The 72,089-nt window shown below is 35.1% G+C and overlaps 2 long non-coding RNA genes across 2 annotated transcripts; both read right to left on the bottom strand.

Annotated features, from left to right (window-relative positions):
• Positions 1-17,275: 17,275 nt before the first annotated feature.
• On the bottom strand, positions 17,276-39,170 carry LOC138712072 (uncharacterized). Its single transcript, XR_011335631.1, has 4 exons — positions 39,112-39,170; positions 33,306-33,375; positions 31,030-31,057; positions 17,276-17,515 (listed from the first exon to the last, which is right to left on the bottom strand). It is a non-coding gene; the product is annotated as an uncharacterized lncRNA (long non-coding RNA).
• Positions 39,171-46,333: 7,163 nt separating this feature from the next.
• LOC138712071 (uncharacterized) lies at positions 46,334-60,344 on the bottom strand. The gene is made up of 4 exons (XR_011335630.1): positions 60,216-60,344; positions 53,316-53,406; positions 52,736-52,778; positions 46,334-46,598 (listed from the first exon to the last, which is right to left on the bottom strand). It is a non-coding gene; the product is annotated as an uncharacterized lncRNA (long non-coding RNA).
• Positions 60,345-72,089: the final 11,745 nt, after the last annotated feature.

Genomic DNA, 72,089 nt, shown 5'->3' with positions numbered 1-72,089 from the left:
ACCACTACCACTACTACTACTACTACTACTACTACTACTACTACTACTGCCACTCCTGTTTCTAAAAGTACTACTACTAATACTGCCACTCCTATTTCTACCATCACCACCACAACTACCACTACTACTACTACTACTACTACTACTGCCACTCCATTTCTACTACTTCTGCTCCCACTCCTATTTCTACCACCACTGCTGCTGCTACTACTACAACTACTACGACTACTACTGCCACTCTAATTCTACCAGTACTACTACTAATACAGCCACTCCTATTTCTACCACCACCACTACTACTACGAAAACTATTGCCACTCCTATTTCTACCAGTACTACTACTACTGCCACTCCTATTTCTACTACTACTACTAGCACTCTTATTTCTACCACTACTAATGCTAATGCCACTCCTGTTTATACCAGTACTACTACTACTGCCACTCCTATTTCTACCACTACTACTACTGTGCTGCTACTACTACTTCTACTGCTACTACTACTACTACTACTACTACTACTGTTACTTCTTCTGCTGCTACTACTACTACTACTACTACCACTCCTATATCTACTACTACTGCCACTCTTATTTCTACCACCACCACTACTACTGCTGCAACTACTACTACTACTTCTACTGCTACTGCCACTCCTACTTCTAGCACTACTACTACTACTACTACTACTACTACTACTACTGCCACTCCTATTTTTACCACTACTATTACTACTACTACCGTTCTTACCACCACCACTACCACTACCACTACTACTGTTATTCACTTTAGAGCTTATTTTGGAAGGAGAGCTGTTGAGTTCAACATACCAGTTTAATTTGTATTTCCCACATATAAATATTGAAATTGTTTTTATTCCAATTTGTTTTTTGTAAAATATATTTTAAATAAAATTGAATTGAAACATCGCGATATAATATATAGTATATTTTATTTCATGATGAGTGAGTGAGCAATTTGGACTCATTAAGTAAATTTAAAGAAATGTTTTTTGTTGTTAAATTTACGTAATGTGAAAAAAATATATGTGGATATAAAGGAAGAACATGTATTGTTATTGGTTCTGATTAGCTCTTGTACAAATTAAATTATGACACTTCTTTCACATATCTTTTGTATTTTAAGTGGGACAGTACAATCGCATAACAAAGATATTTTAAATGCCATGGATAACAGGCCATTGAAGATATAATAATATACTAATCTTAATTGAAGTAACCTTTGGTTTTACAGCAGAAATTTTAATATTATTAGATTAAAGAATGAACGAATGTAAGAAGGCCAAGTTTTTATTAGCAATGACACGTTTACACTTTGATATTGTTCTACCACCTACGAAATGAAGCACCATTTGATTTGCAGAGAAAATAAAAAAAAATGATAAACTTAAAAATAAAGTACAATTTGATTTCGGAGAAACATGATATAAAAGTACAATGAAGAATAATTTAAATGAAATAAATAATATTATGTAGTATAATATATACAAGCGATTGCGTAAAATGGACAATGAATCTCTCAGTACCATTAGAGAAGTTTTGTTAATGTCCTCATTAGAAAATTTAAGAGAAACAGGAATGGTTTTGGTTAACTTAAATTATGTTCCCCTATCGCCGAAAAAATCCCTTTCACTTCCCAGTATTAATATTCATTTTATAAATCTGTGGCTTGGTTCTAAAAGAGCCAATGTCAAAAATTTTAGTTTTGAGATAAATGGGTTTGAAATTTGCTTATATGGTACAGTGAACCTATGACATTGGCTTGTGAATGCTCTGTACCTTCCACATTAAGTGCAGCAGACATTGGCCCTTTTAGTATATGGTAGAACAGACCGAAATAAGCTCGAAAGTGTATATAACTCAAAAGTGCAAAAAATTGACATTGGCCCTTTTAGAACCAAGCCACAGAATATATCTCTCACTAAGATGAAGAATACATTCATTGTAAAGATACTTCTTTTCGTCTGTAACATTATTGGCTTGTTGATCATCCTTCTCAAAAGGGACAGTGGGGTCAAGAATGAGGAGATCGATGGATGTAATGTCTCCTCTTCTGGTTGACCCATGCTCAGCCAAGCAGTGCATTTCTTCGTAAATCTCCCACTTTTGACTTTGCCTTCTGAAGTATGGTTGATGTGGAGCTTTTCACTATATGGTGAAACGTATCTACTGAAGAAGTCGTGAGTTAGAGCAGTTATACTTACGCAAGTTCCGGCGTGTTTTGAGAGAGACTTTAATTTAATTCTGAATTCTGATATGAATCACTAAATTTAAGTGAGCAGTATATTGTGGTATTCAATGATTGGCAGAATTTTAGTCTTGTCCTTTAAATGTGCAGAAATTCGATGCGAACTAATGCAACTTTTGGGTCTGCAAAGGAATTTTACATTGTTATATGACATTAATTTTCAATCTCGTAGTATTATTGCCTTCTTAACATTTAATTAGCTTTTATACTGTAATAAATGAGTTGAATGAATAACTTGTCTCTGCGAGAAATGAAGTGAGCATTGTTTACTTATCCTCCTCCTAAGTAGCAGATGGAAAGTAAAACAGTTCGTCAATTAACATCCATAAAAAACATTAAATTCAAACACGATGTGTTCTCTTAAAACAGTTAGGTTAAAAATCAGAAAACACGCTAACTGCTACTAGCACGTACGGTCAGAAGACCCGTGTATTGGATTTTAAACAAAATTTTGATAATACAAAATTGGTATGTATAATATTACTCAATAAATCCATCTATCTATCTAAAAAAACAAAAACTGCTACTACACTGCGGTGGTCTCACCTGACTGGTTATGAATAATAATAATAATAATCTGTTCTTCGGTCAAGGTGGCTTCTATGTTCATTTAGCCTTCTGTAAAAACGAATACTAGACCTGTGCCTACACATTACCGAGTCGTAGGTATAGTACGTCCGCTCAAATGAGAGTCACTTGCACCTACCTTGAGCGGGAGGCGTCAGGTGTTTCAGTCTTGAAGCACGCGGCAGGTTGTTGGTACGCCAGCGCTATTGACAGATCTAAGTCGGTGCTCCGAGTACAAGTTCATATAGTCGAGTCCGCAAGTATAATACAGCTAGCTCAGAACAAGGCAGAAGACCGTAAGAGTATATTGTGGCTTTTGTGTTCCATATAATATAAATCACAAATAAAACAGCTCCAACGTCAAATAAACTTCTCGATGCAATGCGTAATAAAACACAAGGCACCCAATATGAGTTTCTGTATAAAGAACTACTTTAATGAAACTCTTATATTCAATGGGGTTTAAATATAAAATTCATGGATCTCAACCAGCAGCAATGGAATCATTACGAATTCGGATGTGGCGTTCCTCGTATTTAAGGAGTATAGAGTAATATCGACAACTGGGTTATGAAGAAGTGTACTTAGACGAAACATGTTATGATACCCATGACGGAGTAATGTGTCGTTGGTCAGATGGGTCAAGTTATTGTGATGATAATTTTTCTTCAGGTAAAAGACAACGAATGGTAATTTTACATGCGTGGGGAAGAAATGGTTTCATTCCAGGAGCATTATTCGTTACCCACCAAAGTATGTGTGATGTCCCGGCTGATTATCGTGGGACTATGAATTCTAAAATATTCGAAGAATGTTTTGAGGAATGTTTGCTAAAACGACTGGAAGAACCGTCTGTCATCATTATGGATAATGCCCCATATCATTTCCGTTTTGTGAATCCTATACCTACCACTAGATTAACAATAGATGTCATTAAAACGTGAAAATAACATCTCTTTGCCCACGCCAGTCCCAATAACAAAGTTACATCTGCTACAAGAGATAAAACATAGCCATTACAGAAAAAAGATGTATGTAATTGACGAAGTAACATCGAAATACGGCCATTTTATACTACGACTGCCCCCCATACCATTTTTGTCTCAGTGCCATAGAATTTGTTTGGTCGGAACTGAAGAGAAATGTCCGGTCAGAAAATGTGTTCAAGAAGTACTTGATTTGATAGTAACTGTGATGGACGACATTAATAATAAAAAGCATTAGGTGAAGTACATCGAACATGAAGACAAAAAGTGATTATCGCTTCTTAGAAGCTAGCTTGGAATCTTGTGTAACTGATTTAAATAGTGACTCAACGGATTCGGAATAGGAGGTGTTCGTGTTTTAGTTCTGTATTTACAAGAGGCACACGAAGGTTCACTTCAGTCTTCATAAGGGAGAGATGGCAACGCAGCGTTGTTTACATGGAACCTGCTCGGAGTCGCGTGCCTACTTGCTTCCTGCGGTAAGTGTGTCCAATCGCACGTTCCAAGTGGCTTTCATTTGAGCGGACGTACTAGAGGCCACATCACCTTCATCTAGAGATAAAGTTCAGAGAACATCTCCTTGTGTCCCGTAATCCAGGGACGTCAAAACACTTGCACTTCGTGCTCTCAAGAACCCGTACAACATTTATTTGAGAGCGATGATTGTACTTCATCTTGCTGAGAAGAGAACCTTGTTGGATTTGTATGGCTTGTAGTAGGAGCACGTAATTCAGCTGTTTTGACATCCCTACCTTAATCTTTAGTAACATTCTGTAGATATTCAAAGATAAACAGTGTAGTTATTATAACACCTAGTGAAATGAGGTAGAATTTATTACAGTAATACTCCTGCCAGTAGCGGGGTAATAGGTTAACAACACTTGAAACGTTTATTTCTAAAACCCCACAAGTGACAAAAACAAAACTTGTGGGAAACCAATAAAAACTCTTTAGTTTCATTGCTCTTATTTTTATTGTCAAAATGTATTTGACAATGATATTAGTTGCTAAATATGAGGTTTATTCACCATGAGTTGTGTTTTATAATATACATAAAGTCCCTCAAAAAATTTAATTAATTACGATGTTATGGGGATTTTCCAACAAACAAACTGAAATTAAGCAAAGCATTGCCTTTTTCCAAGTATCAGAGTGAATGAAAGTAAGTATGAACAAATTTTATAATCTATGTAGAAACTACAGTATAAAATCACAAAAAAATTAAAGTTTTTTTGTGTTGCAACAGACATTTCTCTTATCAGAACTTATTATTTTTCTAGTCTTCGCTTCCACTGTCATTACTATCGTTGTTGGTGGTAGACCATGCATACAGATCTGTGTAGAATCCTATCACTTCATCCTGTATGTACTGCGAAATCTTCTTCACTTCCTCCACTTTTTAACATTGATTGGTAGCCTCGAGCTGTTATAAGTTAGTTTTATTGGCAGTTCAAACGGTAAATTTTCAGCACAAACACTTTTCTCAGGAATTCTAATGGTGAATACTTCTGCCGGTACATTGCTGTCAATAACTCTTTACAAAGGACATTACCTTCATTGCAGTGAATAAACACATTCATCTTCGAAATTTTAAAATGTACCTTTTTATACTTTGATACACCACGACCATAAGATGAATCAGACATGCTAGATAGCTTATAAAGTTTTCGCCACCAAGCTTTGAAGTTAACCACATCATTAGCTGTGACTCGTTTAACCTTGAACTTAGACGAATTCTCAATAATCCTCATTAGCAACATTTTCATGACTGGAACTAGGTTATCATCTTGTAACAAAATACTCGAAACAGATAATAATAATAATAATAATAATAATAATAATAATAATAATAATAATAATACTAAGGGCACCACTTAATCAGAAATAGACAGAACAAAACACTGATCCGGCTGTGACTGAAATCAGCTGTTGGGTGCGACAGTGCTGCTGTCAGCTATTGTGGCAGACTAGCTTATTTGAAAAACACCATATGTGATGTTGGTTGTCGTTTTTTTTAAATAATTACATATTTCTTCTACAATTTTTTACATCTCACAGTCATGCTAGTTATAAGGTTTTATATCAAAAGATGCGCATTCATGTTGGCCCTCAAATCCACAAAAAAAGACGCATTTTGTAAAAAATGTCGGTTGTTGTGTTTTTACAATAAACGATTCACTTATAATTTGTACTTAAAATTTTTTTTTTAATTCTATGTATTTGTCTCTTATATGTTTACTAACATTTCGAAATAGGAATAACACAAATAATTTATCCAGTTTAAGAAGTAAATCCCATTATCCATGTGCGGTGACAATTGCAGCATTTTAAAGCAGTTTGTAGCTCAATTTTTCTCTTTATTTTTTTGTTAGCCTGCTTTCAAATTATTTGATTTTGTGGTATATATATATATATATATATATATATATATATATATATATATATATATATATACAGGGTGTTTAAAAAATACAGGGCATAATTTCACGTATGTATTTCCCACATGTAGACAATCAAAATAGTTCATTACAACATGTGTCCGGAAATGCTTTATTTCCGAGTTATGGCCTTCACAACATTGAAATTGACAGGAACGTTTTTCTTTCCGCGGGTCTTTGCCGTCAAAGGAGACATTAAGAGGGCACTCTGACAGTTCATTCCGAGGCGAAGGTTACATTCAGTGTTGTGTAGGCGTTAGACTGTGCGACATGTATTCAAATCAAGAGCTGGCAGAGATACACTTCCTGTACTGTAAGGCGGACGGCAATGCTGCGCTGGCTCGTCCTTTGTACCAGGATAGGTACCCACAGCGACAATGTCCAGATCGGAAGACATTTGTACGTCTCCATTACCGTCTGTGCGAGTATGGAAAATTTAACTCTCCTGGTTTGGGAAGGGGACGACCAAGATCTACAACTCCAGAAGTACAGGAGGAGATCCTGGAGGCTGTGAACATGACTACTTCTGTCAGTACACGAAAGGTAGCGTTGCAAGTCAATGTTCCTCATGCGACTGTCTGGAGACTGTTGAAAGAGTATCAATTGTATCCTTATCATTTGCAACGTTTACAGGCCCTGTCACCAGCAGATTACCCTGCACGAGTTAGGTTCTGTCAGTGGTTCTTGCAGCAGTGTGGTGTAAATCCGAACTTTCCTGCCTTAGTATTATTTACAGATGAAGCACAATTCACACGAGATGGCATAACAAATTTCCACAATCAGCATGTATGGGCGTATGAAAACCCACGTGCAACTGTTCCATCTCATCACCAGGTGAGACATCGATGTGAGGTCTGTATTCAAGCAGGAGGATGGACATTTTGAACATTTTCTGTAATGACAACGACCTGCGGAAATAAAAACGTTCCAGTGAATTTCAATGTTGCGAAGGCCATAACTCGGAAATGAAGCATTCCGGACACATGTTGTAATGAACAATTTTGATCGTCTACATGTGGGAAATACATGCCCCGTATTTATTAAACATTCTGTATATATATATATATATATATATATATATATATATATATATATATATATATATATCAGTAGGCGTACGCGGCTAAGCGTCTTGTATGATGGATCCGCTAGTAGTTCCAGGATTTTGCATTGTAAGTATTGGACTCCATGACGACCGAGGGGATTCCCTTACATGTACAAAGGACAGTATTACGAGAAATCCGAAGGTGTGGCCATAGGATCTCCTCTGTCACCAGCCATAGCCAATTTGTACATGGAAGACTTCGAGCACAGAGCCCTGGAGAACTCTCCAAAGAAATCAGCTCATTTCTACCGCTATGTAAATGACACTTCGGTCATTTGGCCTCATGGAGAAGCAAAAATGCAGGAATTTCAGGAATATCTGAACAATATCCACCCGAACATCCAGTTTACGAAAGGAGTGGAAAAAGACGGATGTCTCCCCTTCTTAGACCTTCTCATCTGCAGGAAGTCAGATGGCGCACTGGGTCATAGCGTACACAGGAAACCTACACATACCTACCTATACCTGAATGGACGCAGCCACCACCACCCGGCATAGAAACTAACGGTCCTGCCGACTCGTCTGCACAGGGCGAGAGGGATTTCGGACAAAGAGAGTCTCCCTTCTGAGATCTGTCACCTACGTAAGACGTTCCAACAGAACAACTTCGGCAACAGGGAAATCGGTTTGGCCCTCAGAAGGTTCTTTTCGCACAAAGAAACCGCCGAGGAACAAGAGGAGACGAAGGGCATGACATACATCCCGTTCTATGGCCCCATCTCGGGCAATATTGGCAGACTGCTAAGAAAACACGGGATTAAGGTCATCCATAAGCCGCCCACAAAGATCCAGAACTTGCTGAGACCAGTGAAGGGCGACCTTGATCTTAGGACACCTGGCGTCTACAAAATACCTCGCGAGTGTGGGGAATGCTACATCGGGCAGACGGGACGCACCTTTATGGAATGCTGCAAGAAACATCAACGCAGCATAAGACTATATTATCCCGATAAATCTGCAGTAGCCCAACACAGCCACAAGATAGATTTCGGTGCCAGTATCATCTTATACAAGACATCAGGCTACTGGGACTTGGTTATCAAGGAAGCCATCGAAACCCAGCTAGATGACAATAATTTCAACAGAGACATTTGAATATACCTATACAGAATCACGAACATCTCCAAGAATGATGGAAAGCATTTTATTTCGGTGTAAAATTCAAATATTTGAACACCATCAATAGGGAAATGATCATCCCCAGAAAAGACTCCACTAATAATTTCTAACAAAAGAAACACTTCTAAAATAATAATAACATACAAAATAAAAAAATTTATAACCCAAAATTCATGATAAAATAACTAAAATAATCCCACGAGTTCCATAGAAAGGCGCACAACAGCCATACTAAAGAAGACCAATCTGCCAGCTGAAGTGACGAAGTCTTTGACTCCAAATTCCACGAGACCACCTAGACCAGCGATGCCCAACCCCTTCTCATAAGAGCTAATGACGTCACAGCGTGGCTTTACCCCACCTCCTTCGTTTGGAGGCATGACCGTGGATGAACCACTTCCCCTACTTTTATTCACTCAGGGGCGGCTGACTGTAATGGCAGGTTCCAAGGCAACCAAACATACCATTTTCCAGAAAGAGTGGGAGGAAGAATATTTTTGTGTTGCAGAGGAAACGACGGTCAAGTGTCTTATTTGCAAAACTCATTTATCTTGGGTTTCACGATATAATATTAAACGGCACTTCGAAAAATACCATCATACTGCTTATGGCAAACATATTCTATCAGGTAAGCAATCATTGACATCACTTGCTATTAGAGTTTGAATATATTTGCTGAGTTTTAAATTGATTATCTAATTAATAAATTTCACTTGTAGGTGAAGCAAGATTACAGAAACTAAACAATATGAAAGCACCAACTCCTGACGGCTTTAGTACTGGCAATGTTGTTAGAGTTTCTTATAGAATTGCTGAACACATTGCAAAGGATATGAAGTCTTTTAACGAAGGGGAGTTCATAAAAGATTGTTTAATTATAGCAGCCGAAGAAGTTTGTCCTAATTTAATACCCGCTTTTCAGTTACTAAGTCTGTCTCGAAATACCGTGACAAGACGTGTGGAAGAATTGGGATGTGATATAGAGAGACAGTTACAGGACAAAATAAAATCATTAACATGTTTTTCTCTAGCGTTGGATGAAAGCACGGACAGAACTAATGAAGCTCAATTGGCTGTGTTTTTGAGGGGTGTTACTAGTGAATTTAGTATTATTGAAGAGCTTCTATACGTAGTTTCTCTTAAAACACACACGTGTGGTGAAGAAATTTTCAATGCTCTGCGAGATGTTGGTTGCAGATTAGAACTTCCTTGGGCAAAACTAGTTAGTGTTGCGACCGATGGGGCCCCGTCGATGAAAGGGGATGAAAATGGCTTTATTGGCAGACTAAGGAAGTTTCTAAGGAATATGGATATGCCCTCTGATTTTTTGTCTATACACTGCATAATTCATAGGGAGGCTTTATGTGCAAAATCAGTTGCTTTAAATAATGTTATGTCCGTTGTTGTGAACTGCGTGAATTTTATTAAATCAAGCTCCCTTCGCAATAGACAATTTAAAGAGTTGCTAGAAGAGCTAGGATCTCATTATGAAAATGTGCCATATTATTGTCATGTCAGGTGGCTCAGTCGAGGTGCCCTGTTAAGACGTTTCTTCCAGCTACGATGTGAGATAAATAATTTTATGAAAAAACAAGTAAGCATAAAAATGTAAAGTACTCATATTTAGTATCCATTATAACGTACCCCTAAAATATTATTGGTTTGTTATAATTTATAATATTTATTATTTTTGTAGGGCCATGAAGTTCCAGAACTAACTCAAGAAGAATGGCTGTGTGACCTGGCTTTTTCGACCGATCTATTTCATCACCTTGATATCCTAAATATGAGTTTGCAGGGGAAAGGTAAAAACGTAATTAGTTTATCTGACGCAGTGAATACATTTATGACAAAATTAACACTATGGCAAAGTCAACTGGAAACTGGCGACTTATATCATTTTCATTCCTTGGAATCAATTTTTACAATAAATGTCACTCTGTTAGAAAAATATGTAATAATTATAAAGGAACTATATGACACTTTCGAGTCCAAATTTCGAGACTTGAAAACAATAGAGGCGAAAATTAGTCTTTTTAACAACCCGTTCAATTTTGCTTGCAAAGATGCTCCGCATGATCTGCAAATGGAACTAGTTGCTTTGCAGAATTCTACAGCCACGATATGTTCTCAGAAAGAAGGTTGGGATTTGTTTAAATCTCTACCCAGGGAAACATTTCCCAGATTGCGAATGTTTGCTGCGAATTTAATGACAATCTTTGGTTCTACATATGTCTGCGAGCAGATGTTCTCGAGAATGAATCAAATAAAAAGCCAATCTCGTAATAGAGTAGAGCACGAACATTTGGTCCACCTTTTAAGACTCTGTTGTTCATCCTTTGCGGCAAACATTGACGAACTGGTTGGAAGTAAACAGTGCCAACAAAGCCACTAACAGAAAAGGTGTTCAAAATGCTTACTTGATTTTCTTTCCATCACAAAATAATGACATTGAAATTAACTGAAGCCGCCACTGTAATAATAGAAGTTTGTGACGTCATGAGTACATGAATGCGTAGTAGCTTCGTAGCATCGCTGACCTAGACTCTACGGGTTGTCAAAAATTCACAAGAAGGACGTTCCACTGAGATATATTGTCAGCGCCATAGGTTCTCCCACGTACCGGCTGGCCAAACACCTTACCAGCCTTCTGAATCCTCTTGTGGGAAAATGCAGCCACCATGTCAAGAATTGGGCAGAGTTCATCAAGACTTTACAGAGCATCAGAAAAAATCCATCTGATATTCTGGTGAGTTTTGATGTTGTCTCTCTCTTCACCAGGGTCCCACTCAAGGAAACGTTGGAGTTATTGAGACCTCACTTCCCGCCTGAGGTCATTGGACTTTTTAACCATACACTCAGGTCCAGGTCATGTACAAAGGCCAGTACTTACGAACTTGTGTGTATTTATGCATGTTATATCTACAATATGATGCAAGATCACTTCTCTACCATTGATACATTATCTGATAAAAAATAAATTAATTTAAAAATAGTCAAGTATCAGTACTTTCTTCTAACACAAAACAAAGGAAAAATATTATTTATTGAGGAATATAGTTAAAAAAGATGATATTGTAAACATGAGGTTCAGCAATAAAATGAAATAGAATATGAAAAATTGAACAAGTTTATGAATTATGAGGTAAGCACTTCATCACTGCATAGTGAATTGCCATCATTTTGAATTTGTAAAATATATATATGTAAATCATTTTTAACACGTAAAAATATATATATATATTTTTTTTTTTTCATATAGCAGAAGGATGGTGTTTTACATATACCAATTTTCACTATTGTACAAGATAGAGTAATGGTGGAAAGAAATGTTTAATATTTCAAAAAAAATTACTGCTGTAAGCTGTACCTAACTCCTTCAGAACACTTAAATGCCATCGACCTGGATCGGGATCGAACCCGCAACCTCAAGCACAGAAGGCCAGCGCTATTAACTACCCAGGACGACTTGTATGTTTATAATATGAAGTCGAACACTGTGTTTTTGAGCGATGGTTTTCCAAAACAAAATTTACACTTATCGATAACGTCAGAATTATTATTTATTTTGCATGAAGATAGAAAATAATGCGTTCTAATTCCATTAAAAAAACAATTTGCTTTTTTGAGCAAATAAATTATATTTCACGTAATGTGTACATTTGTAGTGTTATGAATAATATGGCATTCGATAAATAATGCAACAATGCTGTAAATCAGTGCTACTGGCGGTAAACATTGAAACCTTGTACTACGTAATAGATCAGCGATTGTTTAATAAATTTGCTATATTGAAATTCTTGAAGTAATTATATTTTGTAAATACAGTGTCCGTTTCTGATTGCTAATAAACAATACATTCCTAAAGTTACGAACAAAGGTGCTTCATAAAAACTCATGTTGCAAGACAAAAACATGCAACTCATTACTTTAGGGCATTGCAAGAAGCCTTTAAGAGAGAAATCCTACCATACTGAACTATTGCAAGTTGTATGGAAGCGAGGCATTCAATCAAGAGTTGACACTCGAAGAGGTTTAGATTGATCAGTAGGACAGAGAGATACAGAAATGCAGCTGCATATGGAGTCCGCCGTCATCCGAGAATTTGGCAACGTATTTTGGACATGGCAGGAGACTGTGTTTGAAGTATTTAATGTCAAAAGTAACGTAAATAAATTTAGTGTGACACTACTTTAACTTTAAGTATTTAAAAAATCTACTTGTTAATGACGGCTAAGGAGAGGGATATCGTGCCTTAGCCCTCGACCCTCCTTTTGTGTTAATAAGTTGACTCGCGATTCAAAAAATGGATTATTATGATGTTCTGTTAAGTGGCCTAAGTCCTGAACTGTAAGGCAAGCTACATCGTGTTCAGAACATGCGCATCAGATATAACCAGTATAACCAAAAAATGTAGGAAAAAGTGTGCCCTCATGGTGCCATTTAAATAACCAACTCTCTGGTACAATCTTTACATATGAGAATCAGTTTTTGAAAACGGTTTAAAATATTCATTACTTCACCTCCTGCCACTTCTGTACTTAGTTTTTTCGCAAAATATAAGGATGCTAGAAGAGATATTTCATACTTTTTATTCAATTTTTTATAGATATGGTCTTAAAGATTACAAGATGCCAGTCAAAATGGGGGTAACAAGAGTGGAAACATAACACGAACCAAAATTAGAAGTGAATGACATATCTGGAAGACAAGCCATATGCCGCCAGTGAGACAGTGGAGTCACATGTGCATTGAGACATTGGTTGTGAGGAATATGTGGGTAGGTGCGATGATAATATTAGTAGAAATGGTAATCAGAATATAGTCAATAAATTAAAACAATGTTAACCAAATTGGTTGTCGTGTGACGAACTGACGAGGGTTGCGACATGATTTACAAAATAAACCAAAAAATTCCTTATTGACATATATTTGTGTTCCGTTTAGAAACATAATGAACGTTGAAGGCAAAATAAAAAAAAAGTTTCAGTACTAAACTAAAAAAAATAGTAAAATGAGATAAATGCGCCTGTTTAAAAAGAAAACTTCTCAATTCTGAATTCTATATTCACAAACTTAATCGTTTCCAATTTCTCGCTTTGCTTCTGATGGCAAACATAGACTAGAAAGACGTATTTTGCATAAATACGAATATCCAAATACTATAAACAAATTTAGTAGCTTCTTTCGCAAGCTCGAAATATGCTTGGATTTTTAGAGGCAAAAATGGTATACGTTCTGCGGAAAAATGTTTCAGCATTCCATCAGTTCATATAGAGTGTATCCCATTTATCTTGTGCACCTATTATAGCTTTTTTTGTTTGGATAGTTATTGGAATGTTTGTTTTTGAGAGTTATGTTAGAACGAGGGGCTAACGTGAGTGTGGAGATTTGGTGCATGTAACTACATTATGAGTCAAGATACACGTGACGTGAATTCTTCAAATAGCACTACATACCATAATCATGTTACATTGATTTCACACATTGAGACGAGTTCAAAAATGTATCACAATGTAACCTTCCTAACCAATAACAACAACAAAATGAAACAAAAACGTACTTCCAATGCGATAATGTTGTGCTTTGAGTGTCACAGAAGATGTTCCAAATGGTGACCATTCACATTAATGCACATTGGAAGGCGTTCCCCGAAAGGCCGTAGGCCTATGGCGGCCCGGCATGTTGCTGGCTGAATGGTCACACAAGCCTGTAGAATGTGTTGCCGCATGTCGTGTGGTGTTGTCAGAATGTTCTGGTACACACTGTCGTTTACAGTTCCCTACAGGAAGAAGTCGAATGGCGACAGATCCGGAGAACGTGCAGGCCACTCTACGTGGATTGTTTCGTCGACAGTTGTTGTGGTTTGTTTACATGTTAAGACAGCAAACACATAATGTACACGTGTACGGACGACAATCGTCTTTCGTTTTATGTAAGTTAATGCACAAGGTGAATGGGACACCACAACAAACGGCACATACTGTTGACATTCATTGTGAATTTTGTTCTTGTTATTGATTGGGAAGGTGACGTTGTAATACATTTTTGAACTCTTCTTAATGTGTGTAATCAATGTAACATGATTAAAGTATGTAATGCTATTTCAAATATTGATGACGTCACGTGTATCTTGTACCGTAATGTAGTTAAATTCACAAAGTCTCTACACTCATGTTAGTCCGTTGTTCTAACATAACTCTCAAAAACAAAAAAATTCAATATCTATCCAAACAAAAAGTTATAAATGGTGCACAAGATAAATGGGGCACTCTGTATATTTCAATGAGTATTTCCTCAATATTTTTGTAATTACAGCAAGTTGAACGCAGCTGCCTAAAAACGGATTCAGAATCCAACTCTGCTATAATGAATTGTTTTGCGTTTCTTTCAGTATATATTAAAAAAAATTGCCGTTTGAAATTGTGCAAACTTAATTCCATATCCACAAAAATAAAATCGGTAGGCCATTTGTTGTCTCATAAAGTACGTACCTAAATTTTTCATGAGGTTCTTAGTGCACAGAAATGAACCAAATTACTTTTTCTCGAGTGATGTCATCCACAAGTCAAGTTTCCTTATAAATCCATAGATTTTATGTTTTAGTGTTACTATGTTAATGTCTTGGCCTTGCAATATACTATTCAAAGTATTTAAGCGTTCAAACAGTATTTCAGCAATGTAGACTAATGTAAGAAGACAAAGAGAATTGCAAAAAATTGATTTCCATAATCCGATTTGTGGCCTTACAGGTGCAGGTACCCCAAAAGTTGGATGGTATCCATTGGTTTTGAGAGAAATTATCGTTGTTTTCGATTTTACAGAGATTTATATTTTTAAATGAGATTAAACACTGGTAAGGTAGTGGAGGGTTAGCAAATAAGTGTCACGCTTAAAAGTCGGTTGCGCCTTCAGAATGTTTGGGAATCGTTGAAATAAAAATTAGGTTCAATCCTTAACTTGTGTTGTGAAGAAATGTCTATTTATCGTCTTCAAAGTCATAACTAACAACATTTTTCATAACGCCTTCCTAACATGTTCCAACTCACGTATTGTATTTCTACATACTGTAGTGTGATTAGATACACCCTCAAATGTCGATGTTTCATAAACTGCTGTTTCACTTCCCATTTATTTTAGTCTATCTATTTGCTTTGTCGTTCCTCGTGTCTCTCTTGCAATTTCAGTCATGATTGTTCAGTCAAAACTGACATAATGTTAGTCTCCATTTACATGCACACTGAAATAAATCAAGTTGTCTGAGTTCTCTTTTGCTGTGAATATTGTCACATTTTGTAATCTAATTTGGCTTTATAGTTAAGCTGACAACTTGGAATGGCCGTTGGAATGGAACCTGTGGCGATTGGTCATCTTGGCGGTGTGAACTTTGAGCGAGGGGGGTAGAAGGCCCCCATTGGGTGAGGGGTGAGGTGTCACCTGCGGCCGGTGTGTTGGTACACCTTCATTCCATTAATTCAGGGTACACAATAGATCTCAGTATGACTGACGTGCCCAAGGGTCATCCTAACTAGCTCGTAGCTACCGTGACCTAACCTAACCTAACCTCTACTGAAGTCTGCGAATTGTCAAGAGCACTCTGAAATAAGTACTTCACAGGTTCAAACTAAAAAAAAAGTAGTTGACTTCTTTTTTACCTGTCAGCTCTTTCTCCTTTGTGAACGCTTCTGTTAATTTATTTCTTAGTTGTTTAGCATGTATTTGCATCACTAAGTTTAATGTTTAATATATTGCCTCTGTGCGTTACAAAAACAAAATCAATCATGTGGCTTCCGTTACTAACGCTGCACACTACGAATACTTCTCTTCATTGATTCAAACTCATATAACGCATCCAGCAGTAAGTACAGTAAGGTAAACTAAAATGTAAGATCTAGTGTGAAGATAATGTTTCGCTTAATATCAATGTTTTCACTTTATCCTAACATAAATATTTGTTTTAATATACAAATCGAATAATTATATTACTCGTTTCATTTCCCTTTATCTTTCTATGTTTGTTAGTTCCGGATCCCAGTGGTCAACCTCAGTTGAGGACGGATGCCTTTAAATAAATCTTAGTAGTACGACAATAATATTTCAACGTTATCATTACTGTTGTGTACACATTTATAAAATTAAAAATGTTACCTTTCTGCTCTATCAATTTCCTCTCAGTTCTTTTTAGCGGAAACATAATCCTTAATAAGTTTCCACACTGAGAAAATACAGAGCATGAAGTCCGGTGATCTGTGTGGCCACTTGATTTTATCACGCTTTCCTATCAACTTTTAGAAATGTTAATTATAATTAGACGCACATTATTAATATTCATAGTGCTGTGCTGAACCAACTTCTTGCTGGATTGGCCGTCAGTCATCCATCTTACCGGCTTCTCTTGAAAGGCAACCTCGCAGCTCTGACCTCACAATCTGTGACAATGCGCTGTGGTGTTTGATTAAGAGCATCTTGCACAGAAAAGGTATGACAACATTGATGAAGGACGCCTTGCGACGCGCTTTCCAACAGGTTACACCAGCAATGTTGATGGGAATGTTACACCGAACCTGGCGACGCATTATTTTGTGTGAGAAGAATTATGGGGGACGTACTGACCCATTACTAACTTAGGACACACAGTTACTGTAAAGTGGATGTATGTCGGCATTATGACTGTAATTATATAGTGTGTATTTTAAGTATTTATAAGGAGTAACGGGTCTTTATTCCCACCCCGAAGAAGAAGAAATACACAATAATTTCAATAGATGAATGTATAATTAATATACAGTAGTATATCTTGAGCAATATTCCTTTATTCGAATAAAATTGTAGATATTGGCATCGCCGTTTACAAATTTATATTAATTATTGTAGATTGGTGAGAATTTTGCTAGTTACGAACACAGTAACAGCCATCCTTGTAACAATTATAACCGATCATTCCTCGTCTGTAGCATTCTGCCTCGCAGTCCCTTGCAGCGTTCCCTCGACCAGTTGTTCTATCTTTCCAACAGTCATAGTCTTGTCCGGTATCTGTAAATCCAGCCAAAACTCACATGTTATTAGATTTAAAACAATGTTGTCGATTACTTACATTATTGATCAAATGAAAATAAATTAACATTATTCTTGTAAATTCACACTGAAATAAAAATAAATAATTGCTTATTACACAAAGTGAGAAGCTAAAATATATCGTTTTCATGGTTCTACATAAATCCATGTTTAAAGAATATCTGAAACATAAATGCTGTTTTTTATGTATTGATCCCTCACCACTTGCCCGTTTTTCCATCTGCATATTTTTTATTGAAAATTACTTGTATTTAACAAATATGGTTTATAGTCAGGGTTTACTAGCAAATGCATAAGGAGTAATAATTGTACTAAAATAAATTACGCATATAGGGTAAAAGTTGGTAATATTGTGATACTTCTTTTTGAGAATTTTTTACGATTTTACTGAGCGAAAGGAAGTTCGGTTTTTTGCGTCAACGTATTAAGGAAATGTTCTTGGAAAATGTGCTTCTACACTAAAAAGAACCACAGCATATGCAGGTACATTTTGAAGGATGTTTGCACATGATCTCATACGATTTTCATAATCACGTTCAAACAATTCTTGAACAGCGACCACGAGGGGGAATCTCTAAGCTTCTCCGAAAAGCGCGCTGGGCAGCGACAACGGAATTACCACTTACCAGAAACGATACCATAGCGTAAGCACGTTCTTCACCCGTCCAGGGCATAGTTGGAATTCGTTACAGATTACAATGTGCACTAATTGAATATCAATTCCGTGTATTCAATGTCCTATTGAATTCTTGTTGTTTTGCACATGTCATTTGATATCGCTATGGCAACGCATGTAAACCTAAATTTCCCACTGTTTAGATACCATTTATATTAATACAGTTTCCTTATTTTGATCCCTCTGTTTTTTATTTAAAATTTAAATTATGGAGAACGTTTTGCCGCACCCTTCATTAAGGAAATGTTCTTGGACTAGTTTCTAAACAAAACAGGTCTTTCCCTCGCTCAGTAAATTGTAAAAAATTCTCAGAAAGTACTAACATAATATTATTAGTATCACAATTTACCAATCTTTACACTACAGAGTGTCCCGGCAGGAAACCGACAGGTTTTGTCAGCATGTTCCGATGGTCATTCTAAGAAAAAGTTCATAATATACCATGGAGCCATTTGGTTTCGTTCTCAAGCTATGAATTTATTTATTTATTTATTTATTTATTTATTTATTTATTTAAATTCAAATATACAGAATAAAGAAATATAATTACAAAAACAAACAAAGATAAATACAAATAAAATAATACAAGCAATATAAAAAGAAGATACAGTAGTATTAACAAAATTTGAGACCGAATGAGCAGCGCTCGTGCTCGGTCGCAGTTCAGATATAATATTAAAATAAAAAATAATAATAATATAAATAAATAAGTAAAATAAAATAGGAACTAAAATATAATTACAGCGGCAATGGAATTAAGTATATACTATAATATTAACACTAGAGAAGAATAATATCGCACGTGAAAAGTAGGATTAATATATATTTCAAAATTATAGAATACAAATATAATATAGGTTGATTAATTCATACACATAGGCTATAAATTTATTTAATCAAATTTAAGATATTAACACGTTTCTAATTTTCTTGTTATATGTTAGTGGGTTACATGTTAGAAGTTCTGGGTGTAATTTAGTTAAAGCATTGTACAACCGAGGGCCAAAATTTATGCTATGCTTTAGACCAGCAGATGTGAGACATTTAGGTTCTACTAATGTTGAATTAATATTTCGTCTTGTGTCATAATTGTGTGTCTGTACTACAAACTTATTACGATTTTTATGATAAAATTTTAACAGCGTATACTTATAAATTTGTTCAATATTAAATACATTAAATTCAGAATAAATTTATTTAGTTGGATAATCGAAACGTTTCTTCAAACAAATTTTAATTATTCGTTTTTGTAGTAAATTTAACGGACTAAGATTAATTTTTGTACTTCCACCCCAAACAATTATACCATATTGAATGATAGACTGAATAATGGCCAAATAAACATTTCGTAAAACTCTAATAGGTAAGTAGCAGCGAAGATTAACGAATTTATAAATTGTTTTACGAAGCCTCTTACAAAGATAAGTAATGTGATGAGGCCATTTTAAATTCTGATCAATAATGATACCCAGATATTTTACATACGTGGCTTCTTTCAAAGGTGGACATTTACAACTTTTGGGATCTAAACAATTTTCACTGTGTATTATTAGTCGATATTTATCGCTAAATTTTAAATTTTGAACACTGGCAGCTGTTAACGAAAAAGGAACTAAAGTTGATTTAGATATATTTAAAGAAAGGAAGTTGGAATTAAGCCATTTTTTAACAATGTTAGCACCTACATTAGCATTTCTATATGCTTCCTGCCAAGAAAAACCACTGAAAATAACTACTGTATCATCCGCATATGAATATATAGATCCATTAAATGTTTCTAAATTTATATTTAGCAGATCATTAACATATATTAGAAATAAAATAGGTCCCAAAATTGTTCCTTGCGGTACACCTATATCAATATATTTGTATTCACTAAATTGATCTTCAATTTTGGTCATTTGCCTTCTGTTACTAAAATATGATTGGAATAATTTTAAAACTATACCTCTGACTCCAATAGTATGTAGTTTGTCCAAAAGTAAATTATGATTGATAGTGTCAAAAGCTTTCCGTAGATCCAAGAAAATACCCAAACATTTGTTTCCGATATCTAGTTCATTGATAATTTTTCCAGTAACATTAATAAGAGCATCATCAGTAGAAATATTATTGCGGAAACCAAACTGATTTTTAGAGAGGATTTTATGTTTTTCTAAATAATTTATTAATCTATTCTTTAAACATTTTTCAAGCAATTTGGAAAATGTTGGAAGTAAAGATATAGGTCTATAGTTATTTAAATTATTTTTATCTCCAGATTTGTATATTGGAATTACTATGGCACATTTCAAAACATCTGGGAATATACCTTGCACAAAACATAAGTTAAAAGTATGAACCATGGGTTTTAATATATATTTGATAATAATTTTGAAAGTATTATTCTTAATTCCATCTATACCAGGAGCAACATTATTTTTTAACTTTTTAACCAAAATAATAATTTCATCTTCAGTTACAGGGAAAAGAAACATGGAGGAAGCTAAATGTTCATCTTGTGTCTCATTTTGTAGAGAAGAGTTAAAATTTGACTTATTAATGTTAGAAGTAACTTTGTGTCCTATCTCTGAAAAATAATTATTAAATTCGTTTGCAATCTCTTTTCTGCAATTTAATATTTCACCCTTATCGTTTTTTAACTCCTTGATTGGCTGTTTATTTTGTACATTTACATCTGTAGCTTCATTTATAACTTGCCAGAATTTTTTAGGTTCATTTTTGTATCTATCAAATTTGGATTCATAATATTTAATTTTCGTTTTTCGAATGACAAGAGTTAACATATTTCTATATGCTCTGTAGTAATTTTTTAGTTGTACGTTACTTGGATTCTTTTTAACTTTTAAAGCAAGTTTGTCTCTTGTACGAATAGAATTAATAATGCCGGCCGTGATCCAGGGTTTTATTTTCTTGGATTTATTAGAAATTTTCTGATTACTTTTTATAATAGTATGTTTATCTATATACTTTATGATTAAATTGTAGAAAATTTGAAAACAGGCATTGGCATCATTACAATTATAGACCGACTCCCAGGTTTCTTTTAGAAAATCTGTAATCAAATCAGGATAATTAATTTTTTGCATATTTTGTGATGAGAGAGTAACAGACGGCCTGGAATTGTATTCATTGTTAGACATTTTTAATAAACTAAAAACAATATAGTGATCGGTAATAGCACTAGATAGAACGCCAGGTATAAAGCTATAATTATTTTGAGTTTTTAGAAATATATGGTCGATGCATGTGCCAGAAGTTATTGAAGGCCTAGTGATGGCATTTAAATAATTTACAAAACCATATTCATGGAGAACATTCATATATTTACTGCCAATTAAATCTATACTATTTTCTAATATGTCTATGTTTATGTCTCCAACAATAATATGGTTGCGACAACCTTCTAAATTGGATAAATACTGTTCTAAATTGTCTATGAAATCATTTTTATTGTTTTTAGGGGATCTATAAATGGCGGTGAAAAAAAATTTCACTCTTATCAAGCTTAATCTTAAAATGAAGTGAATTACAGTGCTCAATTTCAGCTTGAATTGAAATACCAACGCAGCGTACGTATTAAGCAGTTATGATATTTAAACATACAGTACCTGGCCACATTACTGTAATCAATTACATTTTTACTATATTTTACATATTACTTCCTCATTTGAACTCTGGTTTCCTTTCTTAAACAGAATTCACATTACATATTTAATTTTTAAACAATATTAAGTATAATTACAATTATAACAATGTTAATTCAAGAAATATTGATAAATAACCAACCACACCTAATTTTTACAGAAATTTCAATATTTCGTACGACCTCCTTTGGCTTTAATTACAGCTTCAATTCTCTTTGGCATGCTTACAATACACTTCTGTATTATTTCCTGGATCCTCTCATTGTGATTCCAAAAATGTATCAGCCTTTCAATAAGTCGAAGATTCAGGACGACTCTACATTGTTCAGGGAACAATGAAACAAGAACAATATATCCAGGTATTGGAAAACAGGCTTATCCCTCAGCTGAACGAATGGTTCCCAAATGGGGAGAAATATATTTTTATGCAAGACGGTGCACCTTGCCACACTGCTAGGAGAGTCATAACGTTTCTGGCTTCCAAAAACATTCCACTTTTGCCATGGCCAGGAAACTCACCGCACTTGAATCCCTTTGAGAACGTCTGGGCACTCGTAAAAAGAGAGGTGGCAAAAGAATTTATTACTACCAGAGTTCGACTTATTGAAAGGCTGATACATGTTTGGAATCACAATGAGAGGATCCAGGAAATAATACAGAAGTGTATTGTAAGCATGCCAAAGAGAATTGAAGCTGTAATTAAAGCTAAAGGAGGTCGTACGAAATACTGAAATTTCTGTAAAAATGAGGTGTGGTTGGTTATTTATCAATATTTCTTGAATTAACATTGTTATAATTGTAATTATACTCAATATTGTTTAAAAATTAAATAGCTTAAACTGGGGTCTGTTGGACAGTCGGGCATGTTGGACACTCTGTACTTTAACTTGTTACCACGCCACTTGTGGGCACCACATTCAGCTAGAAGTCAATAACAGAAGTAGCCCCACTCGTGGCTACTTCCGTCATTGACTTCTAGCTGAATGTGGTGCCCACAAGTGGCGTGGTAACAAGTTAAAGTATGGAGTGTCCAACATGCCCGACTGTCCAGCAGACCCTAATTTACCCTATGTAATGTGAATTCTGCTTAAGAAAGGAAACCAGAGTTCAAATGAGGAAGTAATATGTAAAATATAGTAAAAATGTGAGTGATTATAATAATGTGGCCAGGTACTGTATATGCAGCTCTAACGATGTACAAGATATTAATTGGGCCATTAATTGGTCGGAATTTCGAAATAAGAGACCAAGCGCCAAAAACCTATTTCGGGATATTGGCGACTGAAATAAATCTGTATTCCGTATTTATACTAAATCGTACACTAATAGTATGCCAGTTAGTTTCTATTTTGGGTAACTACAAACCAATTATAGCTAAACACACAAAATCTAAGAGCATTCTCTATGTTCTACAATGGAATTCCAATGTACCAGACATACGCGAAATTGAAAACTAATGTCTGGGCGACTCTTCGGACATGACTATAGACATATTATATAAGTTATAAGATTAGATAAGTGTAATTGTTTGACTTGCTACCCTTTATTGGATTACATATTAGTAAATAACTTTAATAATAACTACGATTGTAAATTATTTTTATCAATTAAGTGAAAATTTCCTTATAAAGGCCGTTTTCAGATGTACGGAATGATTATTCAGTCCTGACAGCTCAGCGACGCGAAAGAGAAGAAATAATAGAAGTAGTGAGGAGAGCTCCGTAGAAATAGGAGCGAGCCGTCAGTAAAGAAATGCAGTACAGCTTAACCTTACTGGAAACACAACTCTCTACCGCATGCGTGACATCCGATCGCTCTGAATGCAAATGACTGACTAACCTGAACACCCCTTTGCGTAACTTAATGGAGTCGCCTGACCCAGGCGCACATTGCCGGCGACTGTCAGGACTAAATAATCGTACTGTGACTTAAGTAGTTAGAGTCGCACAATAAGCCTCTGGCCACCTTAACCCATTATCTCTCCCTGTAGTTATCTCATGAGTTAGGCCTTATTGGTTTCACTTATGAGATTCAAACCTATCTTCGAACAGATGGCTAAAGAACAAGTCAATTGGCTTGTCGTTAGTACAACTTATCCTGCTCATGGTTTTCCCGTGGTTTCCCTAGGGCGCTAAGGCAAATGTCGGAATCAGAGGGAAATGAAATGGGTCACGAACGTCCTCCCTTCCCTCTAAATGTTTCCCATCCGCTTTTTTAGCGTATTTTTTCAAATTAGGAACGTTAAAACTCTTCATTGTAATACCTCTTCTTCGGAAATTGCCTTCACGAACTTGAGGTTGTCGGTTTGCCCCTTCACATCAGATCCTTAGAAGTTACCGAGAAAGTCCCTTTTCTTCAGGGTCTTGCTTAGGACAATATTGTAATATCAAATGTATTGTAAATTGCATAAATCACTCTCACATATTTTAATACGACCTGATCTGCCAAGCTCAGAAAAATAATTCCTGCAAATAATTTTAATATAAATTTAAATGTTTCTTAACTTTTTTAGTAAATTGTATTTTTTAAAGGGGGTTAGTAAATAAAGTGCTAGTTCACAGAGGCTAACGCCTTCAGCAGCCGGATACCTAGCTCTAATGAGTGTACTAATAAAAATAATTAACATAGAGATATGAGATAATTACTCTGTCTGATAGTATAATTCATTCCTGCTCTACCCTTATTTGATTTGATTGATTTATATTGTGAAAACATAAGAAATGGCCGGTTTCGCTCCTCCACGGTCCGTCAGTTTGTGTTTGTGTTACGTACCGAAAGAGGGTGCATTAATCTGTGTGTTATTGTGATAGGCCGCGGTAACAGATGAGAATGACGTTGGTTTTTCTATATTAGGGATCTACATAATGCCATCAACATTTCTCTTTTTCGTAGTCATTCCATAGCTTTCCCCAAACGGAGACTGGCGACGCACGGAGGTGGCTCGCCTGGGGCAATGAGGATTACCTGCTCGAAACTTGGATACGCAGCGAACCTTAGTGTAGTCAGCCGGTGCAGGTTTGGGAATACACCTAACTTGTTACATTTAGTTTTGGTAAAGGCAGATTGAGTAATAAAGTGCAACTTGAAAATGGGTCACAGTCCTGCCATCTATCCGCAGTATGCGAAACAGGAATCACGCAAATGTAGCGGTTAAGCATTAGACACATACACATATTACTGTTGTCCATATTAATAGTGAAAATATCTATCCAGTGCTCCCCAACAATGCCCTGCAACATAACGAATTTGAGCGTCTTACATAAGCTGTTTTATCTTTGCAATCAACCTATAATCAGCCACAAAGATGTAATTATTTAAATAATGGTAACAGTAGCCACAATGACTGCGTCCGGCCACTACTACCTAATCTAGAGCAGTGGTAGGCAAAGGTTACGTCAAATAAAATTCAGCCTGCAAATACACAGCAAGGGAGAAGGTAGGAGATGAGGATACCCAGACGTTGAAAGAACAAGTGATGGCTAAGGGTAGGGAGATTATGCGTTACCCCTCCGCCTGTTTGTGTATTAAGGGTTTGACTCGCGATTCACAAGATGCCGAACACTCATCTAGAGCTAGAGGGTAGAGGGTGCGTAACTATTTTAAATACCAAGGTTCTTATATCTGCGCTGTGACGTCATAATATAGGCTACACTCCTTATCAGGAAACTTCATTCCAGCTTATAGACAACAGAATTAGTGAACTTAGAAATTAAATTTAAATGGGAAAGCGTTTTTATTTCGCACCGAACATGTAAAGTGTTAAAATTTAGAAGATATGCTTGATAGTATAGGGACATAATTTTATTTTTACTTCAATTTTTATTGTACCTGAGTTTTTGAATGTACTTCACTCCCACCCCCTTCTACTAGTAAACTTCCAACTGTTCACGACACAGAGCCGAGGGCGCGTAAGGAGTACTGAGTTAGTGAGTATAGTAAGTTCCAGAAATATGTTCGCATTTTCCAGTGACGAAAGAGCTTTCAATATTGAATCATATTTTCGTACAGGTACTGTCGTCCGTTTGCATACGTCGCATTGGGGTTTCCCCCACCTGCTTCTGTTCGTCCGTCTGTTAAGTCTAGTAGCTGGGCTATCTTAGCACTTTTCTTAAAACTTTAATTTCTCTTAGGAATTGGACGTCTACGTAATATTATACAACTGTTTAAAATAACTTAAACGAAAGGGCCTCGTTAAATAATTAAGTCATGTGATTTCCCCCCTTTCTACGACCCTGCGACAAAACCACTTGAACGGACAGTAGATAGCATTTCTGAGTAATTTTGTCTTTTTGGATCGGGCAGAAGTGAAGATTGAATTTAGAGTACGTAAGGTACTCTTTTATAGAGTAGGTACAGAATTATTTCAACATGAGTTACTCGTACGAAGGACGAAACTGGTAATTGGAATTAGGTACAATAGTCTACAGTGCGATAATATGCACAAAAGAACTGAAACCTGTATCGAAATGAACGGCCACCATTTTCAAAATTGTGTTTAAATATCCATATTATGATTATTTTTCAATTTAACTTAATTCTCTATATTGTACGCTAATGTGCTGTAACAGTACAATATACACTGCATAATTAATACGTCCGAATGGATAGCTCAATTCGTGGGTAAAAACACTAAGTGTTAATACCGTATTGTATTTTGATTAAACAAAAACCTAATGAAAATTATCAAACTCAAAATTGCGATATTTCCTAGTTTACATAATTGGATGAACTACTTTTCTTCCCTCCTATACCTAGTAAAGTGATTTGTATTTTACGCCAGTATCATCGAACTCCAGTCGTGGAAGGGGTAGCAAAGGTTGTTTCCTGTTTCAATCCTTAATAGAAAGGTATAGCCAGGTTAATATTAGAAATGTTAGTAAAAATAAAATGATGTCCCTGTACCTGTAGTAGTAATGATAATAGCTGTGACGATCGCTTCCGATACCATATCGGGAGTGATCCATAGTTTGTTTGCTGAAGAGCCATCAGCTGTCTGAACTGAACTACCAGTACATCTCAGAACTAATCTACATGCGATTGTCTGCGTTGATTGAATATTGCAAGACGTCATTCGCAGACTCCCCAATTCCGCAGATCGCTTGTGTCGCAGTTGACAATACCCCTTCACCTGTGTGTTAGTGTATTATATCTTGAAAAATAGGTTCACCTTGAGACACTGTTATAAAATGTATTGAGAATGCATCTCAGATTTTTTATTCATTACATTTTATGTCCGAAGTCATTTAATTTCATTACTTGGGCCAAAAGTGAATTTTTATGTAAAGGAAGCGCAAAGAAAGCTTGCCCATTTGACTGATGCGCACAGAACGATATTCGGTCCTCGTACCGCCATGCTCGTTACAGGGCTGCTATGAATCACCTAATGCTGATTACAGGGCGCTGTCGAAATCACGGTCTTGAGCTGTTCGTATCGTGGAGTGTATTGTGCAGAGCGAGTAGAAGCCAGCGTGTGCGTTACATATTCTGCGTTTTATCCCTGATATCATTAGTTTTACATAGTTCAAAGTGTGTTTGTTAAATTACAGAGTTCTGTATAACAGTCTATGTACTTAGCAATGCCCCCCCCCCCAGTTTCGCTCTAAATTAGGAAGTGCTAATAAAACGTTACACGTTCAAAATAGGGAATTATTTATAACGTTTATAAATTTATGAAAAAAGAAACAGGCTCCGCTCGTAACATATTATAAGGAGTATATACAGATTAAAATAAACCGACCATAGTACCCTAGTTATCGGAACAGTTTAATAAAATCACATATATTAGTTTTTTATTACAACGTCAAATATAAATTATTACACGATTACATATTTCTTATAACATCTTTGTCATTTCATATGTAAAAAAATTCCTGCTTCAGTATTTTCAACAATGTTATGTTACTAGTTACTATGCAAGAACATTTAGGTTACATTACATGCGCTGTGATAACTCTCACTCGGAACATCAAGTCAGCAGACGACTAAGAGCTGTCGACAGTTTGCCAATCGAAACGAAGCGAGATCGAGTGCACCCGAACGTTTCCGAAAGTTCGCGCAGCTTTCCGTGGCAAGCTCTTCTTGCGTCTACTCTATGAATTGCGAAATGCCAGGCCGGAATTTCCGAAATAATTCGTGAAACACTTTCGCTGTACAATATTTTATTTCATACTATGTTCAATTTGCTTACTTTCAATTAAGTAATACTCGTAAAATGAAGACATCATGCTCAGTTCGGATTCAGTCTGAGCAACAGTGAAGGCCGGTCGTGTTTTTGTAGCGTTCCCAGAGTGTAATAAAAGTAAAAAGTGAAGCAAGCAGGGAACAACGAAAATGACGCATCGATATCTGAGGGAAAAAAAGTGGCGGACGACCATAGTGTTATCATCAATTCAATAAAGAAAATGTTTTAGGAGTTCAAATCTTACATTAACACGGAAGTGAGTGACCTGAAGAAATCCGTAGAATTTATTTCAAGTAAATTTGATGTCTTTAGCGAGGAGCTGAAGTCAACAAAAGAAAAAAATTCAAGAATCTAACGAAGAAGAACGAATTGTTGAAGCAGGAGACAGGTTAAATACAACAGTATTCACGTAGAGACAATGTCGTTGTTTTTGGAGTCCCAGAATCTCCTAATGAAAATGTTTATGAAGTGATAGATAATGTGTCAGTAGCCATTGTACGCGGAATTGAACGGGTTACATCAGCTTCTTGTCTATGCGGATGACGTGAATATGTTAGGAGAAAATCCACAAACGATTAGGGAAAACACGGAAATTCTACTTGAAGCAAGTAAAGAGATAAGGTTGGAAGTAAATCCCGAAAAGACTAAGCATATGATCATGTCTCGTGACCAGAATATTGTACGAAACGGAAATATAAAAATTGGAGATTTATCCTTCTAAGAGGTGGAAAAATTCATATATCTTGGAGCAACAGTAACAAATATAAATGACACTCAGGAGGAAATTAAACGCAGAATAAATATGGGAAATACCTGTTATTATTCGGTTGAGAAGCTTTTGTCATCTAGTCTGCTGTCAAAAAATCTGAAACTTAGAATTTATAAAACAGTTATATTACCGGTCCGGTTGTTCTATATGGTTGTGAAGCTTGGACTCTTACTTTGAGAGAGGAACAGAGAATAAGGGTGTTTGAGAATAAGGTTCATAGGAAAATATTTGGGGCTAAGAGGAATGAAGTTACAGGAGAATGGAGAAAGTTTCACAACGCAGAGCTGCACGAATTGCATTCTTCACCTGACATAATTAGGAACATTAAATCTAGACGCTTGAGATGGGCAGGACATGTAGCACGTATGGGCGAATCCAGAAATGCATATAGAATGTTAGTTGGGAGGCCGGGGGGAAAAAGACCTTTGAGGAGGCCGAGACGTAGATGGGAAGATAATATTAAAATGGATTTGAGGGAGCTGGGATATGATGATGGAGACTGGATTAATCTTGCTCAGGATAGGGATCAATGGCGGGCTTATGTGAGGGCGGCAATGAACCTCCGGGTTCCTTAAAAGCAAGTAAGTAAGTAAGTAAGTAAGTAAATAAGTAAGTAAGCCATTGTAGGCAATCAATATGCCTCGGACATCAATTCAGGACCCACCATTCAAAGAGTCTACAGCACTATTGAAAATCGATACCATTCAATAAATAGTTAATGAAATAATCATGCAGGGAGATTCAGATATAATATTCCACAAACCATTTTAGATACACTAAATCCAAGGAAGCTATTGGGAAACTGTACCCTACTAATTAGAATGAAGTTAAATAAAGGAATCTGAACGAGTTGAGGAGCGTTTTTGCAAAAGTCGATAGATGCAGAAATTTTCGATAGTGAGTTACATATGGATATCGTATGTTTTCTACCTCCGGAATCGATCTATGAAATCAGATTTACCAAAACTTGATTCATACCGTATGCAGAGACTACCAAACCTTCCAGGTTTTTTTCAAAACTCGATAGATCCTGTCACTTAGTGTAATTTCTGTAAAATCTTGATTTCTGCATCTATCGACTTTTGCAAAAACGCTCCTCAATTTGTTCTTGGAAAACAATAAACAACGTAAAAGAATTGAGTGAAAGTGTTATGTTAACCTATTTTGGGAAGGGGGGGGTATAAAAATGTTATGTTTTATTTAACGACGCTCGCAACTGCAGAGGTTATATCAGCGTCGCCGGATGTGCCGGAATTTTGTCCCGCAGGAGTTCTTTTACATACCAGTAAGTCTACTGACATGAGCCTGTCGCATTTAAGCACACTTAAATGCCACCGACCAGGCCCGGGATCGAACCCGCAACCTTGGGCATAGAAGGCCAGCGCTGTACCAACTCGCCAACCAGGTCGACGGGGGGGGGTTAAGAGTTTAAATTTATGTCTATTTGCATATACCTGTACGATTACAAAACAAACAGGTATTTACACTAGCCAATTAATTAGAGAGAAGTTAAATTATTTCATATTAATAGGCTAAATATATATCTCAATTAGTAAATGCGCTATTTTGTATGTAAAATATATCCATATTGCATTAAGCTCTTGCGGAGTCACGTCAACAACAAAATCACTAGCAAACCCCTCGACACAGCTGGATAGTATAATAGACTCGTCCACACTATACAGTGTAATAATCTGGTCCGCATCTAAGGAATTGTTCTACATGCACTGAAAAGATTCTTGTTGCTTTATATATATAATAACCATAAGTAATGTCACTAGTTGCATTGGGTTTTTCTCTGAGATATTTCACATAAAAAAGTTACATACAATTTTGCTCGTTTTTGCTTCCTTTTCGAGATAATTTTTCTTCTATATCAAACATTTCTTAGCGTGTTTTTGGACAGCCATTCATTTAATTTCCAATATGCTCAGTCAATTTGAGAGAGCAGTGTAGGCCTATTAGTAATTACAAAAAATTTTAGTTTTGTGCAGAAATTCGATCCAAACTTTTCGCTCTGAAAACGAACTTTACAATGTTACATGACATTAATTTCCAATCTCGCAGTGTTATTGCCTTTTAGAATTTAGTTAGCCTTTATACTGTAATAAAAATTGTGCGTAAAATGCAAACTTTTTTTGACCAAGAATATACTCGTATTATACGTTCATTTTTGTGAAGTGAACATAGTTTACTTACACTCGTGCGAATATGCAGATGCCAGACCCTGGAAGATAAAAAGGAGTTCGTCAAAGGATATTTATAAAAAAAAGCATTAAATTGAAACACGATGCGTTATCTTAAAAACATTTATAATAAAATGCAGAAGCTCAAGTGCAAAATTTTATACATCCAAAATGATTGTTTTTTTTTTTTTTTAATTATTTGGGATTATCTATCAAAAAAATTAAGTTTGATTGTGTGTGTAATTGCAATTGAAAACTTCAAAATATATATTTCATTGTAACAAATATTGTGAAAGGATACGTATATAATAATAATAATAATAATAATAATAATAATAATAATAATAATATAATAATAATAATAATAATAATAATAATATTAGCTCAATTTTCGTCTTTTTTGAGTTAGCCTACTTCCAAATTATTATTATTATTATTATTATTATTATTATTATTATTATTATTATACATTTGTTTTTGGCTTCCAGGTTCATTTACCTTTCTATAACATTGATTACCAGATGTGTGATAACACACAACCACATCAACTTCCTCTAGAGATAAAGTTCAGAGAACATCTCCTTCTATCCCTTAATCTTTAGTAACATATATAGAAATTAAAAAACAAAGAATGTATAGTTAATATAACGTCCAGTGAAATGAGATAGAATGTATTATATTAACACTCCTGGTAGGAATTGGGTAATAGGATAACCCCACTTATAATTTTTCAATATTATTTTCATTTTACACATTTTATTAAAACCATGTATTTGTCCGTTATTTATCTAGTAACATTTGAGATAAGAATAACACAAATAACAATTTATCCACTTTAAGAAGTAAATCGCATTATTCATGTACGGTGTCTATTTCAGCATATGAAATTGAGTTTGTAGCTCAATTTTCGTCTTTTTGAGTTAGCCTGCTTCCAAATTATTCGATTTTGTGGTAGGCCTATATATGTAATAATTAGAGGGCGGAAAAATGTGGGTTACCACGCGATACAGGTTAGTTTGGTCTGAAGTATGGATGACGTCACAGGTACAAGCGCAATAACATAAATGCACTACGAGAGGGCGGCAATACAAGTAGGAACCAAAGATTGACATTAAGTGTCAACTTCTATTCGTATGAGAAAAAAATCCAGGTGTTTACAATATTGTTAATTGCCTTTCTGCAGATGTTATATGGTGTAAAAGTGATTTAAAATACCTAAGTCGAAGGATTTGGAATTAAACAGTCTAACAAACAAAGAGAAAATATTTTCTGTGCTATGCGCAAATGAGAAATTAAAATACGTGCGAAATATTACATAGAACTGCAAGAAACATACCGAATATGTACAAATGTCTTCGACATCAAATAATGAAAAGCATATGTGATCTGAATTTATTGTGGCTTTATGTAATATGATGATTTCTGCAAAAATTTCGTTCAAGGAACTTGATAATTCACATTTTAGAGGTGAAAAAGTGAAAGAAAAATTCCAAAAATTCTGGAAATAAATATGTTATACAATTATATGTAACTTTTTGAGTGGAGGGAAAAACGACATATTACGGCACTTTTTTCATTTGCACCTCCAACATCTTTTGACACGGAAAGAAGTTTTTTGATGTTGGAAAACTGTTTGAATGAGAGACGTCGAACTTTCTCTTTCGATAATTTACCGATGTACATTGTGGTTAAGTGTAATGCATTCTTTAATCATCCAGGCGGTAGCAGTTACTTGTAACACTTGAGGTAAGTTTTTAAATCATCATAACTATATTACACCTTCATTCCAGTATTTATAGATCGATTGAATGGAGTGATGAGGTTCTCATTACCAGACTGTGCTCTCTTGCCGCTGTTTACGTGAGGGAATGACAACATTACAGTCCATTGACACTGAACTTAAGGCATAACGCACATTTTTCCGCACTTCAGTAACAATAATTTTAATTATTTATTTTGTCTTGAATTTTCGTTTACATTTTTATCTTTTCGCGCCTTATGGTTATATTTGTAGTGTCACCAATAACCTTTCTGAAATTCATTAATTTCGGTACATTTTCACAACAAAAATAAATTATGAATCTCCAAGCTTTCTCTATGCTTTTAAAGAGAAAATTTGTTTTACATTTTTTTCTTATATTTTGTGTAGACTCTCACTCAATACCACCTCAATCCAAATGCTTAACAAAAATTAGTCTGATTTTGATTTAGGTAGTGGTAAGATTTAAGACACCTTGTGCACAAGAGGATTTTGATTATAGAGTAATGTATTTTATTCAATATACTTACAATTGCAATTGCTATAATCATACACAGGAGATGGAGACGAAGAACGGAAGCCATTTTGACCTGGAGAAAGCTGTCAATGTAAACACATCCATTACTTATCTCTTAATATATGTAGTATTGATACTAGAAATTAAGTCATTAGAATGATGGAATAACTTATCTTTTTGTTTTACAAAAAATAGTCTGTTTGTTTTAACCGTCATTTGCTGAATATGATTTCGTTATGACGTAGATCTCTGTAAAGAAATATTTCCTAGGTTTGTAGTCAATCTCTAATCAGATCGTCCGGAAATGATGAAGAAGAAGTGTTGTCATTTTCTTAGAAATAATAAGTCTTTGAAATAATTTCTGGCGCACAGATATTTTCAAATTCCCAGATCAGACGATCAGACGACAAGCGACCAGGTTCATAAGCTAACCACAAATTAACACTATAAAAATTATTCAAAAATATTACACAAAGTAATCCAAAGATCTAAAGAATTACACTATAATACAACAACACAAAACTGTGATAATAAAATCAAAACAACTTGGAACGTAATTAAGAAGGAAAGTGGACGACCAAAAAATAAAGTAACAAATTTTTCCCTTATATCAAACAATACAAAAACGTCAGACCCAAATGAAATTGTAAATATATTTAACAAATATTTTCTTACAATAACTTATAACCTCAACATCCAAGATAATGTTACTAACAGTTTAGGCTTTTAACACAATATTTTCCTACAAAATTCACAAATATTCAAATCTTTCCAACAAAGAAACAAGAAATAATTGGAACTATTAAAAATCTAAAGTCAAAAACTCCTCAGGGTGTGATGAAATAAATACCAAATTTTAAAAGTGAGTTCAGATATTATAGCTAGGGCACTAAGTTATTTATGTAACTATTCATTGTTCAATGGTATATTCCCCGATAGATTAAAATATTCAGTGGTTATTCCTACCTTCAAAATGGGAGAAATAACGTCTCCAGAAAATTACAGACACATATCACTTCTACCAGTCTTCTCCACAATCTTTGAAACATTAATGTATAAAAGATTATATCATAATTTAGAAAGATGTCCAAACCTGTAGAGTAACGATTAGCGCGTCTGGCTGAGAAACCATGTGGCCCGGGTTCGATTCCCTGTCGGGAGGTTACCTAGTTGAGGTTTTTCCTGGGTTTTCACTTCACTCAATATAAGCAAATGCTGGGTAACTTTCGGTGCTGAACCCCGGACTCATTTAAACGGCAAAGTTACAAAATCTTAGTCCCAGAACAATTTGGATTTAGGAAAAATGAAGCGACGGAAAATACAACATCAGTTTCACTGACAAAATTCTGGAGGCAGTTAATTAAAAATTACAAGTCGGAAGGATTTTGTGTTATTTATCCAAAGCATTTGTCTGTATAAATCATAAAATGCTGCTAGACAAATTAGGTTATTACTATGGAATGAATGGCGTTGCACACCACTGGTTTCACTCATATCTCATAGATAGGTAACAGAAAGTCGAAATCAATACGACTATGAAATCTACCTCGACATGGCGAACTATTAATAATGGAATTCCTGAAGGATCAATATTAGGTCCCCTACGTTTTCTAGTGTTCATAAATGATCTTGTACCCCTAATAAAAGATGTAGGTCATCCCTTATTATTTGCAGAAGACACAAGTATAGTAATTACAGCCAATAACTCCAACACATTCCAATCTTCAACAGATGAAATTCTGTTCAAAATATGTGACTGGCTTTCAGTCAATAAATTAGTATTAAATTGTAACAAAACTAACATAATCTAATATTTAAATTCTGTCCAAATTCAACCACGCAAATTTCTAGCGCAATAATTAACAATAGAATCCTGTTAGCAAAAACAACCAAATTTGCTGGCTTAAAAATCGATAATGTGTTAAATTGGAAACATCATATTAAAGAAATTACCCCCAAACTAAATTCAGCATGTTTTGCTATTAGACCTATGCAAAAGATGGTGAATATCAATACCTTAAAAACATTATACACTTTGCATACTTTCACTCGGTTATGAGTTTGGAATAATATTCTGCGGAAATTCCACAGATAGCAACAGTATTTTCCTATTACAAAAAAGAGTAATTAGAATAATAGTAGGTGCCAAATCTAGGGAATCGTGTAGGAATATTAAAAAAAACTGCAAATAATGCCCATGGCTTGTCAGTATATTTTTTTAATAATAATCTTCCTCGTACGTAATCGTGAAAATTTTGTAACAAATTCAGTAGATCATAGCATAAATACACGTCGAAAAAATTACTTCCATACTCCATCGGCAAATCTATCCTGCTATCAAAACGGAGTGCGTTATATGGCAGTTAACATTTTTAATAGTCTACCTAAGGATATAGAAAATGGAACTCAAAACTTAAGATTATTTAGGGCCAAATTAAAGCAGTACCGGAACCTAAATTCTCACGCTTTCTATTCTGTGGGTGAATTCATGGCATTCGATAACGCGTCATGAAATTAATACAAAACTATGTGTTGTACTAGTAGACTATATTGTAAACCTCGTCTGTATATATTTCGTCTAGACTGTGACTATAAATCAAAACTTCATAATAGTATTATGTTTTTTGACTTGTTCCGTATTCTAGCTGTGAAGCAATTTATGAATACCATGGAATGTTAATAAATACAGTACAATTATTCGCGTGAGAAGAAAAGAAGCTACTGATCAATTCCACGACTGTGAACTGAATTCAGAAACAAATTACAATAATGCACTCTCTCAACTGTACCACCTCCTCGCAAAGCTTGTACACTTGTGTACATATATGGAGTATTTCGTACGAATCCGCACACTTTAGCGAAACTCCAGGCTAATGTTAAGCATGAAATAAAAACTTAAATTGAGCTTAGACTAGTGAGTGACAACAAAGGTTACGTGCAAGACGGAGCCTGGTTGGTAGTTGGTAGCCTGGCTGGTTACCTAGTCGGAAGGAATGCCTGAACGTTACGCAATGGAAGCGTGCAAGACGGGAACTGTTCGGTCGAGTGCTACCTAGCCTGTTAGCCCGCTGGCAGCTGGTAGAATGGAACCCTTCATTTTTCCAGCTGCCAGTGACCTGAATGTCTTTACTGGGCATGCGCCCTTCGAGTCTGTAGAACTTCCCAACGTGCTAAACGCCTACTGCTCGTCATTTCGACGCGTATAATGGATTGGGAAAGATTAATTTCAAATAATAATAATAATAATAATAATAATAATAATAATAATAATAATAATAATGTTTAATGCCAGGAAAATAGAATAGAAAGAAATTGTAAATTCACAAAATTCTTGCTCTCGCCTAAAAGAGAGTTCTCGTCTCAGGGGAGGATTCGATCCATAATAAATATAGACGCAAAAATTACAACATAATAACGTCAAAAATTAATCATTACTCATAACAAATTCCTTACATACATTTTTAAATATTCAAACTGTTGGAAGTAGGAAGATGTGCGTACTTCTTTATTAATTTGTTATACATCTAGGCCAGATAGTATAATTATGTTTGAAAGCAGTGTTCGTTAAACACTTGGGTTCCAACAAACGTACTATTATATCTATGCCTTGGGGTTTGTTTGTCAGTATATGATCTGAAATATGTGTGATTTTCATATATCAAATTGAATAATGCATTGATATAAATTTGATGTCATATCAAAGCTTTAAGTTCTGAAAACAATTTTTTGGTAGGATAATCATTGTTTACAAATTTTTGAATTAAGGCTCAACCCGACCACTAAAGCCCATGGAGTGAATCGGAGGGAGATGACTATCGGGGGCAGATGCTTATTTCTTTGTAGTTTCACATTCTTCCAAGAGAGAGCACCACGCGCATATCTTCATTATCACTGAGACAGTTAAATGTCTGTAGAGTGGAAGTTAACTCATTTTGCCACGTGTTCTTGTTATGAGAAGAAGGAAAGCAAGAAAACAGCTCATTCTTCTGCTATAAAATAATTGCAAAGTTATGTTAAAATATTAATAATTCCTTGAATTCGTAATAACTGTCAAACCTTGTAATGGATATTGTTGTAAAGGTTCTAAAGTTGATATTGTTAACAACCAATGACTTTGTTCCGCCATCTTAGGTTGCGTCACAACACTAGGCACCTTGCCCCGATACTTGGGGAAGATGATCACTTTTTTTTCGGTGTAAGATTCAAACTTATTGCAAGAGTTTTATTTTTTGTTTTATTGCAGGAAATGTGTAAACATTACGTAAGATCCTCTGATAGATTTCAGTGGATTGAGGATAGTCTTCAACTTGCGATGAAACATGTTATAACAGAGGGTATGAACTGTTTTAGAGCATCGCAAATATACGGGATTTCTTAACATACACTTAAACGGCTCCTAAAAGAAAATGATGACAAAATATGTACTGCATTGAATTCATTGTGTGCAAGAAATAATTTCACGAGTCTTGCACATGATAATAAAATATGTGAAATAACAGTGTTCCTAAGTAGTGATAAACGAGTGAGAAAGTGTCCATGAGCTTTGAATTAAGTTACTTTTCTTATATAAATGTATCAGACCAAGTTCAGATAAAATACATATATCAGTAAATGTGTTAATTCCACTTGCCATCTTACACGACTATCGGGGAAAGATGCCTACAGTGCAGGTAAGAACAAAATCTGTATCCATAAACAAGGTAATTAGTTTTTTTTTTCTCTTTTGTACCAAAAATACAGTTTCAAAATACTTTCCAAACTTTGATATATCAATATGAAATTCAAAAGTAAACGAAGAGTATCTTAAATTTTGAATCAAAGGAAAAGTCAGGCATCTTCCCCCGATCCACTCTATCGTATTGTGAAATTTGAGATGAAGTAGAAGTTGAAATGAGTACTAATAAAGATAAAGGTAGCTCCTTCACATGCCATAAAGGCACTCCGGGGCATGAAGATAGATACCCATGCTTTCTTGATCTCGGTACTAGAAAGAGGTGGTGTGAAATGGATACCGATAATAAGTAACATTCCAACAATGTAGCCTCAGCGATCTCTAGATTTCAATCCGGCAGACTTTTGATTGTGGGTTTACCTTAATGAACCCTACTGCAACTGAAATCTGCCAACTCGTAAGAAATTGCCGATATTCCAAGGTATTATCTACTAAATGTTGTGCATGTTGTCGCTGACAGAATGCTGTACGTTGAACAAGGGAACGGCGGATATGTTCCCAATGTTTTGTAAACCCCGTTGCTTGCCCAACACTGTGATATTTTTGTTTTTTCCCTTTCTCAAATATTATGATATTTATAGCGGTTTAATGTTCGAACTGACTTTTGAAATATTCTATATAATTACCGAATCTTATTCTGTTCCAACAATGTATTGGAGAAGAGTGAAATTTCGCTCCTGATCTATCAAGCTCTGAGAAACTTATAAGTTCATGATTTCTTTTGGAATAGAGTAATCGTGAACCACAGTGCCCGTAAATGCGTCTAATCAAGTACCGTAACAGATTTCAAACATAAAAGAAGGTAACGCTAACGTTGATATTTTATGCCAGTTTTATAAATGTCTGTTAATGTACAACCGAACTGTAACATTGTGTTTTAAGAACTTATGAAGACAAAACATGAGAACAAGGAAGATAATATAATCATATGTATAAAAGACTCCAAATTCGGACCCTGTTAGTATTTCATAATGAAGTGTAAGTTATCATGACATAACTTAGTTATATTGTTCTATCATAAATGACTTTTTTTGTTCAAAGTGGTTGAAATAAAGAAACGTAGAATAATTAGATAATGAATACATACCTGAACTTTGTTCGTTTCGAAGTCGATGGGTGACTTTGTTAGGATTCAATATTTATTTGCTTATATATACTGTAGATCACGTGTTTTTTTTTTCTCCGTGACATGTATTGAGAAAGAAGTTTTCGTTGAAATGATATACAGCGTTTTGAATTATCGTAAGGATAACACATTATCATGCATTGTTCCCATTTCTATCCTATGGAAATTAAATGCAAATTCGCTTTGGTCAATGTTCTCGTTTTTATGTCCTTCATGGAGGCTAAAGAACTGCACGCATTATCTTACACTAATTTTTTTTTCTAATTCACAATGACCTAATTTCCCTGTGGTATTGTGAGATATAGTCTTTTTATTATGATTATACTATTTTGACTTTAGTCAAAATATTTATTTTGACCCTTATGTATTAATACGAAAATTTTGATGAAATATCATGAAATTTGACATGGTGAAGATTGGTTGAACGCAGAAAAATTCTCTCTACTACTACTACTACTACTACTACTACTACTACTACTACTACTACTACTACTACTACTACGACTACTTCTAGGCCTACTAGTACTACTACTACTTCTATCGTTACTACTACTACTACTACTACTACTACTACTACTACTACTACTACTACTACTACTACTACTACTACTACTACTACTACTCAGTGGCGACTCGTGATATTTTTTGCATGTAGGATATGAGATTGACGACTGATGACCAAGACAAACTAATATTAATAATAATATAATGTTAGTAATAATAATATAATATTAGTAATAATAATGATAATGATAATAATAATAGTAATAATAATAATAATAATAATAATAATAATAATAATAATAGAGCATGCAAAATCAATTCAAGTAAGCCTATGTTAGTCTTTGACTCACCATTCTGGAACTGGCATTTTATTAATATTGAAGTTAGATTCTCCTCCCCATTTTAGTTGCGAAGATGGCTCCTAAGCCATTGTACTACCCGATATTTACCGATGTTCCGTCCTACGTTTGCGCAATTACTTTCTTGCTATAGTTGAATTCTTCTAAATTATAAAGTACAACTTCAGATATTTTTTGGGCTGTCCTGTCATCTGAAAGTCCTGTTAGTTCTTGTATTTATGATAGCTTATTTGATTTCTTTTATGTAATTTTGTTTTTTATTCATTTCATTTTTTATATTATATCATTTTAAATTATTTATTATTTCGTTTATTCTAGTCTTTTAAAATGACCAATGAACTGCATTTAAGGAAGCTGTAAGATTACTTGAAAATTCTGATTGTAGTATCTAGCAGGGTCTCCATCACCCAGAAAAAAGAGCTGTAGTGTTAGGATACACGGTCATATCCTCAAACGCAGTTAAACTCAAGCCATACTCCGCCCTCCACACCCTCCCCTGTCCGCTAACTTCACTGTTAGAAATACCGTTTGCTGTAATATATTTGGATGGTTCCTCGGAAACTATTTCTGAGTTGTGCAGTGGCGACAACTCACGACAGGAATTGGAAGCTTAAAGGAAATTAATACGTCGGGACGTATTGAACATCAAAATCTGCAATTAAAATGTTTCCGCAGAAGTTAACATATATATTCTATCCTCAGAGGCACGAAATTAAACTGTAGGATCATTCTCATATCCTTCATCGAGGAATCGCTACTACTACTACTACTACTACTACTACTACTACTGCTACTGCTACTGCTGCTACTGCTACTGCTACTGCTACTGCTACTGCTACTGCTACTGCTACTTCTACTGCCACTGCTACTGCTACTGCCATTGTTGCTGCTAATGCCACTGCTGCTGCTGCTGCTGCTCTTACCACCATCACCACTACCACTGCCATTACCACTACAACCTACTGTTACTTACGTCAGGGCTTATTTTGGAAAGAGAGCTATTGTGTTCAATACATCAGGTTAATCTGTATTTCCCACATATAAATATTGAAAGTGTTTTTATTATCATTTTTTATAAAATATATTTTAAATAAAATTGAATACAACCCTCGCGATATAATATGTAATATATTTTATTACATGACGAGTGAGTGAACAATTTGGATTCATTAAGTAAATTAATTTTTTTGTTAAATTTACGTAATGTGAAGTAAATAATGTGGATATAATGGAAGGACAGGTATTGTTACTTAGTTCTGATTATCTCTTGTACAAATTAAATTATTACACTTCTTTCACATATCTTTTATATTTTAAGGGGGGCAGTAAATTCGCATAAACTATACAAGAATATTTTAAATGCCTTGGATTAGTAGGCCATTGAAGATAATATAATATATACCAATCGTAATTGAAGTAACCTTCGGTTTTACTGCAGAAATTTTAATCTTATAAGATTAGAATGTAAAAAGGCCAACTTTCTATTAGCAATGACACGTTTAAACTTTGATATTGTTCTATCACCTACGAAAATAAAGCACCATTTGATTTGTGGAGAAAATACGAAACAATGCTAAACTTAAAAATAAAGTACAATTTCATTTCGGAGAAATATGACATAAAAGTACAATGAAGAATAATTGAAATGAAGTAAATAATATTATGTAGTATAATACATACAAGCGATTGTGTAAAATGGACAATGAATCTCTCAGTACCATTAGAGAAGTTTTGTTAATGTCGTCATTAGAAAATTTGAGAGAAAGGGGAATGGTTTTGGTTTACTTAAATGAAGTTCCCTTATCGCAAAAAAAAAGTCCTTTCACTTCCCAAGCATTAATATCCATTTTATATCTCTCACTAAAATGAGGAATACATTGATTGTAAATAGACTTCTTTTCGTTGTAACGTTATTGGCTTGTTGATTATCCTTCTCAAAACAGACAGTGGGGTCAAGAATGAGGCGATCGATGGATGCAAATGTCTGCTCTTCTGGTTGACCCATGCTCAGCCAAGCAGTGCACTTCTTCGTAAATCTTCCACTTTACCTTCTGAAGTATGGTTGATATGGAACTTCTCACTTTATGGTGAAACGTACCTAGTGAAGAAGTCGTTGAAATTAGAGGAGTTATACTTACTCAAGTGTCGAGGTTTTATAGAGGCTACTCAACCTTAGGTACAGTGTATTAAATAAGTGGTAAGGAATTGGTTCCATCCTCTTTAGGAAAAAACGTTATCCGAAGCGATGAATTAATTAAGCACAACTTCGGTTAAAGCAGGAATTTGAATATTAGGGTGCCACTAAAATACACCGTGTCCCGCTTAGAGGGATCGAGAAATAAGTGTTGATTTAATGTATAAATAATGGTTTTGTAACATAACTTTTTGCATAACTTGATGCAAAAACTCTCCGAGTTTGGAGAATGGTCAGTGCAACTCGATGTGTGCGCCTCGAACTACTCTGAAGACATCTAAAAGGTACTCAACATCCTGCCAATTGTGCTACAACATTTGTGGGGTGATTAGCGCAGCTTTATTTATAATGCGTTGTCTCAGTTTTTCCAAAGTATCAACTGTATCACGTTGGTACACAATACTTGTCATGAATCCCCAGAGGAAGGTCAATGGGCGTCAAGTTGGTTAACCTAGGTAGCCAGAAAAGGGTTCTCTTCCGATCAACCTATTGGGAATGTTAGCATTCAAGAAGCCACGCACTGCTCCATAATAATGGGGTGGAGCCCCATGTTGCTGAAAAACGATTCTGGGAGGAGATGATGAGCAACAAAACTTCTGCAACATATCCAGATACACATTACCTGTGACTGTTGCCTCGATGAAGGAGAATAGTCCAAGGACGGATTGTTCTACTGAATGGCGCCAGGCTTATTTCCACGATAAACGTTAGTGCGCATGCCCATGAACATGCAAGTGTTTTTAAACCATTGGTGCACAAACTTGGACAGTTTCTGCATCTTGTCAGTTGTAAATTACAAGGATAGCTCCATCTGATTTTAAATGGTAAGCATTTATTTGTCGATCCCTCTAAGCGGGACACAGTGTATATGGTGAAAAATATACGAGGAGCTTATTTTCAAACCGACCCTTGTTCATTCCCATAACTTTGTCGAACATCACGAAGAATATTTTTATGTATAAAATATCTTACCAGATAGGCAAGAGACTTTATGAAACCAAAGAGTTTGGGTATATTTAGAATCGAATTGGAGCAAGAGACTCTTTTATTCCAAAGCTGGAACTAATATTTTGTCGAAAATTCTGCTGTGGACAAGTCAATATGATTCCAGTAGTCACTTGTAAAGCAGGATTTTAGTCATTTATGAGGGCGTTCTGAAGCCAAATGATGACAGCTCTATGTAGTGTTACAATTATTGAAGATTGCATAGGCACGGAAAGTTCATTTTCGTTATGGGATGGACAAGAGACGTTTTGAAAATGGGTTCCTCAATATATGTTCCTTTTTATTAGCCTCACCACCTTATTTTGTTCGTTTTTGTGTAGAACTAATCATCCCTAAATTTCCTTTCCATATCTCAAAATTTACAGGCCCTTGTATTGTCCTATTTTAACGCTATTATTTCTTTGTATTTTTAAAGTAAAAACGGCATCTCCGCCATGTAAGGACAGTCGAAAGGAACATCTGTTTCGTTTGTGGGGCTAACGAATTAAAGGTGTCAGTAGAAAAACAGACCTCTTCCTCTTTTAAAACGTTTTGAGATATTGAAATCTTTCTTAAGATTTTAATAAGTGACCTACAAAACATAGAACCTGAAAACAAATTGTGACAGTTTTTACCACAAACTGAATTAGCTTTTTAAAAATTAAAAATTAAATTTCATTGTAAACTTAATTAATTATTCTTCAATAACTACAAGAAAATGTGTCACATCTGACAAGGAGAGGACACGCTATGTATATCACAGAATTAAATATGATTTTGTGACATTAAAGTACAAGATGTACTGTTTAAAGTCATACCTGGTATGGGTGGACAATGACCCCTCGTTTTGAAAATGTTGGCTATTGTTTATGACATACTTCCGTTAGGTGCCTAATAGGAAACCATTAGACTGTGTAAGGGCGTAGCTCATACAAGTTTATTTAAAATAATACTTTACAGCATAATCTACTGCACTTACTCGATTGTGGATCTTGAATGACTACAAAATTTTGTAAAATATAAAACCACAAACTCTGAGCTCGAACGCTTATCAAGGTATCTGTAATCAGTGCATAAAATGTTGAAGTTAGAAAACCGTTAGTAATACCAAGAAGCTGTTTGTGACTGAATATTTCTAATGAATTTATTAAAACAGATCGTAGAACTTGGAAGAAAAATGAGGATTTCAATCTAGCAAAACAAGGGCCAACAATCTCCGATTTAACGATTCAGCAGAGCGTGGCATTTCGCCAATAATAGTCTTTGAACTCTGTGCCAACCTATCAAGAAGAACAGAAGCAGTGCCTTCTGCGTGTAATGGAAAAATACCACTAACGATACCCAAATCCCAAAAAACTGAATACTGTTCACGGAAAGCAGTTAAATAATAATTACTTTATTATTTATACTCGCAGAGTTAAGGCCATAGAACAGTGAAATTTAACAAAAGTTAAACAACAGAATGCTAACATACTACAAAAACTAATAGCATAACAATATCGAAACTAAATAATATGAAAATAATACCATTATGAAAAAAATAAAATAAAATACAGATCTAAAGATTGGAATGTAATAAAAGCAATGCAGTTAGTACAAAACGCTGACAGGGAAAACGTAATGAAGAATACAACATACGGAATATAATAGAATAATAAAAAAAGAAAAAAGTAAGAAATTTAAATAAAATCCACAATAAAATTGGTACCGTATGAAAAAAGGAAAAGGAAGAAAATGGAATATATATATATATATATATATATATATATATATATATATATATATATATATATATATATATATACATACATACATACATACATACATACATACATACATACATACATACATACATACATACATACATACATATAGTCTTCACAAAACTATCACAGAGAGAAGGGCTCATAATTGAAAAGAATCTAAATTGAAAAAGTGCAATTTCAGTTTATAAAACGAGTTTACACAATTTTAATCTGAAATACTTGTGTATGTTGTTTATGATTCTAACAAAAATCTGAAATGTATTGAGCGACCCCTAAATAATAACCAAATGCCTTCAAATTTTGTATTTAATAAATAATTAATCAAATGAACAAAATTGAGGGATGAGGCACTGACTTTTTAAAATTTAAAATTTGAGTGGCACCCTATATGAAAAGTAGAGGGAAAAATATTCAAAGTCACAGTTGCCTTAAGGATGATGCCTTCTTCTAATTCAGTATATTACTGCAAAGTTTATTGCTGTTCCTAATGGAAAAGTAGGAAAGAATGACTCCATCCGTGGTGATAGTTCTCCTTTACCAGTTTTGATAAGAAGAACACTAGAGTTTGCAGTAATATACTGAATTATATGATGAATTCATCCTAATCAGCATTGTGACTTTCATTGTTTTTCCCGGGTACAGTCTATCACGAAAAGAGTCCATTGTCTATCTCACAGTTACATGACTGATCTGTTGCATCTCATATCAACAATGAACTATTTTGGTGATACATTGGGTTATTGTTTGCCTCTGAATGGTTCTCATTTTGATCACGTGTTGTAAAGTTTGATTAGTAATAGTGTTCCGTTTAGTTTTATGCCTACTCATCATGATTTTATATACTTATTTGTCTCATGTTTGAAATCCACGAAACAAGTTTAATAAATAGTTAAAAGGAATGAAAAGCGGGTAAAAAGGTAATATTTATACACATTCTTACGTAAAATTTAATGGGTATTCAGAATATGTAACTTTTAATATAGGGTGCCAATTAAAAATTAAAGATTACAGTCGCACATGTATGCAAGAGTACCAAACTTTTTTTTTTTCAAACATGGGTATCATATTGTATGGTTTACCTCGAAACAGCTCTTGTATATAACTTTTTTTGTAAAATTAAAATTCAAAAAGTTATAAGTAATATTCCATACTTTTGAACTCTCTCTGTGTGTATATGTATATGTATATATATATATATATATATATATGATAATCGGTACCGGTACGTGAAATTGAAGAAGACTGTGTGTGTTGCAGACCAAAATCATTCAGTTTAGAAGATACAGAAAAATGGAAATATTAACGCCAGTTTATTCAGGTGTGTTTGATAAAGGATTTACCAATACCAGTAATACAAGCACTCTTCAAGCGCATACAGTTCCAATAATATTCACTTTATTTCTAAATTATTGCTACTGACAAGTATACATTTTGCAAACGTTTACGTTTCTGTCAAAGTCATTTTTACTTGTCTACTTTTGATTACAACACGCTAGCTTTGACGAAATGATGTAGTTCAGTAACATTCACAGCCATTGGGTGTGCAGCGGTATTTCTCATTTGTTTCCTCGCAATATCTCAGACACATAACCGCCTTATTCCCAGTTTTCAGTTCTTCATTACAACCAATTTTTAAGAGACCTGTAACAAAAGACATTCTAGCTTTAACAATATAAATTTACAATGACAATACAGGCTATAATATGTTTCATGTCAGTCAGTCTATGTAGGATATTCAAAGCAAAACGTCGGACAATGAAACGAAACTAACCAGTATCCAAAAATTTATGAACGTTATTCAACAAGTAATAACTACTTCACAGTGTTAATATTATACATTTTCATGGTCATTTATCTGGTTTCGACATGGTTTTCGCCATCCTCCGAATATTAGTCAGTAACATTCAAGGAAAAAGGAAAAAGTAACCAATACGTTTAAGTGAATTAATTTTGTGTTTCAGCTCCATGTGAAAACCTTAGCTTAATACAGCGGTGACCAAACTGGATATCGTGATTACATCGTGTAATCAAAGATATTCATACTAGTAAGGGAAGTTTCCTGTACATTGCTCTCTCTCTCTCTCAAGTACTGATAGTACGCAGTGTCGGTACCATGTCGCTCTAGAAACCCTCTGTCTCTACGAGCAGGAACAGAAGGTTTTGTACAGGAAGGGAAGAGGAACTTATTCGCTGTTCTGTAATATGTTGCTTTGCTCTACGGTTCGGTAAGTAGTAGTACATAGAAGCGACATTACAGAGCATTACGCTGAAATAACCGGCTTAACAGGTATTAATATTATTATATTTTATCAGCAAATGTTACAATAATTCTTAAATAGGTGTTTTCCTCAGACATTAACATGCCAATCATAAGAATAACAGTGATTTTGATTGATTATCATAGGAGCTATGACATGATATTCCTCTGCATACGCGAAATTTTGGTCTCCGCCAGAGCTGCGAATATTTCGCTTTGGTGTGGGGAAACGTTCGTTGCCGCCTTATACGCGAAATATTCGTTGCCGTCACGGCTGCGAATATTTTGAGTTGATGTGGGGAGGCTTTTAGACTGTATCTCGCGTGTAATCTCTGCCGTTCGAATTTGTGTTACCGCTGGCTTAATAGTTCTACAAAACGAGTGAAACCAAAGTTATAACGGCATTCTCACCGAGCAAGGAGGTTGATTTTTTTTTTTTTTGGGCTGCGTGCTGGGTTTTCCGGTTAGTTGTTTCTTCTAAGCCCGAATCAGGGTACAATGTATGAGGTTCCTGAGTTACATTTGATTGTTTTCACTAACCCCACAATACAATTCATCTGTCATTTCGCATAGTCGATCTCCGTTAGTCCATCGTCTTAATTATATTGATTAAAATGTATTTCCAAATTTCCAACCATAGCTGCAATCATACATAACACAACGCATTTTCCTCGTTGAGACGTACCTGCTAAATAACTCATGAGAGTTGTACAGGGTGAGCAAAATAAATGTGGTCCGGAAAATCTGTAATATTTGCAAGGTTGACAAGGCGGTGTCTGCTGTTGCTCCGTCCTGCTAAAAATATCCATAAAGTATTTCAACTACTGTGAGTTGATCCACATATGGGTTAAACAGATTCTGGACATACCGGTTAGCATTAGCAGTTTCGTGAAAGAATCGTGTTACGATGCGGACATCTGACATTGCACACCAACACCAATCTTGAGGTTATGCAACGGCTCTTCCAAGTAGGCCTACTCGTGATGATTAACTGATGCATAATGGCTCGTGTTCTGAGAGTTAACATACCCTGATAGGCTGAACCAGGCCTCATCTCAAGAAATGAAAAACTGAGGATCCAAAAGTTCTGATTTCACTTCTCTCAGAAACCACCGGCAGACTTCAACACGCGAAGGTTCATCTGGACGTTTTAATGCATGCACAACAGTAAATTTGTAACGATACAGATATTGTTCCGACACGATATTCTCTAAATTCCCAATTGCACAGGTAAACGCGTTGCGATTTCATCGGACTTTGTTCCGGGCTTTCCTGCACTCGAGCAATGTTTTCTGGTGTTCGAACTCTTTTTGCATAGTTACGGTTTTTATTCGCTACAGAGCCCGTTCCACACCATTTTGCCACTAAGTTTTGCATTGCTGCTTTTGCTGGAGATTTTGCCAAAATACGTCCAGTCTGAAAGTCTTACGCAAACAATTGCGCACAACTTTCCCATGAATTGTGCTTCGCATAACACTGGGCAATGAACATGCCATGTTTTATCGTAAGCACCATTTTGTATTGTAGTCAACTGGCTACTAAACAAGTCTGCTCCTCTCAATCACTCACACATAATGACACAGCGAATCTCGGGGCAGAGCATGCGGGCGAAGCGCATGCGAGGACATGTGACAGCAACCTAGTGTTGCATTGTAATAATGGTTTCCTGCATTGTTAGGATCATTTCCGCGTCTGTTTTATACATACAGTACGTTCGTAGCTCGGCCGGAGCGTTACGCGGCGGCCTTGGACTGGGTCAAGATTGGCGCGCCTGCCGCCAGACTAGCACTGTAGCTACCGCTGACGCGCCAGTCAGTTGAGTTGGATCTGTCGTGAGGGAAAGACGTCTGTGCGCTTGTTGTGAGTAAAATTCGCTTGTCTCGTTGTGATAAAGTATAAATTAATAATGGTTGAATACACCTTAGAACAACGTATATTTCTCTATGATGCGAATGTGAAATACACTTCTGCAAGAAGATGTCGAAGAGAATTTGAACATCGGTTTGCAGGTGTTCGAATTCCTAGCAAGTCAACTATTCATGACCTTGTCAATAAAGTCAGACGTATAGGATCTTTTTTGAATAAGAAACGTATTCAACATTGCCGTGTAATGACTGGAGAGAAGCTTGATGAAGTAGGCGCCCGATTAGAGCACTCACCCCGCAAATCAATGTCAGTTTAGCACAGGAGGTTAACATCTCCAAGACGTCAGCTTTTGTGGCAACGAAACTTCTGAAACTTAAGCATTGCAGAGTAACTGTAGTTCATGCTTTACAATCACAAGATCTTGTAAGTAGGGTTACTTATTGCAATTGGTTTGTGCAGTCCGTTCATAATGGCGACATGGACTCACTTTTAACGTTCTTCACTGATGAAGCGTGGTTTCATCTTTACGGTCACGTTTCTACTCAGAACAAAAATACTGGGCTACCGAAAAGCCCTATATTAATCATGAAGTACCTCACCACGCTACAAAGGTTGGGGTTCGGTGTGCAGTGGGTGCGAGTAGAATTATCGGTCCCATATTTTTCGACACATCAGTTGATTCACACGTTTATGTAACTTCAATTTTAAATAATTTTTTCCGCAAGTACAAGAAATGAACGGTCGAGTGGGTGTTTTCAGCAGGATTCAGCTACATCGCACAGCGCTGCGAATTCTATGAATGAATTGCGAAGTGTGTTTGGTGACAGAATAATTAGTCTAGGATTGTGGCCATCTCGTTCCCCTGACCTATCTCCATGCGATTTTTATTTATGGAGAACGTTAAAGAATAAAGTGTACGCATCAAATCCGCACACGTTACAAGAATTGAAAGACAACATCACGAGAGAAATACAGGCAGTCAGTCAGTCAATATGAACTTTAGCGAGTGAGCCAGAATTGTTTTCGGAGATATCACAACATGTGTTGTGATGCAGGTAAGCCCAATGTTGGTAGAGTAGTTAGTGTTCCGTATCCATGACTTGCCGGTTGTCTACGTGTAACTCTAGCGGCAGGCGCGCCAATCTTCTCCCAGTCCAAAGCTGCCCCGGAACGGTCTGGCCTAGCTACGAACGCACTGTATAAATTCATCTACTTCATATATACTGTAATTTCCGCGGGCCAGTTTTATTTTGCCCACCCCGTATTTACGTAAATTTCACTGAAATTTTCCAGATGCTAGACAACTATTGACGGCGGTCTATGATTATCATCAGTTATCTCACTAGAGGTTTTGATTTATCTAGAGAAAATCAAAACTCGAGTGGAATTTAATTGACTATTACACGATTAGAAGAAAGTATATAAAGATTAGAAGTCACGAAGTACTCCAATATAATAAAATATTAATTGGCTTACGAAAATACAACTGTCTTCAAATGTATTATTGTACCATCTCAATATTACGATAGATAGCAGTAGTGTTTTATGTTTATGTTTTCTTGTTATTAGTTGTGCCAAATATGGAATTGTATTGTATTGTATTTATTAACATTCCATGGTATTAATATATTGCTCTACAGCTAGAATATGGAACAAGTCAAAAATTTTAATAAGTTACCTACTGTTATAAACTGTTAATTTATAGTCACAGTCTAGATGATATATATATATATATATATATATATATATATACAGACGAGATTTACAATATAGTCTACTAGTACAACACATAGTAATTTTTACTGCCATATAACGCACTCCTTTTTCATAGCACGATAGACTTGCCGATGGAGTATGAAATTCATTTTTTGACGTGTATTTATGCTATGAACTGCTGAATTAGTTACAAAGTTTTCAAGATTACATACCAAGAAGACTATTAATGAAAATATATACTGACAAGCCATGGGCATTATTTGTAGTTTTTTTGAAAATAGTCCTACAAGATTCCCTAGATTTGGCACCTACTATTATTCTAATTACTCTTTTTTGTAATAGAAATATACTTTTACTATCTGTGGAATTTCCCCAGAATATTATTCCAAAACTCATTACCGAGTGGAAGCATGCAAAGTATATTGTTTTTAAGGTATTGATATTTACTATCTTTTGCATAGATCTAATAGCAAAACGAGCTGAATTTAGTTTGGGGGTAATTTCTTTAATATGATTTTTCCAATTTAACACATTATCGATTTTTAAGCCAGTAATTCTGGTTGTTGTTTGTAATAGGGATCTATTGTTAATTATTATGCTATAAATTTGCGAGGTTGAATTTGCACAGGATTTAAATTGAATTATGTTAGTTTTGTTACAATTTAATACTAATTTATTGACTGAGAGCCAGTCACATATTTTGAAGAGAATTTCCTCTGTTTAGGATTGGAATGTGTTGGAGTTATTGGCTGTAATTGTCATCTGCAAATAATATGGGATGACCTACATCTTTTATTAGAGGGGCAAAGTCATTTATAAACACTAGAAAACGTAGGGGACCTAATATTAATCCTTGAGGAATCATCATTGAACTCTGTGGACGGTCACTAGTCAAGAAGGCTTTGTAGATTCAGTTTAATTTTTATTAAAACATTTCCATTCCACTTCAATCATCCGGATCCCATTGCTCAATGTCACTTGACATATGATTTTCAATAAATCTTAGTATTAAACAATCTCTGATACGTGACTATCCATAATGTCAAATAGCAGAAGCTATAACAAACATAATCTAAATAATATAAACAAGTTTTAGAAAAGTTCTAATTAGGGATGATGAAATAAACAAGAAACGTTTTAATTAACGAAGATGAAATAAAAAATGAACATGAATAATTTTAAAAGAAACAATTATTGAAAGTACAATTTTCAAATTTGAATGTTTCAGTTGTTGGTGGTTCAGTTGATGTTATATTGGCCGTGTGCGTAAAAGAAGTGAACTCATTGATGTACAGTCATGGTGTATCCCTCAACTTATTCAGGATTTCCGAATGCCATGCGAGTCATATTTGAAAGTGCTGTGCATCGACTGGAGTGGTTTGTAATTTTCTGTGTTTTGACTTCCAGACCAGTGCAGTTTGAAATGTTGGCAAACAAAGAAACAAGTGCTAGGGTAGTGATAAAAATAAACAAATGCTAGGGACGCGATAAAATTAAACAAATGCTAGGAACGCGATAAATTTGTGCGATAAGCAGCCATGATTGGTTGAAAGACGTCCTTTCGTACCATTTTATTGGTCAAAAGTAGTGTGACGTAGTAAAATTGTAATAGTCAGAGTAAATTGTTTCGTGTAGTTAATAACCGTAGAGGCTAAAATATACTGTAAAATGCTGATCAGTTTTTAATTATCTGTGTACATATTTTTGTCATTTTGTAATAAAAAGTATGTATAATGTAAATGGTGAACATTTGAGCAGCAATTAGTTCATCCATCGGTCAGAGAAGGGATGAATTGTAAATATCAGTGCAATTACAATACTCAGAAAAATCAATGAGCAAAAAAAGTAGTGTAATAACAGGACAATAATCTTTATCCCTAGTGACCAGTGATCACTGACCACTCTTGATGCCATACATAATTCAGAATACTGTACTTACTCATAAAAAAACCGTTGTTTTGAGCTTCAACGGACCAGAACGTCTGCAATAAAATAAATATTTTATTTTAAAATAAAGTATTAAAAACAAGTAGCGTACAAAGATAGTAAATAATAGCTCTACAGACTTTTGTGGAAAGTTTGATTATAAGTATTGTGAGAGAATGTAGGAAAGCATTGTTCTCAAATCTATAATATGGGTGCGTAATAATATGCAATTGTTTGTATATAAACTATATATAACTTTGAGCCTGACTACAACATGCTGATAAAAATAATATTTCTGTTTGAGGTGAGTGTATGCAACTAATAGAAAGTTTAAAGCAATCGGTCATGAATGAGGTAAGTTGTTTTAGGAAAGTAAATTATTGTTTCAGGCACTTCCCCACTTATTCCGAAAAACAAAACAAAACATACTCGTATAAGGAAATATATAAAGCAAAATCATAATAGTATTACGTTCTGTAGATAATGTAAGTATATTAAAAAAAAAACAATTCTCTAAAATGAAATGACAAATTAAAATGAAGTAATTAAACATTATTGTCCAGAAGATAAAGGATAATGCATAATGTACTTACAAGTGTTGCGGCTACAGTCATAAGCAGCAAAGGTAGGAGCTTGAAATACGCCATTATTTGCGTTCGAAAACGTTCTTGCGGGAGAAACTTCCTGTAAGAATGATACACACAATAGTTATAAAATGTTGTTTGATTCCTGAAATGAAGCATTTTACAACTATTTTGCAGACTCTTCTTCCTTTTTCTGGCATTAATTTACTTATACTCATTTCGTATTTATACACTTCGCAAAAAAATTGCAAGCAATCCTAGTAGGACATAAACTTCTATTATGCATCATCACTCCTGCTCTTACAGTAAAATTAAATGACACAGTAATCCCTTTTGCTTCCTTTGTTGAAAACTTTGGAATTTACTTCGATACGCATTTAGACTAGAAAACCAAGTAACTCACATTATGAAAAAGTGACTTGCATTCTACATTCCATAACAGCATTCCAAAATTTCTTCAGATATAACTAAAAAAATTAATAGTGAAAGCACTAGTAATGCCCCACTTTTTTTATCGTGATTTTCTACCGAAAGGACTCAATGTCAACCAGTCGCATAGATTACGTCTTCATAATTATTTTGTTCGCTTCGTCTGCGATGTCTGTCGCGCTGTCCACATTATCCTATCCTTCCAAACTTAAACTGGCTACGGCTTAATGAAAGTAGAAATTTTCATTCATTTGTCCTCCTTTTCCAAGTGCTTCACACCTCTACACCTACTTACTGTACCTTTCTTCCCACTTCATTTACCTATCATCGTAACACAATCTCTTCACACGCACGCAAAATAGCCGCATACTAACCATACCAACACATAATCGTATTCGTCATCACACACAATCTCGCTATTGCGCTTGTTGAATACCCTATCCAGCGACATCAGAGAATGACGGAATTTAAAAGTATTCGAAAACAAATTTATTCAGCATTTTGTTACTGCGTAGGGTGCAATGCAGCAAACCGTTTATTATAATAATAACTTATTGCAACTGTTTCGAAGTTGTTACTGTTTTGTTTCTTTTGATATTTGTACAGTCAGTTGTTTGTAGATTTTTAATCATTTTACATAATCACTGATATATTAGGCAGTCAATATGATGTATTAGTAATTTTTTTGCCCATTGTGTTCTACCTTTCTATCTGTGTAAACCTATTTCTTTCATTCCTTTCTTTTTGCATTTTTGCATTTGTGCTTTCTCTATTTGTATTTGTAATTTTATTTTTATTTCTTATGTGCTTATTGAAGCTATTAAACGAATCGAGCAAGTGGCAACGTCTCGGCAGAGAGCAGCTCCAGTACTGAGACTCACAGAGTTCGTTGACCTCTTACATCTGTAACACGAGTAGTGTGTGTTAGCAACGATGTTGACGGAATGCTGAAGCGTCTAACTTAATATTATAATTACAGTAACCGTACATTTAATCACAAAACGTAATGTAAGTTTTCTAGTCATTTACATGTACCCTATCATTCCTTTCAATCTGCAAGGTTATTTCACTTCCACCGTATATATATATATATATATATATATATATATATATATGGACAACATTTTATTTTTACTAACATTTCTAATATTAGCCTGGCTATACCTTTGGATTAACGGTTGAGAACCGTTTGCTATCCGCTTCCACGACTGGAGTTCGATGATACTGTGTAAAATACAAACAAATCACTTTACTAGGTATAGGAGGGAAGAAAAGTAGTTCATCCAATTACGTAAACTAGGAAATGTCGTGATTTTAAGTTTGATAATTTTCATTAGGTTTTTGTTTAATCAAAATAAAGTACTGTATTAAAAATAAGTGTTTTACTCACGAACTGAGCTATCCATTCGGACGTATTCATTTTGCAGCGTAGCCTATATTATACTGTCTACAGCACATTAGCGTACAATGTAGAGAATGAAGTTAAACTGAAAAAATAATCATAATATTGATATTTAAGCACATTTTTGAAAATAGTGGCCGTTCACTTCAATACAGGCTTCAGTTCTTTTGTACATATTATCGCAGTATAGACTATTGTACCTAATTCCAAATACCAGTTTCGTCCTTCGTATTAGTAACTCCTGTTGAAATATTTCTGTACCTACTCTGTAAGTACCTTACGTACTGTAAATTCAAACTTCACTTCTGCCCTATCCGAAAAGATAAAATTACTCAGACATGCTATCTACTGTCCGTCCAAGTGGTTTTGTCGCAGGGTCATAGAAAGGGAGAAATCACGTGACAGTTAATTACTTAACGAAGCCCTTTTACTTAAGTTATTTTAAACAGTTGTATAATATTACGAAGACGTCCAATTCCTAACAGAAATTAATGTTTTCAGAAAAAAGCTGACAGCCCAGCCACTAGTCTTCACAGAGAGATAAGTAAAAGCGGGTGAGGGAAACCGGGATGCAACGTAGGCAAGAGGATGACAGTGCCTGTGCGAAAATATAATTCAATATTGAAAGCTCTTTCGTCACTGGAAAACGCGAACATACTTCTGGAACGTACTGTACCACTAACTTAGTAGAGTTTATTATGAGAGGACGGTTGGAAGTTTACTAGTAGAGGGGGTTGGAGTGAAGTACATTCAAAAACTCAGGTGCAATAAAAATTGAAGTAAAAATAAAATGATGTTCCTGTATATATAATATTTAGTTTCCTGGGCAAACTGTGAAATGTGAGTTACAAAGTTTTTCTAAGCGGCCCTTTTAATCCGGAGCAAGGCATAAGCTCGCGAAATAACAGAAAATTGCATCCATCCACAAGTGCAAATAAAAACGCGCTTATGGGCTGAAGTCGCGCACTCTGAAATTCACAATTATGGGCTCATGATTTCTCTGTTAATAGTATTGGAATAAAATGTGGCTGTATAGGCAAAGGCAAAGGAAAGTACTATGAAAGTAATTTCCGAAATCGAGTATTTCAGTTTTTTACATATCTACATATCTACTTCCAAGGCGTGTGTTTGTGTCGTGATAGGGAATGTAGATTCGTTCTGTGAACTGTTCAGCACAGCTCCTACTCATCACAAGCAACCCAATTTCCTACGTTTTGCTAAGCACGTACAGTCTTCGAAAAAATGTTGTCGCACAGATATTTTACAAGTCCTAGAAAGTACGGAGTGCGCGTGGTCAGAAGACGAGTGACCTGGATCACAAGAGAACGACTAGTTGATGTAATAAAATTTTATTAGATTTGTGTCGTTGTATGTCTGATCATACGCACTGTCTCCTTTGTGTTATTTATAAAGTGTCTGTGCGACAAAAGTTTTTTCTAAGACTGTACATTCAAACAGATATTTGCATATTCCCACCCGAGTTGTGGGTTGAATCAAATCTCCTCGCACAAAAAAATACAATAGAGTTATACCCTAAGCATCTGAAAGACCTATATTTATCGCATCCTTCTGTACACGTATTTAAAAATATATTAAATGAATTACAGTCTGAAATTTACTTGGAGGTGAAATTACAACGATCACCGGTCATAAGAATACAACAAAAAGCAAGTGAACAATTCGACATTAACACCCGAAATGATTGTACACATTAAAATATAATCATACTGCAGTTCCTAAAAATGATGGACCTCAAGTTTCAACACAGTAAGATGTAGACGCTACCACACATCACAAAGAGGTGCATTATGTATACTAATAATAAATCTGTAGCCAAACTTTTTCTGGAAATCTTCGATTTTCCAAATATAATTGGTGTTAACATGTATAATTAACCATCCTGAAACCGAAAATCGCTTTTTTGAAATTTTTGTTTGTATGTCTGTCTGTCTGTCTGGATGTTTGTTACCTTTTCACGCGATAATGGCTGAACCGATTTATATGAAAATTGGAATATAAATTAAGTTCGTTGTAACTTAGATTTTAGGCTATATGGCATTCAAAATACTTTATTTAAAAGGGGGGTTTATAAGGGGCCCTGAATTAAATAAATCGAAATATCTCGCTTATTATTGATTTTCATGAAGAATGTTACATAACAAACGTTTCTTTAAAAATAATTTCCAATAAGGTTTATTCTATACAAAATTTTGATAGGACTTATATTTAATGAGATAAATGAGTTTTAAAATTACAATAACAACGCCATCTAAGGCCCTGACTGAAATAAAAACAAATGACTTCGTCTGTAAGGGGCCTTGGACAACAACAATCGAAAGCTATTAAACATAGCCTACAGAGAATGTTTCTGTGTTTGTATGAAATAATATCGGAAGCTAATTAATTGTTTAATTATTATTTCACCATTGGAAAATGTAGTTTCTCTAGATGGACATAATTCTACAATGTTATTACAGTAATTTCTGAAACATATAGCAAGTAATATAAAGTATACACATTAAAACTAAATGATATGTCAATCTTCATTAAACTATGGTTGCATGTAATACCAATTAAGAAACATGTTAAAGGAATTGTCATTGCACCAAATGATTGCTCTCTGGACCAAAATGACCCCAATTTAATTATTTAAATACAATTTAAATTAAGTAACATATTAAACGATTTATGCTTCTATCAAACACGAAAGTTCCCGGGATCAAACGTCCTATTTTATTTATGTAATTATTTTATATTTATTTATAACAGGTGCAGCGGAGCGCACGGGTACGGCTAGTATTTCTTATAACTTTATCTGTTCGCGCTTCTGGGTTTCATACTACACCTACCATTTTCGCTATTGAGATAATTCCCAATATGCTCAGCCAATTTAAGAGGGTAGTGTATTAGGTTTAGAAATGATTGAAAGAATTTCATTTTTGTCCGTTAAATGTGCAGTAATATGATCTAAGGGAAGGAAATTTTCGTTCTGTGAAGGACTTTTAAAACGTAATACACTCTGACAACACTGTATATGTTATTGCCTGAAAAGAGAGGCGCAGATACTCTGTACAGCTCGCGTACGGGTGAGACAACGAGAAACGTAAATATAACACACACAATTGCTTTTAACGTCGGCATGGAAAATTAGATGTCTTGGATGTAACTTTTCCGATTACTAGTTACAATTTAAAGTAAGAGGGGCAGAATTCTAATTGCCTGAAGCAAATCCTTGTAGTGCAACACAAATTATTATTTTCAAATTATTAGGTAGACTTGTATAACCTAAAAAATTTTTTTATTGTCTGTCTTCACAGAATATTTCACTAAAAATAAATGGAACAAGTTTAAAAATTGTATTTCTAATCTTTTTCGTATAACGTAAAATAAGAAAATGGTACTTTTATTTTTGCCTGTAAAATTTTGAATGTTTCATGTACATTACTAAAGGAAACTTCAACCAGAATAAATTACATTACTAACGGCTCACTCTGTATAAGGGTGGAGTGAAAATATGAAGTATATGGAATCAAAATATAATACCAGGGAAAGGATGTGGGTTGATATCATAAAGAACAATGCAAAATATATTTTCTCTAGATTAATATATAGAGGTGCTCCAAGAGCATCATATTTTAAAATTTTCACAAAATTTTGAGGTTCAGTTTTTTAGCAAGAGAACATTCTCCAGTGATTTAGTCTGAACAGTATACCAGGAACATGTTAAAAAAATACATGTTAAAAGACTCTGCATATTTTGGTCCCCTGTTGTTTCATCTTGAAGTGTTACAAAAACCTCAATTTATAAGAAAATTGGAAATAATCACAAAAATCTTAGGTATGATATAATTAATATAATAAAATTAATGGAAAATCATTCTTCTTATGTTGCAGGACATTTAAATCAGAATATCTCCAATCAATAGAAGAAATCTGACTTTCTACCCTGTATTCGCAATGCGAGAGGGGCTGAACCCATCGCAATTACCTATATTGTCATGACGTAATGAAATATTATCTATGGATAAAAAATGAATTAAAATCTGATTTCAAATCAAAAGAATCCACTGTTAGAGAGATTTCAGAAAGAGTTGCTATCAAAACTAAGGAAATCCAGATAAAGGCAGAAATTCCAAAAGTCAGTCATACAAGAATATTACAACTGATTCGTGCTTACCATGATCAATACACAAACTTAATGAAGCCTTGTAAGAAATGACATAGTGACGACAACTAAAATGACAGCATTACAAAATTCAAAGAAGAAACAAACAAATTATTTGGTATATGCAGTTGCAAATGCAAAAAATTTAATACTGTAGGCCTAATTGTAATAAAGATCGCCGTGTTCCAAATAAGACAATGTTTTACTAGAGCAAGGAGCAGAAAGAAAGATAATTGGACCTGTTGATTTAGTTATGCCTACCACTCAGAAAGAAATAAAAAAAAATCAAGAATAAATTCTATCTGAAAAAATAAATGGATTGAAATGGAATTTTTGTCATATTTTATGTAAAATACTATATATTTTGTCCCTTTGGATGATCCCCTCAAAAATTCTCTATACTGCAACCCCAATTTAGAGTCTTCCAAATAAAGTTTAAATACGTGAGTTTAAAACAATTCATTAGCTCTGCAATGAAAAACAAAATAATAGAACACATATACAAAGAGGCAAAAAAAAAAATTATAATTTTAAGAAACTTCAAAAGCCCTTAGGGCACTTCGAAAATTAAATATAGAAACTCCATATTTTTCACATTCCTAAGTTAAGTGAAAATACAGATTTTTGCAACTATTGCATTTAGAAAACAGATAAAAACAATTTCATGTATAGATTCACTTCACCCGACTCTGTACAGCTCGAAGTTACTCTTTCGGTAAACAACTCTCTACTTTAGTTTTGCAAGTAGCGCCGGTAGTATAACAATTACGATAAAATTGCTAAGCAAGTTCTCTTCAGAGCCAATAATTTACTTGCAGTTTCATATATCCTCGTAATCTATTTCAAATATAAGAATTGTAATTGATATTGGCACTTAATTTATTTCTAAATGTACATTAAAGATACAACTTACCTATATTGAAGTCTTAATTCAGATGAAGGCTTATGGTTTTTGACACAAATTATGTGATCGCCTTTGAATTTATAGCAACTGGGGACACTCTTTTACCATAATGTGGAACTTGTGTAATAAGCAGATAATCTACCTTTTTAAAGGTATAGATTATAGATTGTGCACATGCAATTCCATTGTTTAACACTTGCTTTCAACATAATGGAATATTAATGACATTCACCTTGATTTTTCCTTTCTATATTGAAAAACGTATTTAGGAGATAAATATAATTTTTATTTTGTTAATTAATAGCAACTCGCCAAAGATAAGAAATAAGTAATAAGAAATGAATAATAATAATAATAATAATAATAATAATAATAAGTCCTATAAGGAACAGTTTTTTAGACATTCCAAGCTCAATCTTGCGGCAGTTGTATTTTTTTAACCTCAAAATGTGAAAGTTTATATTAAATATCATTAAGAATTGCAATAACTCAGTAATAATACATATAGATATAAGACACCAATGTCCGAAATAAACAATTCTGAGGTAAAACTTGTAACTATGTTCCGATATAATACACTTTAAAAACACATTACTAGAAAGTGGATGCGGGATGACTTAAGGAAAAGTGAACTTGTTTCGTACCAGAGTATATGGCACGTGCCGCTCCGTCCGCCTTTTGTATACCTGGCGACTACAACAGCGTACAAAACGAAGGAACCCCGGTCCTTTCATAGAACATTGCAACGCAATGTGTGCAGTTGTGTTATCCTGTTCAAGTATTTAGTACGCGTTAAATATGTTGTGCTGACCCATTCGTAATAGCAAAACGTTAAATTCGCTCAGAGATAAGATATGCAATTAAGAAGTATGAGAGTGAAATTTTATGTATTAACGAAGACAATATCATGTGTAATTTATGTAAAATGGAAATAAAAATCAAAACAACTCAGGCTATAGAGAAACATTGCAACAGTACATCGCACAGGAAATGTGTTGAAATGAAATCTGAGGAACCATCATCATCATCATCATCATCATCATCATCATCATCATCATCATCATCTAGTTGTGCGGGTCTAACGACACGTGCAACATGATGCTCAGTACAAATATTCCTCTAAAGAAATTGAGCGATCCGCATTTTAGAGGTTTTCTTCAGAAATTCTCTCGATACAAAAACTGTTTAAGCGATGGGCGAAGACGATTCAGCTTCGATAACTTACGAGAATGTATCGTCGTTTACTGCAACGCTGGTAATTGCATCAATGATGACGAGGACTGAACGTTGCAAGGTATGTACTACAGTACGTCATTTTTCTTTTCCTTCTGACTGTACGGAGATACAGTAGCATGTTGACGTCGTCTGTTTACGTTTAAAACCTGTTGAGCCAATGGTCTGAATGAAAAAATGTAACATATAGTAAATGTGCACCTACATTCAATGATAAGTCATCCCACATCCACTATCTACACATTACGGATGTGGCAGTGTTTGGACAACAAGTGATGTGTTAATGTTCTCAGATGCAGATTTCTGTGAATCAGAATAGGACACGGTTTTCTCAGACTCCTATCGATCCCCATAGCTAGTAACCCTGCTAGGTAAGAAGCACTCTTCGGTAGGCTATTCCTATTAATTTTTTACAATACTTAGTTCTTACTTTATCGATGTTCCTGCTAGGTAATCTACTACCCCAGATCTCTATATTACACTTATTTTTGTTCTACTAGTGCATTATGGAGTGGGATGGAATGGAATTTAACTGGGGGGTACGGATAGCCCAGCACTGCGACCTATTGATATCTATTGCGCTAACCCTAGATATGAAATGAGTTGCGTGTCACAGATCTCCTACGCGCACCGCCCTAACCACATGACTCCCTTAACGACCGGTCCCTACAATCGACAGAATCCATATACCATTCCTGCTTCGGAAAATTCCCCCAAGGCACCCCTGTAGGTCCGAGGCGAAACTCCTCCACCGAGTAAGTCCGCCTCGAGTGCCGTTGCAGAAGTCATCCAACGTCGCTTAACTACATTCCACGGAGACCGGTCGAGAGAGTCAGCAGCTTCGGGAGCCCGCCTGTAGAGTGATCTGAAAAACCAGAAACGGGATGATGAGGAAAGAATGATGGGGGAGGAAAGGAAATGGTAAAGATGAGTGGAGTTCCAATAGCGTGTTAAAGTTACCTGATATTCATCCATAGGAGTGAGGGAAAAACTCCGAAAAAACTTCACCCAGGCAACTCGTCCTGACCGGGAATCGAACCCGGGACCGCTGGGTTCGGAGTTAGAGTCACTAACCCCTCAGCCATAACGGTGGACACTAGTGTGTTATGGATTTTAAGAAAATTCCTCACCCAAATATTCGGTCATTTATTAAAGAATTATCTATTGCTAGAAGTGCATTTTGTTAATTCAATGCTATTTCATTTTGCGACTTCCAATTTCCCCTACAATCTATTACCACTTCTAAATATGTGAATCTGGAAACACAATCAATCGGAATCTTATTCACGTACCATTTTTTTTCTTTACTAACTACGTTACTCTTGTTGCAGATTAGAACTTTTGACTTCTTTTCGTTAATTTTCAGCTCCCAAGTTTTCCAGAAACCCTTAATTAATTCATATATATTACAATTCAATGAGCAGTTCCTCAATATTTTTGTAATTACAGCAAATTGAACCCAACTATCTAACAACGGATTCAAGGTTCAACTGTGACTGCCATAATTAATTGTTTTGGTTTTCTTTCAGAAGATATAAAAAAGCTGGCGTTTAAAATTGTACCAACTTCGTTGCATATTCACAAAATGAAAGCAGTAGTTATTGTATCATGAGGTATATAACTAAATTTTCCGTGAATTCTTTTATTGCAGGTAAACAATCAAGTTACTTTTTGTCAAGTGATGTCATCCAGAAGTCAAGTGCCCATACTACTGAGAGTGTTATATGAGACTCACGGGCTGATACAAATTTGGTGTTCTAAGCATTTTTAGTTCTATATTTTGGAAAAAAAAATGTGATTAGTAGTTGAATGTAAAATTTATAGGTTGGCTTTTCGCTGTTGTGGGAGTGCATGTTAACACAACTGTCATGCACCTTTTGTCACACTTGCACTTCCACTTAAGTTATGTAATGGAGTTATGAAATGTTGTCGTATATCTCGTATAGAACTTACTTTAAAGATTGTGTTATCAGTCATGTATGCTGAAATTTTTAGTAACTATAACTACAGAGATAAATATAAACAGAACTAATGAATAATTTAGCAAAATTGACAAGATTGTAGGCGTAACATATTTTTTTCTAGATATTAATTGACCTTACGAAAACAGAAAAATACGGATAAGAGGTATATTGTTTCATAACAAACATAGTGAACCAGAGGAAATATTTTTTTTCGGGATTTGTTTCATCTTTATCCGGAAGTGTACACAGTAGGTATTATGAACTTATAGGGACGGATACTGTATTTGAATTATTACCTTTGTCAGTAATTCATGTGTTCCCGCTGTATTTAGCCAGTTACTATAAACGTTTCCAACAATGTACTCGCATTGTTTGTATGTATGTCTCGACTGCAGTCCGAAGACTGGTTTAAACCTCATAATTCAACCAAATAAGATATCACTCATGAAATAACTAGCGGAGAGTCGGGTAGTGTCGGACAGTGCGTTTCTTTCATCTACCACACGATGATAGTACCGGATTGACATGGTTACGTTTCTGTGATGTCGCATAGAGAAACGTAACCATGTCATTCAGGTACTATGATATGGTGGTAGATGAAAGAAATGCACTGTACGATACTACCCAATGTCCGATACTACCCGACTCTCCCCTAAGCAATGAAATCATGTGGCGTGTTCGCCAGTTCCTTTCCCCCTCCATTGCATACATCGCTGACTGAAATACTTGTGTATATTTTCATTATGATTCTAACAAAAAATCTTCAAGTGCATTGAGCGACCCCTCAATAATAACCAAATGTCTTCAAATTTTGCATTTAATAAATAATTAATCAAATGAACAAAATTGAGGAGTGAGGCACTGACTTTTTAAAATTTGAAATTTCAGTGGCACCCTCTATATGAAGAGTACAAGGAAAAATAATTAATAATTGTTCTAATTCAGTATATTACTGCAAAGTTTATTGCTGTTCCCAATGGGAAAGTAGGAAAGAATGACTCCATCCATGGTGATAGTTCTCTTTTACCAGTTTTGGTAAGAAGAACACTAAAGTTTGCAGTAATATACTGGATTAGATTATGGATTCATCCTAATGAGCATTGTGAATTTGATTGTTCTTCCCGTGTACAGTCTATCACGAAAACAGTCCTTTCTCATGACTGATCTGTTGCATCTCATATCAACAACGAACTGTTTTGGTGTTACACTGGGCATTGTTTAGCTGTGAATGGGTCTCATTTTGAGCACGTGCTGTAAAGTTTGGTTTGTAATAGTGTTCTGTTTATTCCACCGTTGTGGTTGAGCGGTTAGCGAGTCTAACCCAGCGGTCCCAGGTTCGTTTCCCGGGCAGGACGAGTTGCCTGGGTGAGGTTTTTTTCGGGTTTTTTCGCTCACTCTTATGGATGAATATCAGATAACTTTACCAGGCGATTGGAACCTTACTCATCTTCGCCACTTCTTCCCCTCCCCCATCATTCTTTCCTCATCATCCCGTTCCTGGTTTTCCCTCAACCCAATACGAGCAAATGCTGGGTAACTTTCGGTGCTGGACCCCGGACTCATTTCACCGGCATTATCACCTTCATATCATTCAGACGCTAAATAACCTAGATGTTGATACAGCGTCGTAAAATAACCGTTCCTGGTTTTTCTGATCATTCTACAGGTGGCTTCCGGGAACTAGGCCTACTGGCTCTCTCGCCCGGCCTCCGTGGAAGTAGTTAAACGACGTTGGATGGCTTCTGCAAAGAGCACCCGAGGCGGACCTACTCGGGGGAGGAGTTTCGCCTCGGTTCGACATGGGGGCCTTGGGGGAAGTTGCCAAAGCAGGAATGGTACATGAATTTCTGTCGTCTGTAGGGACCGGACGTTAGGGACTCATGTGGTTGAGTTGGTGCGCGTAGGGGATCTATGGCACGCAACTCAGTCCATATCGAGGGTTAGCGCAGTATATTTCATCAAGTCGGAGTGCTGGGCCATCTGTGCTTCCTCTCTCTTTAAATTCCATTCCATTCCAGTAGTGTTCTGTTTAGTTTTATGGTTCTCATTTTGAGCACATGTTGTAAAGTTTGGTTAGTAATAGTGTTCTGTTTAGTCCATGTTATGGCTGAGGGGTTAGCGAGTCTTTACATACTTATTTGTCTCAAGTTTTAAATCAACGAAACAAGTTTAATAAATAGTTAAAAGAAATGAAACGGGTAAATAGGTAAAGTTTCTATATATTCATACGTAAAATTTAATGAGAATTCGGAATATGTATATTTTAATATAGGGTGCCATTTAAAAAATGAAGTCGCACGTGTATGCAAGAACAACAAACCTTTTTTCAAATATGGGTATCATATTGTATGGTTTATCTCCAACAGCTTTTGTATAAAAGCTGTGTAAAATTAAATTTTAAGAAGTTATAAGTAATATGCCATACTTTTTGAACACTCTGTACATGTAGATATGAGAATTGGTACCTGTACGTGAAATTGAGGAGGACTGTCTATGCTGCAGGGCAAAATCATTCAGCTTAGATGATATATACAAAATGGAAACCTTAACGCCAAAATATTCAGGTATATTTGATAAATTATTTTATGCTCGACCATGCCGAAATGTAGTAATTATACACCTGGTAGTATCCCTTTAATGCACCTCATTAAAGTACACATATTCATTATACTTCAGTTGTTCAGCCAATGAGAATTCACCATTGTACCATTATAAAACCTCAAGTATCGATTATTCTCGGATATGGAATCGAAAGACAATTAGCGAAACGTCACGGAGGCTGGAAATCCAATACTGTCGCAGAAGGTTATGTTCTGTTACTATAATAATTACCGTTAATTGTAAATAATATTCAAATAAATTCAATTTGTCATCTCGTTTTTCAATTCTAAATCTATTTCCAGGTTATACCAATATTAATGTTCGTGTTATTCTCTAGATTATATCTAGGTCAATGACATTCGTCCCTCGGAAAAAAATCAATACTTTCGCGTCTGCGCACATCTCACAATTTTGAAGGTCAGTTCCGATCTTCACTTAGATAACCATAACATGAATACTTATGAATAATTTCAAGTTAGAAATATGGTCGAGCATAAAAAGTCGTATGAAACTTGTCTATAATGGTAATTAAGACGCTCGTAGTAAAATTATGAAACTCGCTTGCGGTCGTTTCATAAACAAACATACTCGCGTCTTATTTACTACCATTATAGGCTCGTTGCATAATGTACTATACCAATACGAGTAATACAAGCAATCTTCAAATTTCATACAGTTCCAATAATATTCACTTTATTTCTAAATTATTGCTACTGACAAGTATACAATTTTCAAACTTTTACTTTGCTGTCAAAGCCATTTTTAGTTGTCTGCTTTTGATTACAACACGCTAGCGATGTGCTATAGTTCCGTGACATTCACAGCCTTTGGATGTGCAGCGGTAATCCTCATCTGTTTGCAAACAATATGCAAAACAGATAAACGCCTTTTTCCCAGTTTTCAGTTCGTCAACGCAACTCATTTTTAAGCGGCCTGTAACAAAAGATATTCTAGCTTTAACAATACAAATATGTAATGAGAATACAGGCTATAATGTAATGTTTCATGTCAGTCAGTCTACGTAGTATATTCAAAGCAACACATCATACTTTGAAACCAAACTAACCAGTACCCAAAAACTGATGCACGTTATTCAACAAGTAATAACTACAAGGATATCATTTTATTTTTATTAACATTTTTAATATTAACCTGGCTATACCTTTAGTGAACCGGAAACACCGTTTGCTAACCCCTTTCACGACTATAGTTCGATCATACTGACGTAAGACACAAACAAATCACTTCACTAGGTAATGGAGGGAAGAAAATTAGTTCATCCATTTACGTAAATTAGGAAATATCGCGATTTTTAGTTCGATAATTTTCATTAGGTTTTTGTTTAATCAAAATGCAGTACAATATTAATGATAAGTGTTTTTACTCACGAACTGAGTTATCCATGCGAACGTATTTATTATGCAGTGTATATTATACTGTCTACAGCACATTAGCGTACAATGTAGAGAATGAAGTTAATTTGAAAAATAATCATAATATCGATATTTAAACATATTTTTGAAAGTGATGGCCGTTCATTTCGATACAGGCTTCAGTTCTTTTGTGCATATTATCACACTATAGAATATTGCATCTAATTCCAATTGCCAGTTTCGTCCTTCGTACTAGTAACTCATGTTGAAATAATTCTGTACCTACTCTATAAAAGAGTACATTACGTACTGTAAATTCAATCTTCACTTCTGCCCGACCCGCACAGATAAAATTACTCAGACAGACTATATACTGTCCGTCCAAGTGGTTATGCCGCAGGATCGTAGAAAGGGGGGAAATCACGTGACAGTTAATTAATTAACGAGACCCTTTTATTTAAGTTATTTTAAATAGGTGTATAATATTACGTAAACGTCCAATTCCTAACAAAAATTAATGTTTTCAGAAAAGAGCTAAGACAGCCCAGCTCTTACAGAGGGGCCAGCAGGAGCAGGTGGGGGAAATCGGGATGCGACGTAGGCAAACGGACAGTACCTGTGCGAAAATATGATTCAATATTGAAAGCTCTTTCGACACTGGAAAACGCGAACATATTTCTGGAACGTACTATACTGACTAACTCAGTGCTGTTTCAGTGCTGTTTACTATATGCAGCCTTGATTCTGTGTGGAGGACAGTTCGAACTTCATTAGTAGAAGGGGTGGGAGTGAAGTACATTCAAAAACTCAGGTACAATAAAAATGGATTAAAAATAAAATGATGTTCCTGTACTTCACTGTGTTAATATTATTCATTTTTCGTGGTAATTTATCTAGTTGACTAGTTTCGACGTGGTTTTCGTCATCCTCCGAATACTAGCCAGTAACATTCAAAGAAGAAGGAAAAAGTAACCAATACGTTTAAGTGAATTAATTTTGTGTTTTAGCTCCATGTGACAACCTTAGCTTAATATACCGGTGACCAAACTGGGTATCGTGATTACATCGTGTGATCAAAGATATTCATACTAGTAAAGGAAGTTTCCTGCACATTGCCCTCTCTCTCTCTCTCTCTCTCTCACGTACTAATGGTAAGCAGTGTCGGTACCATGTCGCTCTACAAACCCTCTGCCTTTTGAGCAGGAACTGAAGGTTTCGTACAGAATGGGAAGAGGAATTTATTCGCTGTTCTGTCGAAGAAAATGTAATATGTTGCTTTGCTCAACGGTTCAATTAGTAGTAGTATATAGAAGCGACATTACAGAGGATTGCGCTGAATACCCAGGCATAACAATTATTATTATTATTATTATTATTATTAATATTATTATTATTATTATTATTATTATTATTATTATTATTATTATTATTAAGTATATGATTATGTCTCGTGATCAGAATATTGTACGAAATGGAACTATAAAAGTTGGAGATTTATCCTTCGAAGGGGTGGAAAAATTCAAATATCTTGGAGCAACAGTAACAAATATAAATGGCATTCGGGAGGAAATTAAACGCAGAATGAATATGGGAAATGCGTGTTATTATTCGGTTGAGAAGCTTTTGTCATCTAGTCTGCTGTCAAAAAATCTGAAAGTTAGAATTTATAAAACAGTTATATTACCGGTTGTTCTATATGGTTGTGAAGCTTGGACTCTCACTTTGAGAGAGGAACAGAGATTAAGGGCGTTTGAGAATAAGGTTCTTAGGAAAATATTTGGGGCTAAGAGAGATGAAGTTACAGGAGGATGGAGAAAGTTACACAACGCAGAGCTGCACTTATTGTATTCTTCACTTGACATAATTAGGAATATTAAATCCAGACTCAGGGCATGTAGCACGTATGGGCGAATCCAGAAATGCATATAGAGTGTTAGTTGGGAGGCCGGTGGGAAAAAGACCTTTGGGGAGGCCGAGATGTAGATGGGAAGATAATATTAAAATGGATTTGAGGGAGGTGGGATATGATGATAGAGACTGGATTAATCTTGCTCAGGATAGGGACCAATGGCGGGCTTATGTGAGGGCGGCAATGAACCTCTGGGTTCCTTAAAAGCCAATAAGTAAGTAAGTATTATTATTATTATTATTATTATTATTATTATTATTATTATTATTATTATTATTATTATTCAGAAAGTGTATTCATAATTCTCTTATATATGTCCCTCAATATACTGTATAAGCCTACATCTTCCTTTGAATGATAAAATAATTACTATGCTATATCCCCATTTTAATTTTTTTTTGCATCTTTTGATGACTAATAACAGTTATTCAACAGTTATTGATTTAATAATAATAGTAATAATATTAGTATAATAATAGTAATTCTAATCATAATAATAGTAATACTAATAACAATACTGATAGCTTCATCAGTAGCAACGACAATAATAATAATAATAATAATAATAATAATAATAATATAAATACTGATTGACTGTTACCTGCTAGTGTAATAATGAAGTGAGCTATTAAACGCGAAGAACTGAAATCGTCTTTCAATCATGGTCATGAAGAGAAAGATGACATAAATAAATGTAAGGATCCAGCTATCCAGTGGCGAACGAAATAGCTCGTTCTCTTAAGTCTCCAACGAAGGAGAGTTTCATAAAAGCGTAATTAACAAGGTGGCTGAAATAATTTGTCCAGTGAAAGTTGTTAATTAATTTTCACAATTTGCTCATTTCTCGACTAAATATACAGAGGAGAATTCAGAAAATTTCGAATTGTGTTCATTGAGTGATGACAGTAGTGACATTACTGATACAGCAAAGTTTTGCAATTTTTATTCGCGGGGTTGATGAAGAAATCAATGATAGTGCACTAACCACCAATGGTTGTTGTTTTCATGCGTGCTGGATTTTCCGTTTAGTAGTTTCCTCTAAACCCTAATCAGGATACACTGTGTGAGTTTCCTGTGTTACATTTTATTGATTCACTAACCCCACGATACAATTCCTCTCTCATTTCGCATAGTCGATCTCCGTTAATCCAAGGTCTTAATTGTATTGATTAAATTGTATTTCCAACCATAGCTGCAACATACACAATACAACAAATTTTCCTCGTTGAGACGTACCTGCTAGATAAGTCATAAGACTTATACAGGTTGGGCAAAATAAAACTGGTCCACAAAATCTATAATATTTGCAAGGTTGTCAAGGCGGTGTGTCCTATTGCTCCGTCTTGCTGAAAATAGCCTATCCATAGAGTCTTTGAACTTCTATGAGCTGATCCACTTATGGATTAAGCAGATTCTGGACATACCGGTTAGCATTAACAGATTCGTGAAAGAATCGTGTTACGATGCGGAAACCTGACATTTCGCTCCAAACACCAATCTTGAGATTATGCAACGGCTCTTCCAAGTACTCATAGGGATTTACTGATTCATAATGGCGAATGTTCCGTGAGGTAACATCCTGACAGGCTTAACCAAGCCTCATCTGAAAGAAATAAAAAAACTGAGGATCCAAAAGTTCTGATTTCACTTCACTCAGAAACCACCGGCAGAACTCGACACGCGAAGGTTCTTCTGGACGCTTTAACGCATGCACAACAGTAAATTTTTAAGGATACAGATGCAAGTCTTTAGATAATGTTTCGACACGACGTTCTCTTAATTCCCACTTGCGCAGATAAACGGCGTTGCGATTTCGTCGGACTTTGTTCCAGGCTTTCCTGCACTCGAGCAATGTGTTCTGGTGACCGAACTATTTTAGGATAGTTACGGTTTTTATTCATTACAGAACCCGTTTCACGCCATATTGCCACAAAGTTTTGCATTACAGCCTTTGCTGGAGGTTTTACCAAAACACGTCCAGTCTGAAACTCTTGCGCAAACAGTTCGGCACAACTTTTCCATGAATTGTGCTTCGCATAACACTGGGCAATGAAAATGCGTTGTTTTATCGTGAGCACCATTTTGTATTACATTCAACTGGTCACTAAACACGTCTGCTCCTCTCACTCACTCAAACGTAATGACACAGCGAATCTCGGGACAGAGTATGCGGGAGATGCGCATGCGCGGACATGTGGCAGCGACCCATTTTTGAATCGAAATCACGTTTCCCTGCATTGTGAGGGTCATTTCCGCGTTAATCTTATACATATAAATATATTTACTTGATATACTGTATACTGTATTTTCCGCGGGCTAATTTTATTTTGCCTACTCCGTATTTACATAAATTTCACTGAAATTTTCCAGATGCTAGACAACTATTGACAGCGGTCTATGATTATCAACAGTAATCTCACTAGAGGTTTTGATTTATCTAGAGAAAATCAAAATTCGAGTTTGATTTAATTGACTATTAAACGATTAGAAGAAAGTATATAAAAATTAAAAGTAACGAAGTACTCCAATACAATAAAATATTAATTGACTTACGAAAATACAACTGTCGTCAAATGTATTATTGTACCATCTCAACATTACAAATATTACGCTAGATGCATGCTAAATGGCAGTGGTGTGTTATGATTATGTGATGTTATCAGGTGTGCCAAATATGGAATGTTCATTGAACTCTGTAGACGGTTAATAGTCAAGAAGGCTTTGTTGATTCAATTTAATTTTTATTAAAACAGTTGCATTCCACTTCACTTATCCGGATCCCAGTAATCAACGTCACTTTAAT

This window comes from Periplaneta americana, chromosome 13 (genome assembly GCF_040183065.1).
Source record: "Periplaneta americana isolate PAMFEO1 chromosome 13, P.americana_PAMFEO1_priV1, whole genome shotgun sequence".
Lineage (NCBI taxonomy): Eukaryota > Metazoa > Arthropoda > Insecta > Blattodea > Blattidae > Periplaneta > Periplaneta americana.
The sequence above is the reverse complement of the archived record's forward strand: the minus strand, read 5'-3'. Positions and strand labels throughout refer to the sequence as shown.